This window comes from Tetrao urogallus (genome assembly GCF_951394365.1).
Source record: "Tetrao urogallus genome assembly, chromosome: 1".
Lineage (NCBI taxonomy): Eukaryota > Metazoa > Chordata > Aves > Galliformes > Phasianidae > Tetrao > Tetrao urogallus.
This window is the reverse complement of record NC_136813.1, coordinates 3,275,174-3,346,588: the sequence shown is the minus strand read 5'-3', so window position 1 is coordinate 3,346,588 and position 71,415 is coordinate 3,275,174. Positions and strand designations below refer to the sequence as shown.

Sequence of the window (71,415 nt, the reverse complement as noted above, 5' to 3'; positions counted from 1 at the left end):
TGATTTTGAAGTGTTTTGTGCATGTTTTGCAGAGCTGTATAAGTTTATATGATACATAGAGCAGTGATGAATCATAGTCCACTTTCTTCATCACTTCACACCACTGTAAAAGCATTATTTTGCTGGATTTAATTCTGATTTACTGGTTGAGAGACCTCGAGATGGTAGAATGCTGACCTACTGTCACCTTCAGTTTTGCTTGCTATTACTTGCAACTTTTCAATCTTGTTAGCTAGGTCTTTGGCTGAGGAGCTTCCCTTCCCTTCCCTTCCCTTCCCTTCCCTTCCCTTCCCTTCCCTTCCCTTCCCTTCCCTTCCCTTCCCTTCCCTTCCCTTCCCTTCCCTTCCCTTCCCTTCCCTTCCCTTCCCTTCCCTTCCCTTCCCTTCCCTTCCCTTCCCTTCCCTTCCCTTCCCTTCCCTTCCCTTCCCTTCCCTTCCCTTTTCCAATCATTGCCTGACTGTTAAGTCTTAGAGATTTGTCATTAAGTTTCTCTCTATTTGTGACAATTCTTCAAGATATTTATGATCTCTGATTCCTTGTAGGCTGAGGCCAACTTGTCTGTAATTGCTCGAGTAGGTTAAAGGAGTGGACAGATGATTGCAGGTGATTAAATCAGTTCACCACAGCAAGTTACTGTCCCTCAGTCCTGTGACTTCACATGCCCCTCCATTCCCTGTGCATCATTTCAATCAAGGCCTGGGGATTTGATCTGCCTGAAAATCTTACTGAAAACTTTAGGTGGAGAAGTTTGCTGATCCCTCCCAGGTGCACACATCGCCACACTGACACAATGCAGGGAGCATAGGAGCAAAGATGCACAGCATGGTGTGAACCATCAATGCTGGTCTCGCTGAGAATAAACTTCTTAGAGAATAAACTGTCAGGCTGTGCCCCACGACATCTGGGCTCCTCTCTCTGCTCTACATCTAAAGTATAAAAAAAATGGACAGTGTTGGTCTTTGAGGCTGGGACTGGTCTCCCACAGAACCCTTTTTCACCCATATTGAAAATGGGAGACCCTTTTGAGATGTAAAAAAAACCTTTTTACCCATATTGAAAATGGGCCATCTGAGTTTATCCCGAGTACAAGGCAAGATGAATCATTTCTATGAAATTCCCCCTGAGCACTTTCTCCGCTCTGAGGACTTACAAGGCAAATAAATGATCTGCATTTCACTCATTCCTCTCTCAAGTACAAATTCTGGTTTGCAGCAGTAGCTCCCTGTCCCATTCTGCCACAGTGCATGGACATCTCAAACAGCCCTTCTGCCAAATGTTTGGGAATCCTCTCTGAAACACGGTAGAGAAAGAAGTTTTGAGATCTGGATACAGATATAAAAGCAGCCATAGCAGGGGCTATTAGAGCAATCCACAGGCTGATTTTGGGCCAGGCCTTAGGCCAGCTACTGCCAGTAACCTGCTATCACCATTCTCCATTTCACTGCCAGCTGGTTGGATAAATGTGTTTGGTTAGATATCTCGCAGAGAGGACATGCTTAGGAGTACTTTGCACCAATCTCCTGCCTGCCTTCAAAACTTGTTCTCAAAATTATCAGGGTGCGTCCTTGCTTCTTAAGAGGCTTTCTGATATAGAGTACAGGAAGAGTCACTCTTCAGGACTCGGTTTGGGATGGAAAAGGAGCTGTGCTCATTTCTTCCTTCAGCTCTGTGTGCTTCCTTTGCAGTATGGAATTTGAGCTCAGCTGTGCAGTTTTCCTCACTGCAGTGATCATGTAGGCATGACTCCCACGTACCTGGGGGTTCCCGTATCAAGGGGGAAGTAATTCTAAGCGTGATTCTAAGCAGATTGAAATCAGCTCTGCTGCACTCCAACCTTCCCTGCCACTCCTTGTGTTCTCACTTCCTCTATTTGTGTGTTTCAGTCGGATTCATTTATTGCTGCTGAAGTTCCCGAACAAACTTATCAGGGGAACTGATAAACGTTGATACAGGAGGGAAGGGCAAGGCTGTGCTGCTGTATACGGGCATGCTGTGCCAGTGTAAGAGCAGGTCTGACGCGGTGACCTGCATTATTTCCCTCCCATGTATCTACCTGCTCCACTTAGTGTGTGACATCTCTATGTCTAGACGGCCTCACCGTTTCCTGTTCCTGAATGCCTGTGATCAAGTCCCATCTCTTCTCTCCCAGCAGAGCATAAGCGTGGAGCTGAACACTCCTGCTAACTGTGGGGACAAGTTTCCTGTGAGCTTTACATCGTGGGGAGAGCAAACCCCAATCTCCTGCAGTATGAGGTAACATCCCTGCGATACGCACATCCTGCTGTGCAGCACAGCAGCAGAGCAGAGCCCGTTTCCCTTCTTTCCTTTTTTGGATCTGCGTGCACACGGTCCCTAATGGAGCCGGTTCTGAGATACCAAGAACAGAAACCAAGTCACTGCAGCGCCTCACGACTACCGGCGATCCCCTTCCTCGTCGTTATCACCGTAATCGCGAACCATCCTTGACGCCCCTCACCAACACCAGCTCCAGGTACCGGACACCGAACGATCAGCCCATCTCAAAGCTCCAACACAACCCACCGACCCCAAACTTCTCCCCCAGCTCTGGGCTGCCCACCTTGGTGGAGGGGGCGGACCCTTGGACCCCTCCGGAGCCAATGGCAGCGGGGAGGACGCGGGGAGGCGGCGCCGGGCGGCCGCGGGGAGCGGGCAGGGCAGAGAGCGGGCGGCACCTTGCAGCGGGCGGAAGGTGAGTGCTGCCGGGCCGGGGATTTCCTCCCCGATTTTTTTCTTTTTCTTTTTATTTTTTGCAACTGGAAAGTTTGCAAAGAGGTTGAGCGGTTGGGTTCTTATTTTTCTTCTCTCTCTCTTTTTTTTCTTCTTCTTCCCCTTTCCATTCAATTTAAGAAAGGGGGTGGGGGTGAGATTGCCTCCCTCCTGCTTTCCCAGCTCATTCATTTAACAAAGGGAGTTGTATCCAGCCTCGGGCTGTGCGATCGAGAGCCTCTTGCGGTCTTCGGGTAGAGGTTGGAGGGGGGAAAATCGGGGCTCAGCCCGCGCCTGGTGCTGGCTGTGGCTGGAGGGGCTCCGGGGGCCGTGGGATGTGGGGGGGGGGAGAACACAAAGAGTTGAAGAGCCGACCCCGTGCTGAGTGATGCAGCCTCGGGCTTTGTGTGTGGCTCTATGGTAGGGATGCAGACGTGGGAGCGTTTCTCCTTAGCCCCCTCCGTTCCGTGTGTGAGATCTGTTGTTATTCAAGATCTTAACGGCAAAGCTGAACTTAAGATCGTGGCACGGCTTGGATTGGAAGGGATCTCTCGAGGTCTCCGATCCAGCCCCCACTCCGGCTCGGATAAGGGAGGGAACGGCAGAGAGGAGACCTTGCGAGTTGGGTGGCACCTCTGGGTGCTCCTCGGAGCCCCAAGGAGAGGCAGCACCGCAGGGCGAAGGGCAGCAACTCTTGTCCTTTCCTCAGTGCATGGAAACCCGCAGCTCTCCCATGCTTGCAATCCTTGCTTTTGCTGCTTTTGTTATCCAAAGGGCTTAAAATCCACGATTAGTGGGAAGAGCTGGCTCCATCCGTGTGTGTGCCACGGTGCATCTGCTTCTGCTGGGCATTGCTTGATCCTTACTCAGACACTACCTCCAGCAGCAAGATTTATAAATAAATAGATGTCAAGACCTCTGCTTGTTACCAGCTGTAAGGCATGTATTTTAGGTGGTGATTAAGTACACTGTGTGCGTATGTAAGAACAACTGTAGAAGCTGTTTAGTTCTTGCCAAGCTTTTTAAAGTGAAAGCAGACATTGTAGCTGGTGAAATGGCTGTGCTGGGCACGGGAGGGAGACTGTTTGTTCTCCTAGCTTGCAATTACTCTTTGTACAGTGACTCACGGATGCCTTTCACTGAACCGCCTCCCTGCTTTCCTTACCTGGAGTTTCCTGGTGTTGCCTGGTGCAGCAGTGAGCATCACCCTATCTGCTGCTCTAACAGCCTTCCCGTTGTTGGGTGCTTTTGTCTTGCTCAAAGCTTTTTAGGATAAGGCTGGAAAAACTCATCTGTGTGGAGCAGCTCATGTGTGTGTCCACTGGGTGGTTAGGCATTACTTTTCCCTCTGTTTTCACTGGGTTAGGCAGAAAAGGGCTGTAAGAAAGAAGGGGACACTCTGTAACAGAGGATGATGTGAGAGAACAAGGGGAAATGGCTCCGAACTAAAAGAAGGAAGGTTTAGGTTGGATATAAGGAAAAAGTTTTTTATGTTAAGGATGGTGAGGCACTGGCACAGGTTGCCCAGAGAGGTGGTGGGTGCCCCATCCCTGGATGCAGTCACGGTCAGGCTGGATGAGGCTCTGAGCACCTGATGGAGCTGTGGTGTCTCTGTTCATTGCAGCACAGTTGGATCAGATGGTCTTTAGAGGTCCCTCCCAACTCAAATGATTCTATGATTTTATGATAAAATATACTGCTTGTCTATTGCTTTTCTGACTGCTTTGATTGCACTGGAAATACAAACGTATTGTTTTGCCCCAGAAATCTGTTGAATTATTGCTGATTCTTGTGGATTCTTTCCCAGATCTGTGCAGAGCTTTCCTCAGCTTTGACTGCAAGTGCATGAATTACACCTGGTTTCTTAAGCAGTTTTGTTTTTGTTTAACTGAAGATATGAGTGAGCTTCAGTGTGGCTTCTTTCTCTGTTTTGCACCTTCATAGGTGTGGGAAGTTTCGTTATTTTGTAACCATGGCTGTGATGGCCCAGTTCCCTTACATTCTTATGAGCATATTGAAACACCTATAAAAATAGACTTTTCTGGTTAGCAAAACAGAAACGATGCTGAGTTCCACCCTTCGAGTGATCTGGGTTTACAGTTCATCCTGTCAACAGCACATGATAACAGAAGTAAATAGACTTCATAAAGGGTCTGAAAGCAACCATGCTTTGTGAGGAAGTGTAAGAAAACAGCCTGAGACCAAGCATCTGTAAGCAAAAGCCATATTTCTTTAAGTCTTACATTGTTAGACCTTTGACACATGCATGAATCTCTCTTGTTTTTTACCTCTTTGGGAAGGGGAAAGAATACTGCATGTCAGAAATGTATTGTGCCTTTTTCTGTGCTTGCCCAGGAGCTTTGCTTGCGTGTTCATCCTCTATGTGGAATTGGGAAGAATGTAGAAGTGTTCTGCTTGATGGCAAGGGCTTGTGCTTATGGAGAAAATTATCTAGTGTGTTGCATTTCATATGGACTTGCACAGCTCTCACCTGGGGGGAGGTGCTTTGAAGCCCCATTCCCAGTGGGAGCAGAACCAGGGCTGGCAGCAGATGCTCAGTGATGCAGCGCGTAAGGCACAGCAATCAATTCTTCCCTCCTGAGCAAAAGGCATGTGGTGCTCTTTACGAATAGGTAGCTTGAAACACACCAACACTATTTATGCTAACTGGGATTTACTCATTAGAAAGAAAAAGGCTCTTACAGGACATGCTAAGTATTATAATTTATCATCATTTGGGAGACAGTGGAGTCGCCGTCCCTGGAGGTGTTCAAGAAATGTGTAGATGTGGCACTGAGGGCATGGTTTAATGGCTGGTGGTGATGGTTGGCTGTTGGACTTGGTGATCTTAGTTGTCTTTTCCAGTCATCATGATTCTATGATGCCCCAGTAGGTGTTTTAAAATAGGTCACTGAGTTGCACTCTAAAAATGCAGATTGCTCTTTGTGCTCATGCTGGTCCCCTGGATCTCACTGTTACTGCGTTGTACGTGGAGCAGAGAGCTTAGAGTATTGCTTCCTCATCTCAATTTGGGGATCCAAGCAGCTGTGCTAACAAATGCACTGGTATTCTTGCATAGCTTTCTCCAGCTCCTTTCGTTTTAGCAATTGTTTGCTGGGGTGGTGCAAGAGGAAGCAAAAAAGCTATCTGATGAAGTGCGTTTCCAGGGGAATTCAAAGAAACAGTGGAAGTATTCAGGTCTTGTTTATGTACCAATGTACTTCTCGTAAGTTACTGAAGCTCTGGAGTAGCTGTTTAAGCTGGCAATCCACGTGTTCTGTTCTTCCCATCGTACAGCAAACGATGGCCTTTCTGTGTCTCTTACATCTTGTCTGAGACACAGGTTAAACAGCAACTGTCCTTCCATGGTTTCCTTCCTTCTCACAATCTGTGCTCTTTGGACCTGCTACACAGCCAGCTTATTTCGCTCTTACACTGATATAACTCCCTTAAAAATCATTGTTTTTCCTACTTCTCTTCTAGAATTACTGACGTCAGGTGGTGGTAAGTGAGGTATCCTTTTGTCAAGGAGGAGAAAATGCTGATGGGACAGAGGAAAGGTCATATTTTGGGTAAAACAGACCAAAGGAGAAGATTGCACAAGTAGTAATCAAGTGTTCTTTCAGAAAGGAAAGAATTTCTCCCATAATAACACTTTGTGATCCCAGTTAAGGTATAGGAAGCATGGCATGTGATGTATGGTGTGTGTGTGTATACATATATATATATATACTGAAGTTCATGATGTAGCTACTAAAATCTTCTTGATCTTGGCCTTCAACTACAAGGCTAACAAATCACGAGGCAGGTATGCATTGTGTGGGGTATAAAACCTTGTTTCATCCTCTGTCCTCTTCTTTATAAAGTTAATCCATACATGTAATCTAAAGTGAAAATGGAGTATAAAAATAACAGGTGTTCATATTTGTGTTTTTAGAGCAGGGAGCGTCATTCCAGGTTCACCTGAAGCATTGTCTCCTGCCTGATGTGTGTAGTGCCTTTCCACAGTTTACAGGTGAGGTAGAATGACCTTACAGGTGAGGTAGCTCTTGGTGACTTTACAGATGGCAGCAGAGAGAAGAAAAATCAAATAGAATCATAGAGTCAAGGAAAATCAAGAATCAAGGCCAGATTGGATGGGGCCCTGGGCAGCCTGGTTTAGCATTAAACGTGGAGGTTGGCGGCCCTGCATGCGGCAGAGGGGTTGGAGATTCATGATCCTTGAGGTCCCTTCCAACTCTGGCCATTCTGTGATTCTGAGTCACTGGCTGTCCTGAGTTGGAAGGGATCCATAAGGATCATCAGGTCCAACTCCTGGATAGAAAAATTTAAGATACAGTCTGGCATCCAGAGTTGTAACAGCACCACTTTGGGACTTGGAGTTACTTTCTGGAAGTGTGAGTAGGGTTTGAACTGTTGGTTCTCTTAATGTCTGTAAGTGGCACAAGGATATTTGGTATGACGGCTCTCTTATAAGATAGAGCTGTTTATCAGGGCTTGGATTCTATTCATGAAGCAGGAGCTGGAGTGAGAAGCATATTTCATTGGAACTGGTGTCTTACTGCACGTGGTTTTTCTCCTCGTTTGTATGCAGAAAGCTTTGTATGATGTGAAATACCTTATTGGTTCTTTAGCATAAAGAATTTCCAGTATAAATTATTTTCTATACTTGCAGATTACCAAATGCACGTTCTCAAAATATGAGTGCCTTGGCCACTTAGCCCAAACTCCTCTGTAGAGAGAGGAGAAAAGTAATTCCTTTTATAAAACTTGAATTTATTTTTCCCAGCTAGCTGTAAATGAACATGCAGTTTCACCAGCAAGCTGAATTCAAAGGCTTTGTGCCAGAATGAATCTATCCTTTGCCTTTAGGAGGTATTTCAAGAATGTCTTATTTCAGTCTTGCTTTGGAGAAGCTGTAAGTCAGAGCTGAGTGTAGAATTCATGTGCATCCATAACTCAGTCTTGTTTGGAATGAAGAATAAACTGGTTTCCTCCATCATCAGTGGGGAGGAGTAGATCTTTCTGTCTCAGTAAATCCAGTCACTACTACTGAGGCTATTGGGTTTGTTTCTTGTAAGGTGCAGCATGGGCTTGAGGCCATTACTGAGCTCCGTAACCCTCTGTGTTGATGTAGAAGGGGAAAAAAGTACGAGGCCAGACTTATAATTTATCTTTTGCTTTTTCTAGTTCATTGAGCTGCTCACCTGAGTCTGAACTCTGGTGTTCCTTCATAATAAAAGGTAAATTTAACAGTCAGGTAGCAGCTGCAAAAACCAGGGAGTGCATAGGAAAAAAAGGAATTAGCAGCAAATGGGCATGTCAGAATTTGAAATGCAATATTGATTAGTTCATTAATTTTAATAAGACACTCAATTATAAAACACCCATTACATTTTGCAGTTTCTTCTGGAAATAGAACAAGTTATACATCCTTATTCTTTCAGGAACACCTCACTCATGCTGAATTTTAGCATCATTTCCTTTGCAAACCACAGAATGTGTTAACTCTTCCTGTAGCCCAAGTTTGTCTATGTCTTATTCTAGCAAAACATTATCTTTAGTAGGCCACTGTTTTCAGTAAGCTGCAGGACTTACACGTAGCATGTACAAACTGAAAGGTACCTTAACTGAGAGTGATCCAAATCAGCATGTCGTTGAAATAAAGACTGCAGTTGAGGTCAAAAGGCAGATATTTAAATACTGGCTAATTGCTAGAAAATCAGGCAGATCCATTTAAAACACAGCACATAAAAATAAGCCTTTATTTAAGCTCAGGAAACAAGTGTGAATGGGAGTGTTGGCTCGTGAAGAGTGTCACAGTTTTCTTTATGTTTAGAAATATGTTGTATGGCCTTTATAATACAGAAATGTACTTTTCAGTCTGCAGGTCTTGATGACTTCAGGCTTGTTTCCAACGTGGATCTCTGACTTTGTTTAAATAATATCTCTAATAAAGGATTTCCTGCAGGTAGTTTGAGGCACTCCACTCTTGGCACTTCTTGCTGAAGTCAGGAATTGCTGTAGGAATATTTGGTTTCCATGCAAGAATGAGGCTGCTGGAAGACCTAAAATAAAGACCCTGGAATGACTGTTTACTATGGATTCTCTGAGGGCTGTACTGAATGGCATTTTCATGGATGTGGTCACTGCTAACTCTTTTTTTCCACAACAGTTTGATTGAATTTTATTGCCAGACTACCCAGGAAAGCAAACTTTCCTGTTTAAACCACAAAATGTTAACCACAAACTTAGAGTTCACATCCCTGCCTTGCCCTGCTGTTGTGCTTGTCTTCAATCCCACTTGGGAATGAGATGTAAGTTCAATTTCAGTGTTGCTCCTGTGGCCTTGCAACCACAGCAGCAGATTGTAGAATCATTCAGGTTGGAAAAATCCTTTAAGATGATCCAGTCCAACTGTCAACCCATCAGTGATGATTAAGGGAAAGCATTGGGAGCTGAACTAAGAGGGGTAGGCATGGGGGATGGTGGTGCTGCAGAGCACTTTGTTTAAACCATCCCATTTCTGATAATCTAAGTAACAGCTGAGCTTTTTTGGTAAATCTTAATGCGTTTTATGGGTGTGTGTGAAGGTGTTTGGTCTTTCTGTTAAGCTCCAAGATTCTGGAGATGTGAAGGCTATGTAAAAATCTGTGTCACACAAGGGAGACTTCTCCCACTCCTATCTGCAGGAAGAGTGACAGGATTTGATCCAAGTGTGCCTTGGAGACTTAAATAATGAGGTTTAAGTGTGGTTGAGCCTTCAGTTCCTAACTTTGTGTGGGAAAGTGAAGGATTCTGCGGCGTTTTAAAATTCAGGGAGTTTATTAACAGCAGAAGTTGTGGATGCTCCATCCCTGGAGGTGTTCAAGGCCAGGATGGATGGGGCCCTGGGCAGCCTGAGCTGGTGCCTGATGTAGTGGTTGGCAACGTGGCAACCCTCCCTGCAGCAGGGGGGCTGGCACTACATGATCTTTGGCTTGGTTTGGAAGGGGCTTTGTTCTATGATGCTATGAACTTAGTTCTGCTCAATCACTAAAATCTTGAGTTGATAGCCTTACAAAAGCCAGAGAAGTGAAGGGAGGAAGGAGGAGGTACTGCAGCACTATACTGCACTTACACTGATCTAATAAAAAATCTCTTCTAATTTCTGGCTCATCAAATTTCTCATTGTTACATCAACCCATTTGTCTTGGTAATAAGATGACAGGTGAAAAACCTGCAATCTCTTACTTTTCTGTATCTTAACAGATTCTTCTCCCATGCCACTTTGAATCCTTTAATAGCAGGGATGATGATTAAAAGGGCCATATTAAACTCCTAAAAAGCAGCAGAAGTTTCTTCCACTGTGAAACCAGTGCCGGAAGAGTCTGAGAGAGTGGGAATAGCATTATTTTTTGAGGCTGCCTTCAATCCCTATCTCATGTTCCTAAATAAGACTTTGAAGACATTTTATGAGCAAAATTAAGCTGACATTTCATCTTGATGAAGCTGCAGCCTGGCAGTGTCAAACTGCTGTCTCTCCTTTATATCTGGGAGCACTGACAGTCATATTAAATGTAATTTGGTGCATATGTGGGAACTAACTTCTGCAGGTATTGGAATCAGTGATCCTTTTGGGTCCTTTCCAACTTGGGATATATCTATGATTCCTTCTGTACGCTTTTGATTTTTTTTTTCCCTCCCACCCTCTGTCTTCATTCCTTAACTATATCTCTTAAAGCCTATCTCTTCTTTCTTTTTTCTTTTCCTTCCCCCTTTCTACAGTAACACTGTTCATCTCCTGTCCAGCTCTACTTTCCCTGGACACCCACAAAGCTGATGAGAAATGGAGGCCTAAACCATCTGTGATCCTGAAGATGAGCAGTAGGGAGGTAGTGTGCTTCGTGTTCCACCCCACTAAGAAGCAGCTGCTTCAGGGCTCTGCAGGGGGATAAAGGTTGGATAGGGGGAAGAAACTCATGGCCTGCCTCTACGGAGAAGGCAGTTTTGCTGATGGGACATGGAAATTTTAAAATGTGCTGATGTCATTCAGAAAGGCTGAAGAGGTGAGGATAGGGCTGGGAATTGCTTTTCCTTCTAGAAGAAAAAGCAAAAAAGCTTGGATTCCTCCAGGGCTCTTCTGGAAGCCGGAAGGATCGTATGATTCTATGAAAGCAGAACACAAACAGTATATTCTTCTGTGTAGGCTGTCTTTAAATGGAGGCAGACGGCCAGAGACAGTGTTTGAATTCTAGGTTCAATAAAGGCACATCCTCCAGTTAGACACAGCAAAACAGTGTCAATTTTTAGAATTAAAAACAGTGCCTAAATGCTTCAATAGCTTGTCATCAGGTGACTCACTGCGCTGTCATAGTGGGGACTTCTGGCTTGCATGAAAGTTATCCTTGCTGAAACAGCATCCTGCCAGCTCACATTAACAGCCCTCTCTCCCAAAACTGTTTCTGATTTACTCCTGGTGAAGAGGGGTTTTGGAGAGAGGGGCAGGACCGGAAGCTAAGGGGAAGTTTAAAGATGAGAAATCCCATTACATTTTTCTTTCTGTTGTTGATGACTTCCGAGTGCCAGCTTTTTCATTTCTTCTGTGTTTGTGTTTCTGAATTGTGTCCAGGGGTTGCAAAAGAAAAAAACATTCAGAAGTGATGACCATATCTGTAAGAATTTAGCCATTGACTTGGTCTGACCAAAAATGCCTTTTCTTGTCTGCGATGACTTCATTTAAAGTTATAGGCTACTTAAAACAACGATAATAATGTTTAAGTGATCTCAGCTTGAGTTTTCTTCATCTCCTGCAGTTGATTTGGGAATTGTCAGAATCATGATTTTTTTTAATTATTATTATTTTTGCTTAATTCACACTATCAGTTTTCTTTTAGATGCCCTTTTGCTTTTTTAGGAACAAATCCTTTGTAACATTAGGTATTAGGTACATCCTGCAAGAGAGCCCTTCCTGCCTTCTGGTCCAATACTTATTCATCCTCGGACTTAAGTCCAAATGCCACCACCAGTGCTCATGTGAGGCTTTTTCTCTTCCCACTTTTCTTCCCGAAACATTTGTTCATATGCTTTCAAGCAGCATAAATGCGTCAGTTCAGGAGATAATGGTCACAGAGATTAAAATAATCTCATCCGAGCAGTGAGTGGCTTTATGCCTTTAACATCATACTTATTTCTGTCATCAGCTTCGTGCTTAGTATTGCAGTGCAGATCTTGCATATCTGCTGATGTTCGGTCGCTCTCACAATGCCACCCTGTTATTTTGGCTCAGTATCCAGGAGCAGTGACTTCAGCAAGGTGATCTCATCCTACTTGCGGTGTAGCTGTGTTTGTTTTTGAAGAGTTGAGATCCCAAAATCTGTTCCGTCTGCACCTCCTGTAGGCAAAGGCAAATCCCCTGAAATCCAGTAGGATGAGCATGTGCGATCTCTGTTCTGTCATCCTCCTTTCTCAGCAGTTTAGTGGGCATGGTGGTGATGGATTGATGGTTGGACTAGATGATCTGAGTGGTCTCTTTTCCAACCTTCATGATTCAAGAAATTAACACATTTCTCTGTTTGGGAACTTAACGTTTTTCTTTCCACTGGGATGTGAATGGGGTGAGCAGTGAAAGGCTTCTGTAGCATAACTTACACTAGTTTTTGTTTGTCCTCTTTGTGACAGCTGCAATCCTAAATTCCTTAGGAGCTAACCCTATGAATTCAGAAGGAGAGACTCTGTGGTTGGTATTGCACTGTTCTTGATTAACAGATTAGATGCTTGTTTGCCTTTTTCCTGAAACTGGCCACCTCCACCCCATCTCATTACAAAGCTGTAGAGTGAAGATGTAGCTGCTGGCAGCTGTTTTCCTTCTCATAATCGTTTTTAGTTGACCACATTAAAAGTATAACTCCGATCTTGCACTTTCTTGGGGATGGACTATGTGCTGAAAAGATGAGATGTCTCCCTCTCCACCTGCTGGGAGCGTGCTTGAGTTTCCCTGGGAAGCGATGTTACAAGGCGAAGCTTGACAGAGCTGAGCTCATCAAGGCATGCTGCCATCCAAAGGCAAGGTTGCTTTTCCTCTTCAGCACTTGGCTGTGAGCTGAGCTGGAAGAATACTTAACAGAGTGACATGCAGTGTCATATTAAAGATCCTAGAGCTTCTGTGGCTTAGGAACCTGGATGGGGCTGGCCATATTTAGTATCTTTATTGATGAGTGAACCCTTAGTAAGTCTGCAGATGACACCCATCTGAGAAGTGCAGATCTGCCTGAGGGTAGGGAGGCCCTTCAGAGGGACCTGGACAGGCTGCACTCCTGGGCTGAGGCCAATGGGATGAAATTCAACAAGGGCAAGTCCCGGGTCCTGCACTTGGGTCACAGCAACCCCATGCAGCACCATGGGCTTGGGGCAGAGTGGCTGAAAGCTGCATGGAAAAAGAGGATCTGAGGGTGTTGGTTGATGCTCAGCTGAACGTGAGCCAGCATTGTGCCCAAGTGGCCAAGAAGGCCGATGGCATCCTGCCTTGTATCAGAAATAGTGTTGCCAGCAGGAGCAGGAGCTGATGGACCCTCTGCATTCAGCTCTGGTGAGGCTGCACCTCGAGTGCTGTGTTCATTTCTGGGCCCTTCACTGCAGGGAAGATGTTGAGGCCCTGGAGAATATCTGGAGAAAGGCAACAGAGCTGTGAAAGTTCTGGAGCACAAGTCTTATAGGGAATGGCTGGGGGAACTGGGATTATTCAGCCTGGAGAAGAATAGAGTCTGGGAGACATTATTGCCCTTTACAACTTCCTGAAAGGAGGATGTAGCGAAGGAGAGGTCAGCATCTTCTCCCAGGAAACAGCGCTAAGGCAAGAGGTAATGGCCCCAAGTTGTGCCGGGGGAGGTTTGGGTTGGATATTAGGAAAAAATTATTCTCAGAGAGAATGGTCAATCAGTGGAACAGACCCCCCAAGGAGGTGGTGGAGGCACTGTCCCTGGAGGTGTTCATGAACTGTGGAGATGTGGCACTGAGGGACACAGTGGGGATGGGTTGGTAGTTGAACTTAGTGATCTTAGTGGTTTTCCAACCTTAACGATTCTTTGTAAGGACTGTAAGACATGAGAGCAAATCTGGTGGCTTCTCAGAGTTAGTTCATAAATAAGTGTTTTTACTTTTGAAAGATCTACCTGCTGGGGTGCCTGCTTTGTGTAGGTTTTCATTTCTTGTTGTTTCGTTCTTAACTGCATCTACTCCCAAGCTCTCTAAACCTCTGCCCCATGCACATTCAGCTCCTGCTGCTTCTGCTTATGCTCAGTATCTGAAAATCCTTGCAACAAAATGGGTTTTAACTCTCTGTCTGGTTCTCTGTCTTCAGTAAATATGTTTCAGAGACAAAAGGCTTGACAGAAAAGCCCAACTGGCACATACATTTCCTACTGCTCTCTTTGTGCTCTTCTCCTCAGCCTGGGCTCTGTGCTACAGTGTGGAAGCACAATACTTGCAATCCCTGCCATGCTCTAAGGACTTTGACCAGAGGATGCTTTCAGAATCCATTTTGTAATGTATGAGAGCATTTTGGGTTTTTTTCTGTCTCTTGCCCACATAATGTCTTGCCTGCATAATGTCACTATTACATGGCTCCGAATAATCTTGAAATGATGGTTCAAAATTGGAAGGATGCTTTCCATAGCAGGTTAGAAATGGTCAGCTAAGACAAAACTTCTTGGTGTCCAGCTGAAACAAGTTTTAATCCAAGACAGAATTAAGTTGCTAATGCTGCTGCCATTCACACTAACCCGTGTTTTTATATAATCCTGTTGTTTTCCAGTGCTCCTTCCTTGCAGTCCTTCAGCTTGTAATTAAAACGGTGTAGTGCAGGAGTCATCTCCTGTACAAACCATCCTGGCTTCCTCATTGAGGTGCTGCCCTTCTCTGTCACCTTCCACCTCAGCACTGCTTATAAAGGCTCACAGGGAGAATAAAACAAGCATGCTGGAGAGGTAGCGTTCTTTCTTCTGTTGTGCAGGTGAAAAGGGCAACACAGAAGCAGCAAGCGCAAAGGGGAACAGGAAAACACATATCTGAATAGCCTGAAATCTGGGTGGAGAGGCTGGCAGTGTCTGTGCCTCAGAGCCCGTAGTCAGGATGAAAACAAGATGAGAATTTTTCACATTGTCAGGAACTATGCAGGACGTATTCAGTAAAACCTGTACATGAAGAAACAAAAGCAAAAAAGGTGTTTTTGATAACCTGGGGCCGTAACTCTGGCAGTAGCCTATGGGTGTCAGTGGGGACATTCAGGGATTGTCTTAGCAGCATTTCCAACCTTGAGAGCAAAAGCAGAGCATTTCTAAAAGCTGTGGGTAGGCATCTAGTGGGAGCCCAGAAAGCTTGTGGGCGCTTGATTCCCTTGGAAGCTGTTGGGATTTGGCACCCAAGCTAGTAAAGTATTTTTAAAGACTCCTAAATATCTTTCTGGAAATTGGGTCTGATGTTACTAGTCAGCCTGAGAGGTGAGATTTTTTTTTGTTAAGTAACTGCTGCCTTTGATCCCTGTTATTTCTAGCAGATTAACAGAAGGAGATCGAGGAAAAGCAGTAAGGGTGGCTGTGGGGCTAGCAAGATCGACTCAAGAGGAAGTTATAAGCCTATGTGCATGGCTGATTTTATAAAATGAGGAGAGCAGGAGTGTTTATGGGCTTCTGCAGAGTCTAAGTGGCATGGAATGGAGGGTGTGAAAGAAGGAAAACTTTGGTCTGTGCTCTACGAGTGCCTGTGCAGGGTAATGTGGGAGTTGGACTAGATGACCTTTGAAAATCCCTTCCAACGCAAATGATTCTTAGGGTACACTTGGGGGTGTTTGGTGACAGTAGTGTAGGAAGTTGGAGTTTGGGTACAGTTGGAGTTGATGAAGCCCTTGCAGAGGGTTGATTCTATCAGTCTTAACTTCCGAAGATACTGCAGACATGCTCACACCAAGCACGCTGTAACCAGTAGGTCAGAAAAATTAATTTGAGGTAAATATGAAACAAAAATTAGACCAAATAATGAGTCAGCAGGATTGAGTGGCATTCAACTCAGAGTCCTGAGGAACTTGAATGTGAAACTGCGGAACTGCTGGCCAGCCTGTATCATTCACTGCTATAGACTGCTGCTGTGCCAGAGGACTGGGTTGTTGCCAGCGTAATTCCCATCTATAAAAAGGACTCTTGAGGGGATCCTGGGAACCACACGCTGCACAGTCATGATACCAGTTTTCAGATCTGAAATATGGGTCTCTGAACACATGGGTAAATGTTTTCTGCTGGAAAAGAGTCAGTGTGGCTTCTGAAAATGAAAATCTTGCTGCACTGCCCCGTGAAATTCTGTGGGGTCTTGTTAAGAATGGGGTTAAAGTGGATGAAGTATATTTGGAATTTCTGAAGACTTTTGTCAAGATGTGAAACTCTTCCAACCTTGGAGCAGAGGTGGTTTTGTAGTTTGAAAGCTGAGTGGATAATGATTTGTTCAGTCTGGAGAAGAGGGGGCTTAGGGGAGACCTTACAGCTCTCTCTAACTCCCTGAAAAGAGGTTGTAATGAGGTGGGGGTTGGCCTCTTCTCCCAGGTAACAATGATAGGATGAGAGATAATGGCCTGAAGTTGCATCAGAGGAGGTTCAAGTAGGACATTAGGAAAGATTTTTTCTCGGAGTGGTGAGGCATTGGCACAGGCTGAACAGGGAGGTGTGGAACACCTCTAAGGACAGGGACTCAAGAACCACAGAGATGTGGCACTGAAGGACAGTGGGCGTGATGGGGAAGGGTTAGGGCTGGACTTGATGATCATAGAGGTCATTTCCAACATTAACGATTCTGTGCTTCTAAGTAAAACACTGGGTGTAATTTCACTTCTCAGGATGGAGAGGGAAACATCCCAACGTAGCAGTAACCAAAAAAGCCATCTTCCTCATCTGGTATTGGGTCAGTGGTATCTTTACTGTTGTATGAATGCTTGGTGCACCTGCACCTTCTGTGTGCTGTGTAGTTCTGGTTTCTGTGTCTGAAGAAGCAGGCAGTGGAGCAACAGAAAGGCAGCAAGAAGGGTCTCAGAGATGAACTGCATCCCCACAGGAGAGGCAAAAAGCTGTTTGGTGAGGAGAGGGAATGTTACTGAGGCTTAAATGGTAAAGTCAGTGCGCAAAACTGAAAGTGTGAACCTTGTCCTTTAGATCTCATGCTATTACAACCAGGGAAGTTGTGGGGTTTGATTTTAAAATGGAAGGAGGAACGTGTTGGTGCTGTGGAGAAGAATGGCTATGCATGGCCTCAGAATAGGTGGAATTTGGTGGCAGGCTTTGCAGCTCTTACCCACCTCCATTGCCTCTGCAAGAGACTATGTGACTTTTCTTTCCCCCAGAGCTCTCTTCCATAGCTTTTCAGGGGAAGTGATCATCCAGGTGCCTGGCAAACATTTGACACTCCTTTGAGTACACACGGAGATTGTTTTAAATTACAAGCAACTTATCCCTCAGAAGTGATTTTTTTTTTTTTTTTTTTTTAATTATTTTTTTTTTTTATAAATGCTGCCTTCAGCAGGTTGTGCATGTGAACTCTATTTTAATTAAGGGCGAGGAATCTGTTTTACATAACTCTTATCCCAGATTCTCATGAGAGAGTGAAAACAGCCCGGAGGGTCTGATGAAGAGGCCAGCAAAGTCAGTTGCCTCACAGATGGGAGACCTGATTCTCATCTGCCTGAGGTTCTCTCAAGCTGTGTGACTGGCCCTGGGCTGGCTGACAGCCAGTGAGGTTGAGCTGAGGCAAAGGGGTTGCCTTGATTTTCCTGAGGCATTAATTTGGGGTTCTGGGTAGATTCAGGTGCAGTGAGTGCAGATCTGCCAGAGGTGTTTGCCCCCATAGTGGGAATGGGGATTTAAACCCGCCTATTAGTGTTAGTGGGATTGGGTCAAGGTGCTTTTTTGAACCTTTGAAAATGTGAAACGAATCATACTGGAAGTCGCCCTTTAGAAGTGATTATGTATTTCTTACTTTTCTAAATAGGAATTGTAGAATCACAGAGTGGTTTGGGTTGGAAGGGACCTCAAAGATCGTCAGGTTCCAACCCCCCAGCCACTAATTCAGGCACCAGACAAGGCTGCCCAGCACCACATCCAACCTGGCCTTGAATACCTCCAGGAATGGAGCATCCACACTTAAGTTCTAAAGTCTAAGAGGGACAGGGAGCACATGAGTAAAATGTTTCTGTGCAATAAGGAGGGAAAATCCAGGATGCTTGTGTGTTGTTTTTTTTTTTTTTCTCAAGAGAGAAAACAAACAAGTGATAAGCATATTAAAACTCAGTTGTTGCAGTACTGGAAGCAGGTCATGTAAATTAGAGGATCTCTCACTCTGCACAAAGGGAAATATGAAAAAGCAAGCAACAAACTCTGTAAAGATGCTAATGAATCTTCTGAGTCAAACTTGGCATGTCACTGGCATATGCTGTTTGTTTCTTGTTGCAGAAGCAAGCCTTTCTCCTGGTAAGGTAAGCTGGTAGTTTCACCAGTAGTTTTACCATCTTATTATCAAAATTTCAATGTGATGTTGGAGAAGTTATGCAATTGACAGCACAGTTGTGACCTTGTGGTGGCCTGCTGACCTGGCGGTGGCTGGCAATTATTTTTTTGGAAGCAAAACACCCTTGAAAAGTTTGCAATGTGTGTTTATTGCATCCAGTGATATATAGGGCAGATACCTTTCCTTTTTGCTGTGAACATTAAGCAGGTGGGGCAAAGACAAACCAGCTGGAATAGATGTTCTTCAGCTGCTCAGTGAATGAGCAGACAGAAAGGAATGTCATGGTCGTGTCACAGCTTGGATGTGTTTTGCTGGGTAGGGGAGTTGGTAGGCTTGAGTGTGAGCGTCAAGTGGAAGGCGACAGAGGTGCAGCCTGGTGCCAAGATCAAATCTCTGCTTCATGCCCCTTGTTCACTTAATCTATGTCCCCACTTTGTGGACGGCTAGCAGAGCAACTGCAGCTTTCAGATGACCTGCGTTGCCTTGTAGGTATTTTAGCCTTGGAGGAGCAGAGCAGCTGTTCCATCACCCATGAGTAACATTTTGTCACCAAGTAGTGATTTATGGAGCGATCATTTCCTGCTTGTTGTTCAACAATTAGAAAAGGATCCTGAAGTTTTATTGGCCTCTTCTTTAGGTGGCAAGAATTGGCCAAAATAAAACCCAAGAAAGAAACACCATCCATTTCTGCAGAACCCCTTATTCATTTTGTCTTCCACAGCTATTTCAGGATATTTCTTTATTTCAAATGTCAGTGAATTCATTGTGCAGTGAACAGTTGGTTCTTTGTGAAAGCTGCATGAGTTAGAAGATGCTCGTATACGAAAGCCATAAGCATAATACAAATTGTGATGCTTTCTGGACAGCTGCATAACTGAAAATGATGGGTGAAGTGGGATTTTGCTTGCATAGATCCCCTAATCCTCAGTACTTCAAGTTTTTGCTTTGTTTTCTTTGGCTTCAGAAGCAGCCGGTGTCTGGAGCTGAGGCACTCTGGTTGGTGCTCTGCTTAGCGTCCCCAGAAGACTTGCAAACTTAGCCAAGCTTTCAAGCTTGAAAGAGATGAGCTGCAAAGCTTGAATTGCAACTGGATGCCTCCAGTTCTGGGAGTCTGCAACGACTGTGACCTTTTGAAATCTTGTTCAAACTGTTTTTGTTGCACTCAGACAGGAATGTTATGTTCTTTGTTCCACTTCCTAAGAGGCAAAGCTTTTTGTATAGGCTGCTTGCAGCTTTTATAGTTGGATATATATGGGACAGGGGAGGCAGCAGGCAGAGGCTGTTAGGTGTTTTCCAAGCTGCTTAAAAAGTCCTTCTGAATGCATGCAGGAGGTTTGAAGCTCCTAGTTGAATTTTGCAAATAACTTCTGTCTCGATTAGGAACAGAAATAACCACCCGATTTGAACTGCTTCCAACTTCTGGGCACCCAATTTGTGTCTGTTCAGCAAAGGGGACTCTGTTTAATTCTCAGCTTTTCTGAACTCTGTAAGGAAACATCCAACACCTCAAGTACCCTTACTGAAATGCTCTTGTTTATCCAGCAGGATAAAACTACATTCAGGAATTACAAATAGTGTAACAATTTGCAGTGCCAGGTGAAACCATTTAAGCACCCTTCTCAAGGCCTGTGTGCTTTCAGGTATGTGGCTCAAGTCCTCACCAGGCTTTATTGATTGGATAGTTAATATTTTGGGATGAGCAGGTAGAATGGGAATGGTGCCATTTCCATTGTTAGTGCAGTTAAATCACTAGGAAGACCCTTACACCTAAAAGGCCTCTTGCTTGAAATTGGGTTTGTCAGAATAGCCAAAACTTAGACTGCTGAAGCAGAAGAGCCTTACATGTAGGAGTAACCCAAAATTTCAGGAGAAGGCCCTGAGAACTGAACCTGTTCTTCAGTAATCATGGCATCATTAAGGCTGAAGAAGACCTCTAAGATCTCCAAGTCCAACCCCAACCTGTCCCATGCCCACTGATCATGTCCCTCCGTGCCACATCTCCACAGTTCTTGAACACCTCCGGGTACGGTGACTCCATCACCTCCCCAGGCAGCCTGTGCCAGTGTATTACCACTCTTACAGAGAAGAAACTTTTTGTAATATCCAACCTAATCCTCCCATGGTGCAACTTGAGGCCATCTTTCTGTTGTTACCAGAAGATGCCAACTCCCACCTTGCTACAACCTCCTTTCAGGCAATTGCTGAAGGCAGTAACGTGTCCCCTGATCCTCCTCCAGTCTCCAGTCAAACAATCCCAGTTCCCTCAGCTGGTGCCCATAAGATCTGTGCACCAGACCTTTCATAGACCCTGCCCTTCTCTGGACATGCTCCAGGGCCTTGTTGTCTTTCTTGTATTGAGAAGTCCAAAACACGTTTACTTGAGGTACAGCTTCACCATACTGTTGAGTCCATCTCTTATTTTCCTCCCCCATTGCCCACTAGACATCAGCAGTCAGGCACTGAGAAGCACTAAATGTGCATGGCATGGCTGCAGTGGATTCGGCTTTGGGTTCAAAGCCTACAGGGAAACAGGCTTTAAAACGGGCAGACCTTTTTTTGGCTGGCTGTGCCCATAGGCATGCAAACCCTCTGCACACAAATGCGATTTGGAACCTGTACCCTGGGCAATGTGTTTTCTCTTGTGCCTGGCTGAGGACTGACCATGGGACTTCAGCTATTTGCTTTGGAAATTGAAGTTTCAATTGCATCTGATAACCGAGCTGATTGTTACGTTACACATTTAGCAGTCTTGTTTTTTTGGTTTTTTTTTTTAATAGCTCTTTCCTTAATTACTTCTGTAAATAATTTTAGAAGGCTTTACATCAATTCCAGAGAAGCTGGCATATCAAATCCTTTGAGACTGGCAGCAGGTGCTGTAAGTAATGACTCATATAAATTAAGCAGCATATTCTGAGGCAGTAGGTTAATTTCTAGGTAAACAGCCTGCATACATATTATTGAAATCACCTGCATCATGACCTAGCAAGTTACCTAAGGCTGTGTGTAGCTTGAATCACTGGATTTTCTCAATGAAGTTAAAGGGCATTTCATTTTTAGAGAAATCTGGGACTGTGTGTGACTTCTAATAGTTGTAATAGTGCTGTGACTCCGAATCATTGAAGCTGATGGGCTCTGTGGTGTCTGTTAAATGACTTTCATTGACTCTACAGACCTCTTTTTAAAATGGTAAGCCTTTGTGTTGCTGCACAGAGCCTGGCTTTGGAGCATTGCATCTCACTTTTGGGGTAGGAAAGTGCAGTTCTTACAAACCTAAGCTGTCTTTAAAATGACTTTCTGCATAAAGGTCATGTAAAAGGGACAGAGGAAAGGGGGAATTTGTCATTAAGTGGAATCCCATGCAAAGTGGAGTAGAGAGAAACAATGCCTTTCTTCCGTGGACTCAAGTAAGGAAGTAACTTATGTGAATTGGAACTAAAAAACATGGATTTGTGGTAGACTGTGACTCATCCCTCCTCTGACTTACAGTTGGTACCTGCTATGTCTTGGATGCTCAGCCTAGTTAGCAACCTACTAAATAGATTTGGAGCTGCTTTTCACAGCCTTCTCTTTTTTTCTTTTTTTTCTTTTTTTTCTTTTTTTTCTTTTTTTTCTTTTTTTTCTTTTTTTTCTTTTTTTTCTTTTTTTTCTTTTTTTTCTTTTTTTTCTTTTTTTTCTTTTTTTCTGTGCTCGGTTGTCTCCAGAAAGAACTGCTCTCAGGTTGGAAGCTTGTATTGGGATGCAGCCCTTCCATATGTGGGGAAAAAAATAAATCCAGATGACAAGCTTCTGATAGTTGAGCTCAGTCTTTGACCAGTGTTGCAGAACGGTTGGTTTAAGGGGCTCCATCTTCCTGCTTTGTAGAGCTACTGATTTGTATGCTCTGAAGTCTTATAGAGGCACTGTTGAGATGCTAGTGCAGAGTACTGATTAATAGGTTTTTACACTCTAAGATAAATTCTTTCAATTTTTGTTAATAGGTAAAGAACATCCTTTAAATAAAGAGTGGGACTTTGATTCCAAGTTATGTTTGTCAAGTAAAGGTGTGTTCTAACCCTGTGTTCAAGAAACTTTCTTTACTGGAGAAAGTGCTTACTGCCAACTTGTAGAACTTGGTTGGGTTCCATGCTGAATAATGGAAATAAGATGGATGAGTGGCTTCATTTTTTCCATAGCTCAGCTTCTCCTTTGAAACTTGAAAGCTCATGTGAAGCTGTAAGTAAAAAGTCCTCTTCAAGAGATGTTCCAGCACTGTGAGAACTGGGACCAAACTGTCTTCAAAAAATAATGGAAAAGGAAGCTGCTCCCACTGCTTGTGCTGACTGCTCACTCTTTGCAGAACTTCTGATTATGGGTGAAGGTCTGAATGTGCGCTGATGCATTCTCATGGTCTGAGCATATTCTCTGTGATGTTGTGCAAGGCTTGGAAATCAAGAGCTTGGTCACTTCAAAATGGGTCAGAAATTGACCTGATCTAAATATTGTGGGGCTGAGGGGCAGAAAAATCCTGTTTCCCAAATGATTCGTTGCTTCATGAGTTGCAAAGATGGAAAGCATCAGGTAATGCAGTGATGAGATAACTCAGCAAATATCTTGCAGGCAGCTGTCTGAATGGACTCTTGGAAGGGAAAGCAAAGAACTGAACATCCTCAGTTCCTAAGTACGTCATTGAAGAGCACTGCTTTGCATCCTTCCCACTAATCACTGACTTAAACTCAGCCTATCCAAATCTTTTTTTTTTTTTTCCAGGCTATGTAAAGGATTTGTAATGCTTTCTGTTATTCGAAGCAGAACTTGAAGGCAAAACAATCCTTTACCAGAGATATGAATACAGTGTTAAGGGGCTTGGATGCCTTAATAACACAAAATAGTAGTCTGCTAGCCTGTCCTCAGGAATGAAACACATCAAGCAAATTGCTGTAACATTAGATTGAAACTTGGCAATTACATTTGTGAGGCAATTTGATTCTGCTCCCTTAAATTGCCTCTGGAGAACATCCCACTGTAGTCCTGGTCTGATTCCAAGCCTACTGTGCAGATGCCCTGAGCATGGCCGTGTTAAGCAGCCAGTTCTGATGGTGTGGTCTGTGGAGTCGCTAAAAAGCCTTCAAACCTCGTTTGCATTCTGAGAGCTTTCCGTTTAGGAAAGAGAAACTGACACCATCCCAATTTTAAATTTGGAAGAGGAAGAAAAAGCAAAAGGCCTCAGAGAACCAGGCTTTCGTCTAGAGTGCAGAGCTAGCAGGTTTATTCATTGCTCTGGCTTTCCAACCTGCCTTCTCATTTGAACTCCTTCTGACTGCTCTACTACTGCATCCCCTCATTGCATCTCTCTGTTAAAACAGAATCACTTCTAATTTTACAAGCTCAGTTCTCCCATAGCTGCTCTTGGTCACAGTTGTGGACCCTCTCTTTGTCCTTTCACAACCATCATCTGAAAATCTTTCTGCTGCTTTTTGTCTTAAAAATTACATCTGAAGTTAAGGGTCCCTTTTTTTACTGCCATATAAATTCTGCATGATAATTACAGGATAACAGCTGTGTAACTGAGAGACTGACTGCTGCCATTTCAGATGACAAAAGCCTGCCCAAGCAGCAGCAGTCCAGCTTCTTTCACACAAATTCCAGGGGCAGTGATGATGAATTTCCTGGGTTCTCTGCTTGGTGGTGACAGTGGTATCTGTGTGGCTGCAGTATATTATGCTGTAAGTAATAGTTTAATGGGCTTGTATGCAATAAATTGCTATTTTCTGTTGGCGTGTGGTTTTCAACAGTATGTCAGAGAATTACTTAAGTCTTTTAATTTGTATTGTTCAGAGGCAGTATTTTAAAAATGGGATCATGATATGAAGGATTTGTGAAGAGGAGGGCCTACAGGCTTTTATCTGCTACAGATATTTCCTAGCTAGAGTATATAAGTCATGAATATGACAAATATGTTTTTTTCCCCAATGTAAAATGCACGCCTGTTAACTATTCTGTGGAAGTCTTTTTGTCATTTGATAACTCAGAGCTGCTTTTAAGCTTTTTAAGTTTTAACCCATCTTGTCTTTTTTGGCAGTACGCGTGCTCACAGTTGGACTCTTGTCCCAAAGTGAGTTATGTTTAAACACCTGAAAGATCCACTGTCAAACTTTCCCTCGGCTGTCTTTTAAAATTGTTGTGGATTTTTTTTGTGTGTGTGTTTTTGTTTGTTCTGTTGGTCCTCGTGTCAGAGAGCTGCTGTGACAGCTTGAGTCTGTACCCAATGATTACATGTGATGTCCCATTAGGAGCTGTGGTACCATATAAAGCTCTTGGTTTGTGGAATGCAGGAACTGGCTGTTGCTTGGCTCCCTGCAAGAAACAGGTCAGGTTGGGTTGCACGAAGCTGATGAAACTTTTCTTTGAGGGAAACATTCAGCTTGGGCATGTGGTTAACAAATATTGCCTAGATAAGAGTGCAGAATCAGAGAATCGTAGAATGGTTTGAGTTGGAAGGGACCTTTAAAGGCCATCTGGTGCAACTCTACTGCAATGAACAGGGACACCTACAGCTCCATCAGGTGCTCAGAGCCCTTCCAGCCTGACCTTGAGTGTCCCCAGGGATGAGGCACCACCACCTCTCTGGACAACCTGTGCCAGTGCCTCACAACCCTTACTGTAAAAATCCTTTTCTTTATATCCTTACATCCAGCTTAAATCTCCCCTCTTTTATTCAGTGATTGTTTGATGATGTCATGGTTGAAAATGCTCTGTGGGGTTTTTGCTTTTAAACACCTGGTTTGTTTGGCATTCAAGCAGCCTTTGGAGCTGTGGTTTTTGATTGTGTGCTTTTAAAATCGGCGTGATAAAAATCCTGCTATTATGGAATGGCCACAGTATGTGTGTATGCATGCATGTATTGGCTGAACTAAGCTGTTACAAAATACACCCTTGGAAAGCTCATCTCGGATGCCGTCCTTTACATTTTGCCAGTTTTCAGAAGCTGTCAGGTAGTACTGTGTGGGAAGTGTTACAGGGCAAGATGGGATGAATCCTGAAATCCTAATTTGGGCCAAACACCCACTGGTTTCAGTGGGTGGCTTGCTGGCACCAAGGCCAAGTACCCCTTTAGCTATCACAGATGACCTTTCATCTCTTTTAAATTACTGAGACTGAGCATTGGTGCCCATATCTTACATTACAGATCAACCTGCAGGATTACAGCCCTTAACTTCATCCATGCAGTTGGGTCTGTGATCGAGAAGTTGGTTAAATGAAAACATTTCCAGTAACTGTTCTTTAGATTCTCAGTAAGGCTGGGGAAATGCCAGCAATCTGGTAATAGAAATTAGCAGAGGATGCAGAGCACTGCATAAGGAAGACTTCCATTCTATTGGGAAAACTCTGATGTTCTAAATTCAACTTTTCATAAATGGAGAAAATATAACCGCTTTCACTTTGAAATAGAAGCTTCAAATTCTCTCAGAGTATCAACACAACTTTACTGAAGTAATTATTGTTCTGATAATTGATGTTATTTATGTGTTTAAGGAAAATGTTTCAATGAAATGCCTGCTAATTTTCCCAGGCTGTTTCTTTCCAGCTTGAGATTTGGAGTTGCATCTATGTTAGAAGTAGGTACCTGAGGCTCCTGACTGGCACCATGCAGTTGAGATCATAAAATCTTTTGGCTTCTTTTGTCCATGCAAGAAAGAGGAAAATGTTGCGCTTGTGTTGGCGGCATCCCAAAAAACAAAACAATATCCCAACTCTTATTAAAATAATTGCATGCAGGTCTTTTTTTTTAAACCAAGTACGTGTTTCTTATGGTAACTGCAGTTGCAGAAATACCTGGAAGGAATTTTTTTCATGCTGTTTTCTTTCCATACCTGACTTTCTTCTAAAGAGTTGATTGAGGAGGGCACAGCAAGTGAATAGCACTGTCCCTTTCCCACCCCCAGCCCCCCTTCTTGTGCCTCCATAATGACAAACTAGGTCAGTGCAAGATCTGGGACAAGAGCTTGCATCTCCCAAGTACCAGGACTGTACTGGAGACCTTAAAATTCAAAATGAGGGGTTGTAGTGCCAAGCCCAACTCCTTCACATACTTTTCTGCTCAACGTTGTGACTTACCTCCTTTTTTAATCTCCATCACTAAATTGAGGCTTTGAATACTGTAGACTGGCTGAAAATCTACTTGCTTTAGATAAGCCCAAATGGTTTGGGGGTGGTGCCCCTCTCTGTTAGAAGCTCCCTGCCACTTTCTGTGGCTGGTAACTGCAGACTTAGTGAGGTTGGCAGGGAGTCACTTTGTGCAACCTCTGCCTCAAAGCTGCTCGGGCAGTGTGCTCTGGGGGCATGTCTGATGGGCTTTGAGTGGTGTCCAGGATGGCAGCTCTACAGTCTTTCTGGGCAATCTGTTCTAGGATTTGACTCCCTATGTTAAAAAGAGGTTAATTAAAATAAATAAATAAATAAATTTTAATTATTATTTTTTCTTTTTGTTATTTTGTTATTGTTTATTGGGATTTCCTGTGTTTCAGTTTATGCCCGTTGCCTCTTAACCTTGTTGTTATATACCACTGAGAAGAGTCTGGCTCCAACTCTACACTATCTCTATAATACAACTCTATACTATCAGGTATTTACACATATTGATAAAACCCTCTGAGCTTTCCGTTCTGCAGGCTGAGCAGTCCCAGCTCTCAGCCTCTCCTTATATGAGAGGTGATTAGAGGTTGAATATTTGGTAATATTTCCACTCAGAGTGGTAATGCATTGGCACAGGCTGCCCAGGGAGGTGGTGGAGTCACCACCCCAGGAGGTGTTCAGGAACAGTGGAGATGTGGCACTGAGGGACAGTGGGCATGGTGGGGGAGAACTGGGATTGGACTTGATGATCCTAGTCTTTATGATCGTGTGATTATGTTGACGTCCTTTTACGAGACTCACTCCAGTGTCTCCACATCTCTCTTGCTCAGGGGAGGTGTGCACTTGACCCAGTACTCCAGATTTAATTAACCAGAACTGAGCTGAGGGTAAGAATCCCTTTCCCTTGACCAGCCGGCAGTGCTTTTCCTGATTCATCCAACAAGCAGCTGAACCTTCATTGCCACCATGATGCATTGGTGGCTCATGCCCAATGAAGCACCAACCAGCGCTCCTTAGTGTCTCTGCCCAGCTTTTCTGCAGGTAGACTCCCAACCTATACTGGTGCCTGGCATTATTTCTCCCCAGCGGCAGAAGTTTTGCATTTTCATTTTGTTGAACCTTGGCTCCCTTCTCCAGCCTGCCCTCATCCCTCTGAGTGGCAGCACACCCGTCTGCTCTGCCAAACACCCAGCCAGATTCTGAATGGTCTGCAAGCTTGCTGAGAGTGCACTCTGTGCCATCACCCATAATCTTTCCTTTATGAAGAATCCAGAGCCCTTTGTGGAGTGCTTAATGAATCGAGTCTCTCAACAGTCCTTGAAGATGCTGTTCGCTAGGGAAAATCAGTCACAGATGAGGTAACTTCCCTTAGAATGAAAGAGCATCAAGTTGTGCACCATATAGCAAGGGACTTGATTTTAAGGTTGGACACTTAAATTCCTTGAAGCTCTGATACTTGCTTCCATACCATCCATGCTGACACTAACAACCTGATCTGTGGCATTGCTAGTTGGCCAAAAGCTGAACAAGGAATGCTTTCCAGGGAAGGAAATCTGTGAGGTTGGTGGGTAAAATGCAGTAGAAGAATGAGAGAAAAATCCTATTGGAATTTGCTAGTATCGCAGTGATTTTTTTCCCCCCTAAACTGTGCCCCATAGGAAATAAGGGCATCAACTGAAATTGCTAGATGCTTTATTTATATCCCCCCTCCCCCCAAACCTACACCCTAGGCATAGTCTCAACCTCTGGGCTAACAGATGGTGTGGGGAGGAAGGAGGGAGGGAGAACAATTTGCATCTAAATAGCTGAAATAAAAAAAGGGTCCCACAGACCAGCCCCACTCACCTGCTGTTTAAATCCCCCTGAGAAACAGGCAAACGCACTCAGTTTTTCAACGTCTGTGTCAGCTGTACTGAATCTCTGAGGTGTTCTGTCCTAGAAAGGCTGAAAGCGTGTGTGTTGTGCTGGCTTGACTGTGTTTGGCCCCAAAAATACAAACCTGCAAGAATTTGCTTCTTTGAAGCTGGCTGACAGCTGTTTCACTTCTGTTCAACCTTCCTAGCAGGACAACTGCTGTTGGCTATCAAAATTAGTGCTGTGCAAACACTAATTTGATAGGAAGTTTAGGAACAGTATTGCTTCCTCCCTCAGCTTCGTACTCATATGACCATACAAGCCAGTCTTCAAAGGTGCTCTTGCCATCTGGTCCTTTTGCCTTGTGCAATGTGATCTGGTGCTGTAAGCTGTGCCTGCAGGTGAAATGAGGTCTGGCCCCAGTGACCAAGCTCCAAGCTCAGTACGGTGGTGACCCTTCAGGACTGGATCACTGGGCTGAGGCCCATGGGATGATCTTCAACAAGGGCAAGTCCTGGATCTTGCACTTTGGTCGCAACAACTCCATGTAGCGCTATGGGCCTGGAGCAGAGTAGCTGAAACCTGGATGGTAAAAGAGGATGTGGGGGTGCTGGTTGGCGCTCAGCTGAACGTGAGCCAGCAGTGTGGCCAGGTGGCCAAGAAAGCCGATGGCGTCCTGCCTTGTATCAGAAATAGTGTGACTAGCACGAGTAAGGGAGCTGATGTCCCTTCCGTACTCTCAGCTCTGGTGAGGCTGCATCTCAAGTAATATGTTTTAGTTTTGGGCCTCTCACTACAAGAAAGATGTTGATGTCCTGGAATTTGTCCAGACAAGGGCAGTTAAACTGTGAAAGGTCTGGAGCACGAGTCCTATGGGGAGCGGCTTAAGGAACTGGGATTGTTGAGGCTGGAGGAGAGGAGGCTCGTGGGAGACCTTATTGCCCTCTACAACTTCTTGAAAGGATCTTGTAGCAAGGGGGGGTAGGTCTTTTCTCCCAGGTAACAGCAGTAGGACAAAAGTGAATGGCCTGAAGTTGCACCAGGAGAGGTTCAAGTTGGATATGTGGAGAAACTTCTCTGAAAGAGTGATAATGCATTGGCACAGGCTGCCCAGGGAGATGGTGGGGTCACCATCCCTGGAGGTATTCAGGAACAGTGGAGATGTGGCACTGAGGGACGTGGTCAGTGAACATGGTGGGGATGGATTGAGGTTGGACTTGATGATTTTAGAGGTCTTTTTCAACCTTAATGATTCTTTGATTCTAGAAATAAATACTGTGAAGATATTACAGGTGGTTAATGGATGTTAATAGTTTTGTCTCTTGGCATCTTCTCTATCTCTCAATGGGCCTGAAGCATTTGGAGTTTACTTTGGCAGTCCTAAGGGCTTAGCATGATAAAGAGCAGCGAAGGAGATAGCTGGGGACATCCCAGTATCTTCTGTGTGGTGACCTGGTGGAAAAATGTTTCTGCAGAGAGCTATTTCAGTTTGTGGACTTGGAAGACCTTGAATCTTTAGCACAAGCCTATAGGGAAGCGTGAAGGGATGCTGTGGAGGTTAAACTCATTTGAGTTATGCAGGCTTCCTTCCTGCAGAAGTGTCTTGAAAGAAGGAATGTGCTAAAGAGGTGTGGCTTGGTTTTCTTTTCTTTTAAACCCTAAGTGCATTTCCATATAGTGAGTGGTAGTAGTTGAACAACCCATAGGCATGAGGTAAATGTGGATTTGAGCAACAACCATATTTACATGCCTCAAGGGTCTGTTGATTTTTATTTTTAATTAGCGTGGATTCCAATTAGAAGAAATGAGATCAGATGTATGTATACACACAGAAGTAACTAGGCAATGCACGATACAATATTATATGAACTCAGCCCTCTCTATAAAGCTTTATAGCTTTTTTACAGCTTGTGTTTTTTTAGTAGTTGGTATCACCTGAGGTTGGATGCTGTATAAATTGTCACATGATGCATAGTCACTCCCTGGGCATGAACACAGTGGGTGAGTTGCTTGGGTGGTGCAAGTTACGTGTGTATGCACTTATGTATGGCTGCAAGTGTGTGTATATGTTAAGTCCTATGTATATATGTGTGTGTTTAACATGCACTCTCTGCACTGTGCTGTATGATGTGCAGCATCTCCTGCACTGCTCCTCTTCTGCCGTTTCTCCTGAAGCCCATCAGTGCCCCATGCAGGTAACTGGCTCTGGCAGCTCTGCTGCCTCGTGCTGCTGTCTCTGCTGTATAAAATGTTTGTTATGCAGCAGGACCCCACAGTGCATCTGAGAGCAAATCCAGAAATGAAGAATGGGAGAGCGACTTGTTGTACAGAAAGGAGTATTCTGATGTTTTGTGGTGCTTCTTCTGGGTACAGACCTGAAAGCTTCAAATTAGAAGTGCTGGATTGGAGCCACGCCTAAAGCAATCTTCAGGATAATAGGATTATTTGACTGATTTTTAATTAAAGTAGATTCTAACTAGATTATTCTTAGCATGCATTCAGCTCGGGTTTGTTGTTATTGGTCTAATTGCCTCCTAAATTAGACACACCAATATTCTAATTCACCCTCCCTCTGAGGACACTGGCATTGAGTGAGAGAGTAAAATGCTATGTAAATGATATACAGGCTGTGTGCAAGGTAGGAAACTGTCTTGAAAAACATTAGCCAGAATTTAAGTCTTATCTTTATGTAGGATATCTTGCCAGAGCATGATAAATTGATATTTTTTTCTGTATTATCTATTTCTCTGTCCTGACAGGACTTTTAAAATGCTTAGAAATGTAGAGTGAGAAAAATGCCAATGATTGCAGCCTTTGAGGAAGGAGCAGTTAATGGATCTCCAAGGACATATCTGGAATACAGCTGCCCTGTGGGGGAGAGGAGGTCAGGAGCAGCTGAGCAGGGGCTGGAGGCAGCTCACCGTGTCAGATCTGAGATATATGCTGGCTGCTGATAACGTGGGATGTTAAAATGACAGAATTGGGGTTGATTTGCTCAGAGCTTTTTTTTTTTTGAGTTCCTTACTGAGTTCCACAATCTGAGCTTTGACCACTTCCATTTGAGATACTTTGGTTCAGCTTTAAACAGAACCAATGCATTCAGATTTTGCAGATTTTAATTGTACTGAGGATCAGGACCCTTGGGGAGGTTTCACATATGGAGATGCAAATGCAAGCTCTGTTCAAAGTTTAAAGCATATGCATTAAACTCAAATGCAACTTCTATATTTAAATCTAGCAGGGACCTGATGGAACAGCAGACCACAAATTTGGATGCCTGATTTATCATGTTTTAATAGAGCAACAGAGACTTTGAGATTGTGGTCGCAGTGTTTAGAGAGGAGGAACAGACTGAAGTGACTGCTGTTAAAAATTAAAGCAGCCAAATGTGCTTGCTTGGGAAGTTGTGATCAGCACCTGTAAATACAGCAGTACAAAAATAACCTGGTATGGAGGAAAACTCAGCTTGAAGGAAATCACTGGAGGAAAGACTGGAAGCAGCTGCCTTGTACTTGGAAAGGAGAGAATCTACTTAAGCCAGTGGGTCGTGTTCACTTCTGGGTTGAGTCCTGGGGTCTTCTTTCCCCCAGAATTTCACTTTGCAGCATCTCTCTGTAAGCACAGGAATGGTATGAATGGGTACCTCAGCAAAGAGGGAGGCAGGATGTAAATGCCACGAGGTGAAGGGAGCAAAATTAATTGGGGAAATGCAACCATATTCATTCCTCCTGGATCTGCTCAGGGACTGGGATTTCTTGTGTAAAGGCAGTGGGTGAGCTTACAGTGTGCTAACTAAAGAATTTATAATACCTCTTTTTGCATCCTCTTGCATTGAATTTATAATAGGAGGGATAGGGAACCTGGGCAGGTAACCTGGGGTTGATGCTGAAGTGAGAGTTCTTTTGAATGATTCTGAGGAAGCTTTAGGCTCTGGGTAGGTGGCAGGAGCCTTTGTGAACGCATGCTGGTGGTGTACAGCCTTGAATCTTCCTTACTGGAATTAAAAGTCTGGTGATTGTCAACCTGCATTTGGGTCTGCTGCATGCTGTGCTCTCATAGGGATGCTTGTTTACATGCTGATTACCTTATGAGATAGCAGCAGTGGGTCTTCAGCAAGGTGATTTGCAGGTGCTGAGAAGGGAGCTACAAGCTTCTTGGCAGCACGTTAGTGACTGTGTTCTAAAATGAATTTTAGCATTTTAAGAACAGGGAGGAAATGGAAGTAATCTGACCAAGCAGTTTTGATATAAATAAAACATGTGTACTGGTAGTCTACCCATCAGTGAACTTGAATTCTGCTGAATTTCCAGGTCATATAGGCACTAATTTTAAGATGTAGATACCTGTCCACTGGGAAATGGATCGAAGGAAGGCAGTTGCTTGCTGAAGATGCTTTCAGGACTGGGTTCAGGAGCTCTGTCGGCCCTATACACAGACTTGTAACACTGGAGTGGGTTTTGTGCCTGCAGTTGATGTCATTCATGAGAGAAAATGAGGTTTGAATATAGAATCGTAGAATCAATAAGGTTGGAAAAGAGTAAGATCAGCTAGTCCAACCATCAGCCCATCACCTCCACTAGCAGAGAAGATCCACGTGTCCTACCTAAAGCTGCTTAAGTAACTGCAGCCTGAAGACAGGATAGGAAGATTCATGCCCCAGAAAGAAGCTATTATAGAATCACAGAATGGCTTGAGTTGAAGGGACACCAAAGATCTTTTTGTTCCATTTCCCCTTCTGGTCATCTTATTGAGTTCTACTCCTCATAGTAATATGGTGCCTTAAAAAGGATCTGCTGCTGTATTAAGTGATGTCCTTCTATTTCCTTTTATTCAGCAAAGTAAAAATACTTCAGTTGGCTCATGGCTTTATTTAACTGAGTGCTAATGTGCGTTCTGCCGTAATATATTGTAGAAACAGCAGATCCTTTCACCAGATCTGTAGAGCTTTCTGTTCTCTGCCTACGTACAGTAAGTACTGTTGGGATCTGAGGAAATGATGTGATAGGAGGCCGGATGGTATTTCCTGAAAACAAACTGCTGCTCGTTAAATTAAATGATGATGATGATTCTTAATGGACTACTGAATGCTCTGCAGTCCGTTTGATGGAAGTAAGGAAGTCTAGGAGCAGGAGACCTTGGCACAGTGTACTTGCTATGCTTTTGTACGTAGTAGGATTATAAACTGCCTGCAATAGCAAGTTGAGCAAACCGTATATCATTATAAGCACTGCTGATGCTTTAGAGTCATAGAATCATTAAGGTGGGGGAGAGCACCAAGACCATCAAGTCCAACCCCAGCCCACCCTCACCGTGCCCCCCGGCCGCGTCCCTTGTGGCCCATGTGCCACATCTCCATGGCTCTTGAATACCTCCAGGGTCAGCGAATCCACCACCTCCATGGGCAGCCTGTACCACAGCATTACCACTATTTAAATATATATATATATCTGAGAAGAATTATATATATATATATCTGAGAAGAATTTATTTCCTGAATTAGGAAAATTAGGAATTTGGATGGAAACCCTAAGCTACCTTAGACTTTCCTACTCTTTTAAATGAACTGTGTTGCAAACTTGAACCAAATTTATGTCCAGTTTTTGAACTGTTGATCTTTACTGATGCCAAATTAGGCCTTTCATTTATGGGTCTTTCAGTTTATTTTCCTCGTCTCTAAAATCAGTTTGTGAACAAAACCCATTTGCTCAACGCAGAAGTCATTTTATCTTGGGAAAAGTATTCACTCTTCCTCTCTCTCCAACTTTTGAAGATGAAGCAGAACTTGAAAGGAGCAATGTGAAACCATTCTGTGATTTCATGTAATTGAAAACCACTGCCAGTATGACAATCCTGGCTAGTAATTAAGGGAATGTGACAGCTTTGCCAGTCTGTTACATAAATACCACTGAGCACAGAGCTTCCTACTGTCATTAGCTGCAGTGAAGACAATGGGGCTACACAGAGCACTGAGCTCCTCTCTGATGATAAATGTTTGCATTTCTAATTAGCACTGAACTGTTGTGGCATTTTTTCCTCAGTCTAATTGGAGCTCTTGGATGGCTTCACCAGCTAGCTATGCTGGTGGTGTTTTCTTGCTCTGTGCAGTTTCCCAGAGAGAAGGGAACTGGATGTGTTGCAGCGTTAGATCATTGGATTCCTCTTTGCAGGTCTCTGTCTGGGTTTCTCTTCAGAGGAGAGTTCATTTTTTCTGGGTCCATGAATATTTTCTGTAGTTTGCATGCTGTGGCTTTTTGCTGCCTGTGGTGCCCTCTGCGCTCACAGGATATTTCTGACCCGACCTGACCATGTTATAGTTTTTCTCACTTATTTCAAATCTCTGCCCCTGTTGCTGAATAGCAAATGTCAAATCTCTACATTTAACAAGACGTCTGCATACGTGCTGTGACTTTGCAAATATGCATACATGTTCAAAACCCAAATGAGACGTTCAGGATCAATAGAGCTATTTACATTTTGAAATCTGCTTTCAGCTCCTTCAGGCAGGTACTTATTAGAAATTGTTATAGATCAGTGGAGTTGTGTATTTTTGTGATTTACAGACAATTTCTGTCTGGCGCTAAAGAAATCCTACTGAGCAAGCCTGCCCAGCTCCAGTTATCAGAACAGTCCTTTACAGAGAGATTGCTGATCTTGTGGAAGAGCATCTGTCACCCACCACAGCTCTCTGCAGTTCCCAGAGAGGATGCTGTAGTGAGGCGGGGGTTCGCATCTTCTCCCAGGTAACAGAGATAGGAGGAGAGGGGAGGGCCTAAAGTTGTGCAAGGAGGGGGTTCAAGTTGCTTATAAGGAATCATTTCTTCTTGGAAAGAGCAGTGATTCATTGGCACAGGCTGCACAGGGGGGTGGTGGAGTCACTGTCCCTGGAGGCATTCAAGTACAGTGGAGATGTGAAACTGAGGGACGTGGTCAGTGGGCATGGTGGGATGGGTTGGGGTTGGATTTGAGAATCCTACCAGTCTCAATGATTCTATGATTTAGCTTCAGAGCAGCCTTTCCAATTTGGCTAGAGGTGAAGAAGAAGGAGTTTCCATTTGAGCTGCACGTAGGTGGGAAGGCACTGTACACTTCCACATTAGGGGATAATGGGGCTTACTTCTGAGCCCTGTGCTCTGGGTTCATCTTTCAGATTGAAAACTTTTGAACAGAAAAAAAAAAAAAAAAAAAAAATCTGTGATTTGCTTGCTTTCAGTGCTGTGCTGCTAACATGCAGTTTGGACTCAGAGCCAAGTAACTGATGTGGAAAGCAGTGGTGGTGCCTTTAACTGCGTGTTTTAATATATTTTCTTTATGATGCATCTAGTCATTTCCTCCGGAACACAGGTTTCCTCCAGGAAACCTGCTTACATGGGCTTTTGGTATACTTTAATATAAAAGGTCTTTATTTTCCCCACCGTGCTGAGCGAGCTCTGACTCCAGTTGCTACTTTGACTTTCGGCTGTGCTGTGAGCTCAAGTTGAATCCCAGCCAAGGAAAAGGCTGGGAAAAGGAGCCTGCACTGACATCTGCCCCAACAGCATCACTTGTTCGAGCATGTAGCTGGGGAGGGGAGGCACATTTCTGGAGGTGAGGAAATAATAAGGATGATACGTGGGCTGAGAACTCCTTAAAAAAGCGATACTCTTGGTTCCTTCTCTCTCAACTTGGACTTTTTTGTTTTGTTTTAAATATGGGTGCAGTTTATTTCCCTTGGGGTTTCTAGGAGGAAATTCTTTACTCAGGGGGTGCTGAGGTCCTGGCACTGCTGCCCAGGGAAGTTGTGGGTGCCCCAATCCTTTTAGTGAAAGCTGCACCTTGGTTATTTAAAATGAGAAGGAGCTTCCTTAGCTTGAGTGAAAGGAGAACTCTGCTCTGTTGCTAGGAATCGAGCAGTTATAATTAGTCTGTTCTTCCTTAAAAGCATATCTGTGTGGTATGGTGAGTTGGCATCTATGTCTGCCCAGGAAGAAATTTTGCAGTTCTCCTACCAAGAAGCAGCACTCAAAATGGATCAGGTTCTTCTGCAAAATACAGGCTGGGGAATCCCACCAGCAGCGCTTTTATTTAGCCCAAATGAATGGGCTTGCATTAAAGAGTACCTTTTGAAAGGACCCTCCTGTCTTTTGCCTTTTAAAATTCCAAGCCTCCAGCATTCCTGTTGAGGTGTAACTGGTCAATTATGCTTTATGTCTGGCACTGTGGAAATGGTGCTGGCAGAGCATCAAGGCTGCAACCGGTAGCTGGCCCTCAGCCATGAGAGTCTGTTCCCCAGCCTCTCCTCATCCCACCCTCTCTCACTGCAGCAGTGGATACACTCCCCTTTAAGTGTATACATTTCTTTTAGCGATTCAATGATTGCTTTGTTTAATATAGTGATTTCATCTGTGTCTTTAGGTGCTGGCAGCAACTGCGGGGTTCTTAACAGGTGACTTTTTTAAACAGATGAGTAAACAAGGTAGTCTTCTAGTTCATTAGAACTTCATAAAAAAAAGCTGTTTTTCTCCTTACATGGGAATAATTCACTGGTAAGCGTTGGGTCTGGAGCAATGCATCATTGCCCTTGACTTTTTTGTTTAATTGGTGCTCTTGCAGAGCACTGAGATATGCAGCATAACTGGCTGGGGAGCCAGCTAGATGCTACACTTACTGTTTCTTGTTTTAATTCATCTGAATGTGACCATCAGCTTGTCCTGCCCTAGGACATGAGCATTGCTACTGCCCTGCTTTGTGATGGCATGTCCTAGATCCCATCCGCTGTCTGGTGGCAGACCTGGACACGTGTCCTACCTCAATTCCAGGTGGAACATGCATAGGGTGTTTTTCTTTCAATGCAAGACTGTGCTTGAGACTGCAGCTTAGTCCCATGCAAAGTAATTAAGAAAAAAATGAATGAATGCCTTTTTCAGCCTTTGTTGAAACCCAGCTGGTGAACTGCACAGTTAATTTTCTGCTGGGATTTGGATGAGAGGATGACACACAGTGAGAGAATCTCTGCTGCTTGCAGTATGTTTGAACAAAGCAGGAGCCTGCCCTGGCTTTTTTGGTCAGTGCAAGGAGGCAGTAGATTTTAAATGTCCAGCCTGGAAGTGAAAGGATACAGAGATGCTGGTGCAGAGGTAAAATGCTGGTTCTGATTAGGAAAGTATCAACTGAGAGTAAAGTCTCCTTCTGCCTTTTCTGTGGTCAAGATGCTCATGTGTGGTCTTTCCTCACCCTGGCAACAACAGGAAAGCAGCATTTTGGAAAAATGTGAGATTTTCATCTGGTAGTAGGCAGAGCTACAAAAGCACTTGCTGAGCATCCTCCTTCCCCCTCTCTTTTCATATCATTAATTCATCTGTAAGTCGTAGTGAGTAACTTACAGCTACTGTCTTGCCAGACTGCATGAATTATAGATGGCTGTTTTATGAGTTTTTGTGTTGACTCCAGCCATTAGCGTGTGTTGGACAGTTTTCTTTGTTGCATCTACTGTAGCGCAGGTTTTCAACTCTCATGATTTTTTATTTTCCTGGCTTGCTCAAGGAATGCAAAGAAAACACAACCAACTCAACAGAAACTTACAGTTTAGCGTGGAGCATCAGGTTCCATAGAATCGCTTGAGTTGGAATTGACCCATAAAGGTCATCTAGTCCATCTTCCCTGCTATAAACAGAGACACCTATGACTAGAGTAGGTTTGAAACAAGCTTGTTTACCAGAGGCAAAAAATGGCATAAACGAAGGATCTTTGCTCTCTTTTTCATTTTCATGCATGTGTCTTAAATACAGGAGTGCCAGAGGGCTCCACATACGTTGAGGTCCCACTCTGCAAGACGAACTGGATAGCCTGTGACTGTTACTGTAGGAAAGAGGCAGAAAGTAAAGGATTTTGAGCCATACCTGTGTAATACTGATAAGCAGACCTGCTCAGATATGTGCATGTCTGCACACTCTTTGACTGCCGCTGTTGGCATTTTGGGTGTCTCTTCTGTCCTGATAACACCATGTGTCCCATCTCGAGCTGCCAGGCAGTTTCCTGAGTTGCTTGCCTCCGTGCACACAGTCTGTCCATTCTTCCCACATACAGAAATGTTTCGTAGAAGTGTGAGAAGGATTTGTCAGGTTTGCTGTTTGGTTCTGTTGAGGCTGGGGCAATCTCATGGGCTTCAAAAGCTGATGGATAGGGACAGAGAGCTCCTGGAGGCCAGAATAACTTCTGATACAAGCTTGGATGCCATTGACCTTCTTAACCACCCAGCACGCTCTTTGCTCGTGTTCGGATGCTTGTCAACTAATAACCCCAGGTCCTTTTCCTCCACAGTCCTTTTGAGGGACATGGTTTAGTAGGCATGGTGGTTATGGGTTCATGGTTGGACTAGATGATCTTAGTGGGCTTGTGCAGCCTTAATGATTCTGTGATTCTGTAACTTGACTCATGGTAGTCATAGCCTGTGTAAAGTTGTGTAAAACTGTTAAAAGTCACAGTATATGTAAAACTGTTATTTTCATTAGGGCTGTCTGCTGAAACAATCTGGTCTTCTGTCTTTCAGTTCACTGGAATGGCTGCAGAAATCATAGTCCTAGACTATGCTTTCCTAGTGGTGTTTGGTTTGCTTTGAGTGCTGCTATTTTAACATATAGTTGTAGAGAATAATGGTGTCTGCATCTACCATGTGCTCCCTCATCCAATGGCAGTTGAAAAGTTCGTGTGCTGGGTAACTGCTTCCACTGTTCGTTTATAGTGCTGCTGCTGAAACATAAGATGGATTTCTCTCGGAGTTCAGCATGATGTGGAGAGGGAAGGAAGCTCAGTCCAGTGCATTCCTGTTGGGATGGATCGTGTGGAGCAGTGACTCACTTCACCTTTAAGATTTTGCCAACTGCTGAAGCAATTGCCTGCTGCTCTGAAATTTAGCAGAGCCTCTACGCAAGGGAAGTTGCTTCAGTTCTGCTTACAAGGAGATTATTTTTGGGAGGAAAGAATTTGAGCAGTCAACCAGGCTACATGATGAGGGCTGCCTCTGTAGCCACATTGGTGCTGCGAGGCCGTGGGGAGATAGATGTGGTCCTGTCAGGGCAGAGCTTCATCCAAAAGCTTTGAAGCACACAAGAGTTTAAAGCACAACAACATTGACTCCGGGGTAGACCATGTTTCCATATTACAGAGAGATGTCTGAAGCAGATTCTTAATTTTTCATGTAAGTATGTTGTGGAAAAAGCCTTTTGGGGTCCCCCAAGAATAGCAGTACTTATTGCAAGGGCTAACTGCTGCAGAAGCAATCTCTTAATTTGGTAGGTTGAAGGATTTCTCCCACCTTTGGTCTCCAAGCAGATTAAATATCTCTTGTGACACATAACAGTTGGATTGCAAGAGGGATTTGGGGACTTGAGTGATGGAAAGGAAAGGCAAAGCTGTGCTGTAGGCTTTGTCCTTGTGAAAGCTGCAGCTACCAAATACATATAAACAAGCATTGTTCGTTGTAAAATATGTGCCTTCTCAGTAGTTAGTTTCTCTTTTGGGGAATAGCAGAACGTAAACAAGAGCTTGTACTGCTGGTGCTTCCAGCCCGGCTATAAGACAGTAATTCACTTGTACTCTGTCCTTTCCGACTGGTGGTTTTGAAAAGCTCTCTTACACTAAAGAAAATGGAAGCAGATTTCCATGGTGTTTTGCACTGATGCAGCTGGGCATGAAGATGCTTGACATTGAGAGGTTTTTTGTAGGTTTTCATGGTCTTATTTTGCTTACATTTTCTTTTACCTCCCCCTAGTATTACACCAACCTCTGCCTATTATCTGTGGGATTTTCATGCTCTTCTCATTTCTTTTTCTTCAGCCTTGCTGTTCTATTCCCTTCCTTCTCACATGTTCCTCTCTGGTTTTGCATCCATTTCCCACTACAGGAATCTCATTCCCACCTCCTTACTTCTCCATAGGAGACAGACTGCTGGAATTTTTTTTTGGCTGGTGGAATTCTTGGATGCTGCTTTATGCAGGTCACCCTGGGGTAAATCAGTGTTGCAGCAGTTGCGAGGATGGAGAGGGTCATTTGGCAAGTGTAGAGCTGCTAACATTCACTTTACCTGTTGGATACATGCATCCTTGCAGCAATTTGCTTTCCACTGATCAAGTAAGTGAAGAATGCAGATCTTCCATGACACTTCTGCTTCTGGCTTTTCAAATTGTTTAGTAGTTCCAGTTTAGTGCAGACACCACTGACATGGCAATGTGCAAAGCCTGTCAAGGAGTCCTCAATGTCTTCATGTTGCACAAAGTATGTGAGCAACAGTGGCTGCCAAACTCGCTCAACTAACTCAACTTGCAGTTGAGTTTAAGGTTAGAATTCTTTTGCCCCCTGCTTGGATGGAGAGGAAATAATTTGCTTTACTTTGTTGCTGTCAGACCCCCTGTTACTTACTTCTGCTAAGTTTTTACACTGGAAAATGGCATGAGTCTGAAGCAGGAGCAATGGGAGATAAACAGGGCACATGTTCTTGCATACCCGTGCAAGTGCACAACTCATTTCTGACACCTCTCCCAAATGCCCAAACTGTCTCACTATTAAAATAAATACCCCAAGTGCTAGTCTGTAATTTAAAATACCATTGTGTAGCTTTGTTAGGAGGAAGCAGGGATGGAATCAAACTTAAAAATCTGTGTATGAAGGGTTGTCCAAAGCCTTATGGGCTGTGCACCTCTGCCAGCCCTCCTGCTTAAGTGCATCTTTGAAGAAACCATGAAACAAATACACGAATATGGATCTGCAGACCAACTGTGGCTTGGCAGGCAATAGCCAAGGAACCACTGCTTTTAGCAAGGTCCAGCTTGTTGCTAGTAAGTGCCTATAGTGGTCAGCATTTGCTTTCTGTTGACTCCATGCAGCAGAGGGAAATTGTAGTAAAGCATGCTCTGAGTCCAACATCATTAGTTGGACCAAAAAAGTCTTTGAAGAAGACCTCAATGTGGTTGTGGGATCTGTTTGAAGTGTAACCCAGAGTATTAAAATCCACTTCAGTGCAGTTCCTCTGAGTCCATCATATGAAAAAGCAACTCCCTCGGCCAGCAGACTTTGTAAGCTGACTTCTTGCTTGCAGAGAGCAAACCAATTCTTGCTTTCCACTGCCACATAATCTCCCGGAGTGAAACATCTTCCCCTATCGCTTGTGAAATTCAGAAAGCTGTTGAACTTTTCCACCCAAACAAAATTGTTCCTCCTTTGGTCTCTGTCCTTTGGTTAACTCCCAACTTTCTGTTGAGAGCATAATGCAGAATTTCAGTCTCCAGAAGGATCTCTCTGCAGCCAGACCGCTTCTGAAGTCAGGCTGATCTCATTTGAGTGGAACAAACTAGTAGTTGCAGAATAATCTATTACCCAGTTCACAAGCTTCCGTCTTTAAATCCTCACAGGGTTTATTTACTGTGTTGATTTACAGATTAATGTGTATGTTGAGGATCAACGTTCTGGCTGTCTGAATTGTGCTTCAAGTGTGCTGCTAGGGCAGGAAGGCCAGCAAGCACTGCAGGACTTGATATGGAGGTGACGTGGACGCAGCTCTGATGCTTTCTGCCCATCTCCCTCTGGAACATTTCACCACATTTTCAGTGGTGGAGCCTGAGTGGCTGCATCCAAGCTCTTTCATTGCAAACTTCAGTCCCTGTTGCATTGTGTTACTGCCTGTGCTGGAGGTTGATGCAAATCTGTTGAGGCAGATTTTGGCAGAGCTAGAATGGATCAGAGAGGTCTTATTAGGAAGAAAGTATTTCTGGAAAAGTGATCAAGCATTGGAATAGGCTGCCCAGGGTGGTGGTGGAGACACAGTGCCTGGAGGTGTTTAGGAACTGTGGGGAGGTGGCACTGAGGGATGTGGTTAGTTGACATGGTGGAGATGGGTTGGCAGTTGGACTTGATGATGATGATCTTAGGGTCTTTTCCAACCTCAATGATTGCATGATTACCTTGGCTGCTGTCAGGTATCCCTGCTCTTTGCTACCTGGTATTTGCTGCTTTTCCTGCTCACTCTACACTTCTACTTCATGGTATACTTGAGATCTGGCTGTACCCTGCAGTAAGCTTTTTGTGATAATCAGCAACTGAAACTCTTGAATGTAATCTTCATAGAAATGATTTGGATCTTAAGTGGAATTTGTGCTGACACTTTGCATTGGTGTGAGGCTACAGGTTTCTCTGAAAATGCCTGTGTGTGGTTTATTTGATAGCATGTGATTCTAATTTACCAAAAAAAAAAAAGAAAAGAAAAGAAAAGCAACTAACCCAACAAACCACAAAGCTTCTGACTTCTTTTCTTCCTCCTTTGCTAGTAACGGCCTCTACGTCTGAAGATGTCCAACAATGGAGTTGAAACAGAAGACAAACCACCTGCTCCTCCGATGAGAAATACCAGCACTATGATCGGGTCGGGAAGCAAAGACGCTGGGACTTTAAACCATGGCTCAAAACCTTTGCCTCCCAACCCAGAAGAAAAGAAGAAGAGGGACCACCGATTCTACCGATCTATTTTACAAGGAGATAAAAGTACAGTACTGCGACTTTTCTTGTAAACCTCACGTCTCCGTTTTGATCTGGATGTCTGTTGCTTAATGATGGTTTGGGGGATGGCTCGTGCTCATTTCTTGCACTGCTGTCGTGGTCATTTTGGGGTGTATGAGATACTGGCTGGAGTTCTGTTTTCTTTTCCTAATGATTAATTCTGCCACAATTAATCTATCCCTCTTAACCCTGTTTTTGTGCTTTTTCCCCCTTAAATTATGAGAATGGCATCCCTGAAAGGTAGGACTAGCTCTGCAGCTCCCAGCCTGACTTATCCTTAATGATGTTAAAAATAATATAAATGTTCCCAGTAACAAGCAGATCAGTTACAACTGCAATTGGCAGTTCCTTTGGTGGGGAAGGGGAAGCTTTTTGCCTGTTTCTTGTTACAGCAAGTAGTTTGTGTAAAGCATGAGCAACAGTCCATTTCCTGCCAGGACTGTTGTGTGTTACTGCATTGTCTGCTGTGACAGGCTTACAGTCAAAGGTGTAATTTCTCATTTATTCTAGTTTTTGTGTCATGCATTTTCTACTTGCTGTTACAAATAATTTCTCACCACAAATTCTTGCACGATTCATGTGAAGGGAAGGAATTTTCTCCTGTTACAGGCACTACAACAGATGGAAATAGAGAGAGAAGCTGTGAATTGAAATTCTGAATCGTAACGATCCAGATAATTTCAAAATCCTCTCATGAATCTCAAAATGATATAAGGAAAAAATCTCGATCATCTGGTATCTGCTGATTTCTTTTTATATCTGACCTATTTTTTGGACTTCTCTTTCTGGTACATCAGAGTCTGCATCTGGTATCTGGACATTGGATAACTGAAAGTCTAAGTACCTGCAACTTGCTTGCCTTCAGGAGGGAGGCTGCCTCCTTGATTTTTTTTGTTATAGAACAAAGTCTAATTGGTGTGCTAATTTAAATCACAGATATCCAGGTTCAGGGAGAACTTGGATTGTTTTATAGACATTGATTTTTAATTCTGCAGCCCAGGAACCCATGAACTCTATTAAACATTTGCAGGATACTGGTTAGAACTTGCCATTATGTGTATTAATCCTGAAGAACTGACAGATTTTGGTGTCAGCTTACTTAACAGTGTTTCTAAAACCTCTAGGGTCAGCAGTTGCAAAAAAGCAAAGAAATAACCTGGAATGTGTAAGATAAAAATAAACACAGCATTAAATAGTGTAGAATTTAAAGGAGAACTGATATGGTAAACAGCTCAGGTAAATGAGACACTACCACTAATACTAAGATTTAAGCCTGCATGTTCTGAAGTTTGGCCAACATGGCAGATGCTTCGAGACATGAGAGATTTTTGTTTAGCCAAGCCCAGCAGAGCCTTCTGTCGCAATACACCTGCCCAAACTAGAACGACTGCTTCTGTCCTACAATTCTTGTCAAGCAAAAACTAGCTTTAACACCATCACCTCCACTTCTGATTGGCTGATTTTCACTTTGGGAACATTTTTCAGATGACAACTAAATTCCTTCCTGCTGCTTAACTGTTAGTAAAATTCTCAGGTGCTCTGACAGTCTGTTTGGTCTGTGCCTGAATGAATTGAAGTGGTGTTTGCTGGTTTGGCTGGACACTCAGAGTAATGTGATTTGGAGTGTTGTGTGACTTTGTGTCCTAAATCAAAGAAGACAATGATTTGTGCCTGCAAAAATCTGAAATGCCTTTATATGTGCGCTTCTCTTGAGTTACATCTCCTTGCCAGGCTGCTTTGGAAGTGCCGTGCTTTGTCTGTGAGTGTAAAGTGTAATTTGTAGTTCTAATGTCCCAGCCTAACCTTCACCTTTAATACTGGATGGAACCTCTCCAAATGCATGCTCCCATTCAAGTCTTTTTGGGTTCAGTCACTTCTTGGGGTGTACGAACCAGGCGCACGTGGCACATTTTGTTCTGCTGATGTTTGCTGAGCTCTGCTACTGATTCACAAAGAGCCAGAGTGGTACCACGAAGTAATGATGTCTGGTGCCTACGAGCCCTTTCTGTGGGGGTTACACTGCTGCAGATGTGTGGTATCTTGCATGTGAAAGGGGAACGCTTTCCTTAAATTTACCAGAGAAGAAGACATTCAGGATGGGCCCATGGCCTTTCTTTACTGGAGGATGCTGTGCTTCCAAGCTGCAGCCCAACTTGTCAGAGCATCATGATGGAAGTCATGCTCTTTTCACAGCATCAAACATGTGAGGCTTTGAATGGGGAGGTGGTAAGATGTTTGTGGTGATGATGCACTTAGTGATAGATAGACCTTCCCAAGCAAGTATAAGTTTCTCTTCTATTTATTTTGTTTTATTTAAGATCCTTCAGGGCTTTTTGACTCGCTGCATAGATAACATGATCACTGTAGATGGGGAGTACATGTTCAGTGAGACTTGAGAGCCCATCTCTTTAATTCTTTTCAGTTATATGCCTCCTGCCATGGCATACATCTCCACCACGGAAAGCAATTATTAATGTTTGAATGCATTTAGACTTGTAGGTCTGTTAGATTTTGGAACAAGAGCTTGTGGAATGCATTGTCTTCTGGGAATCCTGGAGGAATGCTTCTGAATTCATGTGCCACCTCCATGTGCGTTCACATGAGGCTCTAAGTCAGTGTGGGCACTACAAAACCCTGAAAGTGGCATTCAGGCAGATTTAATAAAGTGTACAAGAGAACATTTATGGTTTCACCTGCTCTAACGTTGTAGCTAAGGCAAAGTGATTTTAGCAAGAGTTTGTAGAGCTGTCTCAAATTGTTACTGAGAGTCAGGAAAAATGCAGACAGTTGAGAATCTGTAGGAAGTGGTTGCAAGAAACTGTAAGGTTGTGGGGAAAGCATTAACTGCTGCAGGAGTATGAAAGCAACATAAATGCAGAAAGCTGTATTCTTCTTTCAGTCTGGAGATGAGAAGGCTCTGGGGGGACCTCATTGCAGCCTTCCAGTACATAAAGGGAGCTTAGAAACAGGAGGGTGACAAACTTTTAACGTGGTCTGATAGTGATAGGACAAGAGGGAATGATTTTAAACTAAAAGAAGGGAGATTCAGATTAAATATTAGGGAATTTTCCCTACTCAGAGGGCTGCACAGGCTGTTCAGTGAGCTGTGGCTGCCCCATCTGTGCAGATGCTCAGGGCCAGGCTGAATGGGACCCTGGGCAGCCTGAGCTGGTAGGGGGCAACCAGCCCATGGCAGGGGTTGAAACTGGGTGGGCTTCAAGATGCCTTCCAACCCAATGATTCTTTGATTTTTCTATATTCCATTTTAGGCCCACACTTGTTCTTTCCAACTGGGTACCAAATTTGAACATAAATCTGGATTACTGATGTGACAGAGGCCTCTACGTTATTTAATCAGTCCATCCAAAACTGTGTATCTGTGTCCCTGAAGCTCATTCAGGCTATAAGTTTGTTCCTCCCAGAGAAGAGGAGGCAGAGGGGAGACCTCATGGCCTCCAACTTGGGATATTCCATGGTTCTATGATTTCCCATGCAGCACTCCTGCACACTGGTAGTGGTATAGTTGCCCTCTTCCTCCTCCCCTATGTTTCAGGCTTCTGGACTGCGGCTGACAACTGAGTCTGGCTTGGAGCAATGGACTGCATAACATGATGCTTCAGTTGGCTCTCTCCACATCTTTTTTTCTTGCTTTCTATCTGCTCCTAGTGCATGCAATATTTTCTGTATACCTGCTGGATGCAGCTGCTTGACCTTCTCTGGCAGGCCTCCATGTTGCAGATGCTCACCATCTGATAACAAGCAGCTGCTTCTGGCTTCTAGCTTCCATCTCTGCGGTGGCTGCTCCAGCGTTTCAGCTTTCTCTCCACATTCATAGGCTCATGGAATTACAGAAGGCTTGGGCAGGAACCGACCTTAAAGATCATCCTTAAAGATCATCCAGTTCCACCTCCTGATGCGGGCTGGTTGTCCCCCACCAGCTCAGGCTGCCCAGGGCCCCATCCAGCCTGGCCTTGGTCACCTCCAGGCCTGGGGCAGCCACAGCTCTCTGGGCAGCAGTTCCAGGGCATCACCATGCTCTGAGTAAAGAATTTCTCAACATCTAACCTAAATTTCCCCTCTTTTAGTTTAAAGCATCCCCATTTGTCCTATCACTTTTAGACCTTCCTCTTAACAACTGTCTCTCTTGTCATTCAGCTTCCTCCATTCCCTTTGTTCAAAAGAGTGATTGAAAACTGTTCCTTCTCCATGTCTCAAGCTCATCCTTTTCTTCCTCCAAAATTACTCTGTGCAACACTAACTCTGTAATGGCACTGAGAACAGTGCTTGAGCACTGGAGAAAACAGGCATTGGACCTCCAGCAGTGTCTTAAATAATGGCAATACTAAGCATCATCCTCCCAGGCTTCTGAAATGCTTGAGGTTTGGCATTCGTATGGCCACTGTGGAACGTCAGCTACAAAACAAATTATCTCTGCCTTTAGATCCAGAAGGTAGCAGCTGGGAAACACAGGAGCTTTAATCACCTTCTTCTGGTTCTGCTTAATTTATGACTAAAAGCAGTGGCAAATCTGAGTAGAACATGGTTCTTCTTTAAACCGATCTCAATTTCTTGAATATAGTAAATATTAAAAGGAAGGTGGAGTTTTTAATATGTCATGAGTATGGATAAACTTAATCCAAGACGTAATGATAATCTTGTTTGAAGTCCGAACTTGAAAATTTGTGGAGTGCATCTGCTTTGGTTTATTTTCTTTCCTGTTTTTTCATGAGTTCTGCTCCTCACCTGCCAGATTCTGCTCTCTTCCTGCTCATGGCTTGTTATTAAAACCACATTTAGTTCATTTTCTGGGAAGGAACATAAAAATGGTTTTGCTTGTAAGGTTTTGTAGTAGAAACACATGCAGCATATCTGGTTTTCTTCATAAACTCTGTTTTGATGCTGGACTCTGATCTTTATTGCTCCGTTGCAGTGTCTGCTCTGTAGTGGGTTGATGAAGTTTTGTAACTTGCTATTCTGCCTCAGATTGAAGTCTACCACAGAACAGGCTGTGGATGTTGAGATAAATTGGAAGCTGTCAGGGAGATCTGAATTCTTGAAGGACTGATGGATATTTCTGTTGTCTCCTCTAGCCAATAAAAAGAAAGAGAAGGAGCGGCCGGAGATCTCCCTCCCTTCTGACTTTGAACACACGATTCATGTGGGGTTTGATGCAGTCACTGGAGAATTCACAGTAAGTGATTTGTAGGAAAAGAGAACTGTGTGGTTTGGCATATTGCTGGGAGGAGCCAGGACCTATTAATCTTTTATATGGTAATGCTGGAAAGGCTATTACCATCATCTGGTTTGATGTGCATCTGTAGAAGCAGCCCACTAATTCCTGCTGAGAGATTGCTTGTCAAGCCTGACACATCCCAATGGCCCAGGCTGCCAGCAGACTTTTCTGTCCTGTTTCTTGGCTGATGTGGACAGCAAAACTTGTTATATCTCCCCTCCCTTCCTCTTCTAGAGCTGGATCAGTTCTACAGCATAGCCCGTGCCCTTTAAATGGGGCTCAGGGTTTTGCTTTAGGACTCACACAACTGTACATACCTGTTTGTGCCAGAATGTGCATGTGCTGTCCTAAGGCTAAATGGCAGATACTTCTATGCATTTTTTTTTTATTGACATGCAAAAGAGTAGGGAGACAGAGTTGTATTTCATCATGTTGTTCCTCTTAATTTGATTGTGAGATAGGGTTTAATAACAGCAGTTATTCACGAGCAAGATGGTTTTGTCTGTGCTTATTTCTTTTAAAGGCACTTTGTTCTCCTAGCCTGAATTGTGTGTACAGATGTATTTTGCATGTCAGCTTCCACACTTGCTCAAGTTAACTTGGATGTACCAGTGGGGCATTACCTCTGAGGGCATCCAGCAACTCCTTCTAAAAGGGAGGGCAACTTTATCAGTAAAGTACCCCAGCCACTTGCCACTTTGTCTGCACACAGTTGTCCTTGCTGGTGCTCAAAGTTGCAAGCCACATTGTATTCTGAATCTATTTTATGATTGAAATTGTGTCCCTGTAATGAAATTATGAGCTCTGTATGCTAGGTTAACATGGGGTCTGATCCTTTCAGTCTTTTGAGTTTTGGTTTTCAAAGGATCTGGGGTTCACACTGATCCCTGTGAACTGAGGGGCATTGATCTGTTCGTGTAAGAAAGACATGGCATAGGATACTGGAACGTGATGATTGAGCACTGGCAAAGGGACCGGGGAAGGGTTGAGGGTTGCTCCTTGGAGATCTCCAAAAGCCACTTGGACGTTGTGCTGGACATCCTGCTCTGGGTGGTGTCCCTGCTGGAGATGTGTGGGACCAGAAATGCCTTCCAACCTCAACCATGCTGTGATTCTAACTTCTGACACAAATAATGGCTGTCATACGATGATAGATGGGCTTGGGTTGGAACAGACTTCAGAGAATATCTAGCTTCAACCCCCCCCCTTCCTCTTTTCTCCTCATTTCCTTTGCAGTATGGAGTAACCCCAGAAGCAGTGTGACAGAACTGTGTGTGTGTAGAAGCACATTAGGTCATCTGTGGGCTAATGTGGTACATCTCCCCACAGGGCATGCCGGAGCAATGGGCACGCTTACTGCAGACTTCCAACATCACCAAGTTAGAGCAGAAGAAGAACCCCCAGGCAGTGCTGGATGTACTGGAATTTTACAACTCCAAGAAGACCTCCAGCAGTCAGAAGTACATGAGTTTCACAGGTATTTATACGGCTGCTCTGCCCAGCTTTGTGTTATTCATTGGATATAGGGATTTTATTTTGTTTAATCAATGAGGAGATCTGTCTTTTCAGTGTTTGCTTGAGCACCCTTCTTGCTCTGGAAAATACTGTTCTGTTAATTTTGTTAATGCCCAGCATATTTGTAAAAGGGGACGTTGGTGAACTGGGCCTTGCAGGTCTCAGGCTAGCTGTAGTGCCTGTGCTGGTGATTTAGCATCAGATGATTTTTCAACTCCACTGCAAGCACCTTGTGTATTTGAGTGAATAACAATACAGATCCCATGTGTTCCTCTGAGAAATTCCACCTTCCTGCAACAGGGATTTGAGGTTTCTGCATTTGCCTGTAGAATTTTGTACTCCTTGCTCCCTTATCCAAGTATCAGCTCAGTCTGGGGAGTTCCTTTGCACTGTACCTCCACAGAAGTGCATTCAGGTGCAAGGACCCTAAATAAGATCCAACCTATAGATTCCTGCAGGAGGACAAAAAAACAAAAAACAAACAAACAAAAAAGCATAGATGTTGAAGTACAGCTACCTGTTCTCTTAAGCTTTATTGGATTTGAAATCATTAATTCTGCTTCAGGGCTAATACTTCTGAGAAGTGCCTGCAAGCCATGATCCTAGGATAATGAATGAGGTGTAGGGTGGTCATGAGACTTGAGACAGCCTTTTTCAGACTTGCTGTAGGGTGCAGAAGGTATCTGAAAGCCTTTAAGAAGAGAGGAGCCATTTTTCCTGTCCCTTCCAAAAGGAGCTCGTCCCTTTCTCCTCTCTCTAGTGCTGCTGTGTTTACAACTCATTCATAATTACATCAGTATCTTTTTCTTTCAGATAAGTTGGCAGAGGAATACAATTCATCAAATACTCTGGTAAGTCTTCACACCATTTCTTGAGTTTGGGCATTTAAAGACTTGCATTGGATAGTTTTATCTGTGTAGCTTTCAGTTTGCTTAGCGTTTAAAAATCATTTTGAAGACACTTAGGGGGCATAGTGGGCATGGTGGTGATGGGTAGATGGTTGTGCTTAATGATCTTAGTGGTCTGTTCCAACCTTCATAATTCTGTGATTCTATATAACGAATATGTTTATAAAAACAGGCAAATTATCTTAAAAGGACATGTTGTTTGTACACGAAGAAAAAAAAAAGCTGTGGTAAAGCCAAGTAGACAGAAGAGGCCTTTATTATGAAAATAATAGAAGCTAGTGAATGAATGAGTAGAAACAGTGCTGTTTTCATATAAACTGATCCATTCCTGCATCTGTTTATTTTGGGTGGGGTAATCTGGAAAACTGTAACCACTTTGCTTTCAGGTTTTAGATGTCTATATAAACATCTGTGATCCAACAAAGTTTAATCACTAGCTGAAGAGGTTGGATTGAAGCAGTGTTGATTAACCAAGCTAATCTCAGCCTAGAAGGAAATAAAAGGTTCTCCTCTCTGCTCGACCTTTACTCTGTCCTTACCAGGACGGCACCACTCCTCTTCACTTTGCTTGGAGACAGAGCTGAAATGCTCTGTAAAATTTATGTATGTATATTTATGAGGTAAACAAAACTTCACGTTTGGGGTGATTCATAAGAGCACACAGTTCTCTCACCTCTAATTTTCTCACAGCCATGATGTTATCTGGAGTTGGCTTGTTCTGCTCCCTTCTGGGAGCAGCGTGTTGCTATTTGACTCTACTAAAAGAAAAGGAAAACATTTTTGGTCATTTTTCATCGTTTTTCATCATTACACTTTATTGTGCATCAGTCCTCAGAAGCTTAGAATATCTGAGAGCATTGGATTTTAAAGTAAATCCTGAAAAAAGCAGTAGTTACCAGTCTATTGAGGCGGCCCAATGTTTTCTGTAAGATGCTGAGTAACCTCTAATTTTGGAGAGATTCAGGAAATTCACAGTATTTTGATAGTTTTTGTTGTTTTTAATAGACAAAGCTTTTGTGTTATGTCAAGGGCACTTTATCAAATATATGTCAGTGTGCTGGTTGCTCCAAAGATGTAGAATCAGTGAATTGTGAAATGTGATCAGTGAAATCTTTTTACACCCTTATTTCAGTGATAGATAACTTTATTTTAATGCTTCAAGAAATCTTTTTCCACTACTACTCTTAGGGAACTGATTGTAGCCTGGAAGCAGGAGCATGGGCAGAACTGGGCCAGTGGGTTGAGGGGCTTGCCAAGTTTATTTTGGAGTGCCTATAGGGTACAGGCCTCCGTGAACTTCAATTGTAGAATGGCTTGGGTTGGAAAGGACCCCAAGGATCAAGTTCCAACTCCCCTGCCACAGGCAGGGCCACCAACCTTCAGATGTGGCAGTAGACCAGATCGCCCAGGGCTCCATCCAACCTGGCTTTGAACACCTCCAGGGGCATCCACAGCCTCTCTGGGCAATAAAATAAAATAAAATATTTCTGTGTTTCCTTCAAGCCATTCTCTGTTATGAGCTTAATCAAACGTTTGTTACACGTTTACAGCAAGCAATTAGGTTTTTATTTTTGCTGTTTCTGTGACCACATGCAGAATGTGAAAGCTGTGTCTGAGACCCCTGCAGTGCCCTCGGTGTCTGAAGACGAAGATGATGAAGATGATGCAGCTCCTCCCCCTGTGATAGCTCCACGACCTGAACACACCAAATCTGTGAGTACCAGTCCCTCCTTCAGCACAGTCACGCTCAGATATTGAAAAGATGAACGGTGTTTAAGTCATCATCTGCTTTGTTTTCATTCATTCAAATTTAGATATACACCCGCTCTGTGATAGACCCCCTTCCTCCTCCTACCAGAGATGTGGCCACCTCTCCTATTTCTTCTCCCTCGGAAAACAGCACAGTGACACCCGACATGCTGATCAGGAATGCGGAGAAACAAAAGAAAAAGCCAAAAATGTCAGATGAGGAGATTTTGGAAAAATTAAGTATGTCTTCTTGGGGGGGAAAAAAAAAAATTGAATTCCATGTTCTTTTGTGTTGATATCTTAAAAGCTGGGATGTTTGGGCACTGCTATTTTGAGATCCCTTACTGAAACTTTGCCTTGTGACTGCATGCCAAAATTGGGGCAGATGAAGAAGGAGAATGTAGATGTAAGCTGAGCACCTGTGATGCCAGCTGAAGGGCTCTGGGAGCTGCAAATCCTCAGACTCTGCAAAACGAGCCCTGAATATGTAACATCTACTTAACCACAAAGTCTGAGACTGCTCCACATCTTGATATTCCACAGCTCTGGAGTGTGCATGATTATATTGAAATGTTGCACCTAAGGTGAGCAGAGCTTTCAGCTGTGACTGAAAACAGAGAAAATTAATTCAAACCCAAGTTTACCTCCCCTGATATCATGATATTAAATGTCTTGCTAATTTTTAAGTGTCCTGACACTGGGTGTATACCCAGTAAATAACCCAGATTTGTGGGTGTTGTCTTTCTGTTGTGTCCTGGTTTATTTAGCAGTCCTTTCCTTCACTTTATGGGTGTTATTTAAAGTGCTCTTCTACTGCTTGGCACTACTGGGATGTGCTGTGGCAGCATTTGACAGCTGAAACAGCTGTTCTGTGCAATTGACTGCTGTCCTCAGCCTGGGCCAGCTTTTATTAGGGTAGAGCATTTCTAATTCTTTGAACTACTAATGCTGTGTTAATTACATATGTGACTTGCATGTCAGATGGTGTAAATTGTGTTAGCACCCCTACAGTCAGGCTAGACACCTCTGTTTAGAGTTTTTCCCCCTATTTGATGAAGCTTAGCCTCATACCTGAATCAAGAGAAACTTAACCTGAGGGTTTAACTTCAGTAGTGTCACTTGGGTACCTCATTCCTCTGAAATTAAGCCTAAATTGCATTGATGGCATGTAAGCTGGAAGTGTTTGCTATTTGAAAACTTGCCCTTTCAAGACAGGTTTCAAAACAGCAACTTCACTTGCTGCATTAGCAGGACCTTTGTATCATTAAGGATTTAAGCCATTCTGTGACCAGGTTGGGCAGGCAGGGTCTGGAAAAAAGTGCTATTCTAATACAAATATGTTCGCTTCTGTAAATCCCCACCTCTTAGCGTTAGTGCAGCATTAGTGCAGACATTAATGAATCCTCACCTGGCTTCTGGGAAGGTAGGAGACATTACCCCCTTTTACAGAATGAGAGGGTTAAACAGGGCAAGACTGACGGCTGCCTCTTGTCACTGCCCTGCAGCACTGTCCTGTGACTGCCTTGGGCAAACATTTGCCTCTCGCAGTCTGGACTTGCATCCTGTGTTAGGCTTTAAGGGAAAGTTTATGAACATTTGTCCAGAAATGTTTGTCCTCAGGGCAGACAGCACTGCTTCAGTAATTGTGCAGTAAGGTGTACACAGCCTGATTTCTCTTCCCACCCTTCTCCCCAGGCATGAAGCTGTATTCCCCTCTTTTACTTCTGTCTGCCCTAAACCCTGTGGATTTGGCTGCTGGCCATTGGTGTCTGAAAATAGCCTGCTCTTACTCTGCTCGCTACTGGATTTCTTGGCATGATGACTATGAGTGGTTTCCTTGCCAATATGCATCTGCTTAGGCTCAGCCCTAGGCCTCTGCAAAGGCAGCACCGTATGTTGGCTGCTTGAGCAACTTGCAAACAATGCAGAGGCAGCTCTGCATCCCTTGATCCTATTAGAATCATCAAATTATGTTTTCATCAAAAAATGTTGGAAAAGACCACCAAGATGATCTAGTCAACCCTGGTGATGTTGTAGGGAGACTTGTACCCAGCTGAGCTCTAGGAATTGTTGGCCTGGATGTCCTCAGCCCTGAAGGATATGATTCCCTTCCAACTTCGAGGACATGATGAATATCAGTGTCTTCAGGGAACTTAGGGTTCCAGTGATGCTGCTTTTGGCAGCTTCTTCTAGCTTAATCCTTGGCCTTGGTGCCTCTGTGCCCTTATTCTGCAAGCTCCCTCCACTACAGAAAGCTTGAGGTTGTGTTCCTCATGGCTACCTTGAACCTGAGCAGCCCCTCACCACCTTGCAGAACACTAAGCCAAAAACTTTATCCTCCAAGGGGTGCAATAATAGACTTTCTTTCAGCTGAGCAGCCACATTAGGGAAAATGAGCTGAGATTGCCTCAGGGTGCTCTCCAAACCCAGGAAAGCATGGCTGCAGTTGCATGGCAACTGCTGCTAAAAACCTCCTGCCCTTCCTCTTGCTGCTGGGCTCCTAATAGAGGAGCTGAGCAATACCCAGGGCAATTCTGAGGGTCTCTCTAGCTTCCTCCCCATGTCTTGCAACCTATTAGTTAGATCAATAATGGCTATGTTATTGCTGGTATGGAAAAGTGGTAAATATGTTTGTTCTGACAGAAGTTGTCATGGTGTAGTTGTATGGAAAAGTACTTCTAAAATTATTATTTTTTTAAATTTCTTTTGCAGGAAGCATTGTGAGTGTGGGTGATCCAAAAAAGAAGTACACGCGTTTTGAGAAGATTGGACAAGGGTTGGTATATGCTTCACTTCTCTCCCATACCTTTCCTTATGTTAAGAAAGAAGTGCTGAATCCGGGCTAAGTTAGTCTGCTGAAAAAGCTGGTGATTACATTTTTCTTTTTACTCCTTCCCCAAAGCTCTCTTCCCCTTCCTATCAAAGTTTTGAGTCACAGTGACTGGGTTCTTTTGCGCAATTGTGTTTTAATAGAAGAAAACATGGCATTAGATGATCAGGTTGCTAAATATAGCTGTAGGCAGGGATGGAGCTGCTTATTTTCAGCATGCAAGGCTGAAAGCACAGATTTGCTTTCTGAGTTAACTCTCCTCGATGCTGGTGTTGTGCTACTCTTAGCAGAGTAGGGGAAAGAAGAGGTTTGGGGAGAGGCCACAATGAGGTACATCATGGAAAGACTGTGCTGAGGCCCAGACTCCCATTCCTCTCACTACAAATGCCACATTTGTTTACTTTATCTCATCCTGTCTGCCCAACGTGATTACAGCACAGTCTGCAAGCCAGGGCACTGCAGTCATGCCAGTTTAGATCATGGTCCTACAAGCTGTGCTGCATTGCTGGTTTAGCAGCAAAGATTTGGATGGCCAGACTCTTCCATACCAGGAGCTTTGTTCCCCGCTGGAACTTCTCCAGTAGTGATGTTGGCTAAGAAGTATTTCAGATTACATTTACCACTGGAATTATTGATATGATGAAGAATGGGAGGAAGAGGAGAGGAGTATATTAAATTCTGTCTTGCTAAGAGACAATAATAAGCTTCTTCTTATTATTATTCTCCCCTCTCATTATTATTGTTCTCCCTTTTCTTTAGAGCCTCAGGTACAGTTTACACAGCAATGGATGTAGCTACAGGACAGGAGGTAAGTGCTGCCAGAATACCACTTCAGGACACAATTCAACATCCACAGAAAGTTACAGTTGATGCTATAAAATAAAGACATTCTTCCAGAGGTTCATGACATTTTGTTTTTAATGAGGCATTTCTTTCCTTACTAATGAGGCATGGTCAAGTGGTCTGAGCAGTAAATTGCAAAAATGATTTCCCAGGTTTTAATTCCTGAATCGCTTTGTATTTGTAAAAAAAAAAACCTTTCTGTGGCTACAAAGGCTGGAAGCAAATGTGGAGACTGGGTAGCTCCTTAGCAGAAGTTTCTTCATCCCTGATATTTCATAGTTACAGAATCATGTGTACAGGAAGGGACTTTTAAAGGCCATGTGGTCCAACTCCGCTGCAGTGAACAGAGACAACCACAGCTCCGTCAAGTGCTCAGAGCCCATCCAGCCTCACCTTGGGTGTCCCCAGAGATGGGGAACCACCACCTCTCTGAGCAGCCTGTGCCAGTGCCTCACCACCCTTATCATAAGAACACTTTTTTTTTTTTTTAATATCCAATTGAAATCTCCTCTGGTTTAGTTTGAAATCATTTCCCCTTGTCTTATCAGAAGGGTCCCTGCTAAGGGATCTTCCTCCCCCCATGCAAATTCTTTTACATATTCTTTTCCTTTGCTTTGTACACTTACACCAGTTGACTTGCATAGAAACAATTAATTCCCAACCTTTGCCCACCTGCTTTTTGCCCTTGGCTTGAGAGACAAAGAGTGTCTTTTTATTTTCTTCCCCGAATATTGAAAAGTGCTGTGCACATTGCATGCATGCATAATAAACTAGCAGTGATGGATATGTAGCACCTGTGGAAATGATTATTGCTAGATGGAGGACTGTTAAAGAGGGAAGCGTATGCATTATTCCAGATATCTTTATGGAAGTCTGCAGCACTGTGTGTCTACTTTGCATTTGTACAATGTCAGGGTTATCCACCAGTGAATTTCCTAACTCCTCTTCTCCAATTCCTGAAGAAATAACAGAGTTTAATTGCTGCCTCTGAGGAAGGGGTTTTGCATTTATTTTGAAGCAGTGGGAAGTTTTGTAGGAGGAGGAAATCCTTCGGTGGTTTTCTGTTTTCCTTCTGGATCCCTTTAGTGACTCCCATGTGAATATTTGAACTCTTGCAGTACAACAGACTTTTAAATCATTCCCTTCGTACTAGCTTGATTGGTCCCTGGATTTTTAGAGTTGCATTTGGGATCACTGTAGTTTTGACGTGCTGTTAACCTGTTCCTTTCTGTGAAGCACTGCTGGTACCAACGCTGAGAGCTCAGGGACTCGGTGAAAGGCAGCACATGTTAGAAATTTCTTTATTGTGCAATATGCAAGAGCCTTGGGCAGCTGCCAGGATTAAGAATATTCATGATTGCCACTGATTACGCCTATTTAATATAACTACAGTACAGGTTACTTTGTACCCTAATACATAGATAAGGAAAACACCCCTTCATGTAAGCATGCCCTTGGGTCTGCCTTTGAACAGGAGCGTGGACATGCAGAGGCTTCCTCAGTATTGCTCTGGAATTTCTTTATCTGCAGCAAATGCTTCCCTCTCTGCTTCATCTTTCATTCTCTTCTCCTTGTGCAAAGAGCAGCACAGGGTCTTTGTTTCTTAAATGCTGTCTGGCAGCCTTATGAATACTGTGGAAAAGAAGTATGATGTCTCTCTGTTCTTGCCTTCTTGTGTGTGGGCATTTTTCAGTAGAATCTCCTGCTATACTATCAAAATGCTAATTGTAGCTATCTATATTGGCTTGTTGCTTCTAATCCTTGCTTTTGTGAGCTCTAATTACTGGCTCCTCTCCATTAGCCTATAGTGCTTTCTTTAATCAGCAGTTTTGTAAAGGTGTAATTACATATCACTCCCTTTGCCTAAGTGTTGGACCAAATACAATTGGGCTGCAATGCCTATCAAAGTGCTTCTGCCTCCTGCTGTGCTGGGCAGACTTATTGGACTCAAGGTTTTCTGTGGTTGGAAGGCTTTTCTTTGAAGGCCAGGTGTTCTTATGGAAATACTGGTTGTGGGATATGATGAATGTAGGAATTGAATGTAGGAATTCAAAGCATGTTGTAGCCAACTGCTTTCTGCACATAAGCATGTGGAGCAGGTATAATGAAACAGGTAGACAGCTACCAAGCAGAAAGACCACAGCTAATGAACCTGCCCATATTTCTCTTTGTTATAACTGGGGATAAAGCTGAATCAAATTCCCATCTGTTCAACCTTTAATCTAACTATTGGTGATTCTTCTCCCTTAGGTCTTGCCGCAACAAATAAGAGAATTATCTCTTGAAAGTGATTTAGCCCATGCTATTTACCTCCTCCCTGCATTCCCAATCTGCTGTAGATTTATAGAAGCATAGGAATGAAAAAAAAAAACAAACTACAAACACAACAACTGAAACAGAACTTCCAAAGACATCTGATTCAAAACAAAGTCTTTGAATTACCAGTCCAAACTAGAGTAAGGGTCTCTCTGCTGTCTTGCTAAGAAACTACAGCTAGAGATGGCTGTCCAACAGTGATGTAAAAGTCTAGTATGAAAGCAGTAAATTCCCTTGCTCTTTTTTGACATTATATGCTCAGCAAGAATAGAAGTGAACTGGCTGCAGGAGCTCGGAGTTGCTGAATGACTGAGTAACTCATGATGAATAAATGGCTTTTCCCCTTCATGTGAATGTAAGACTAAAACAATCAACACTACTGGCAGAACTCTTCGGAAATCTTGTAATAATGCTCTCTACCTTGCTTTTTCTTCCCTGTAGGTTGCAATCAAGCAGATGAATTTGCAGCAGCAGCCCAAAAAGGAATTGATTATCAATGAAATCCTTGTAATGAGGGAAAACAAAAACCCCAACATTGTCAACTACTTGGACAGGTATGTCACAGTTCAAAGAGTTCATGAAAGAGCTCTGGAAAACGCTTCCTTGTCACTGTCTTAAGTGATCCTGTCTCAGCTTAATGCAGATAAAGGACAGTCTTGCATTTGGTAAGGCTGGGGTGTGGGTGATGTAGTGATCTCTGTCCAAATCCTAGGAGAAACAAGAATTGGTGCTAATGGAGAATCCAGGCTTCTTAGAGATACTGGCATTAGCAGCATGCTGTCAGGACTCCATTTTTCAACGTGCTCTGCCAAATTTAACACAGTGAGCCATTTCCTCCCTGCACCTAGAGGAGAAGTGAAAATAGATTGAACTGTGTTATTTATATTTGTTTTCCTCTCTTTCCTCATTTCTGAGCATGACAAACGTTCTGCTGGCATAACTCCTTCCAGGCATGGGTGGTAATCCTGTCCCTGTTGCTGTCCACTGAGGTTTTCTAGGTAGTGATGAGGGTAAACAACATGTAACAGAACTAAGCAAAACGGCTTTCTTGTGGATGTGGATAAGAGAGAGAAGAAGAGCAGGCACAGTGTATAAAAATCCTTTGAAAGGTGTAAGGAACAAGCTTACTCCTTCCTTGCAGCTGAATTCTGTGGACTTGTACACACTCTGTGTTACTGCTGCTCAGCCTTGCATTCATGTGGAACATCTGTTTGAATCCCTGCTTCTTCTTACTTCAGGAGCTGCACATAATTGCTTACATATGTAGGGACCTGCTTGCACTTGTTCCTCGGATTAGGACAGAAACAGAGCAGAACTAATCATTCTGTGACTGCTGCCCTGTGTAAGCTGTTTCTAACGTAAATGCATGTAGCCATGAAAACTCTGTTCACTATGTAGCTCAAGGCAATAAAATACCAAGTCCACACACAAATGTGGCTGTGGGTTCTTCCCCACAGGGTATCAATATTGTACATAAGGGTGGTAGTAGCAGTGCTGCAATCATCAACATTTTGGAGGTTGGCTGCTTCAAAAGGAGCAACTGGGTAGCTTTAGGGGTAGGGAGCTGCCTTTGAAAGAAAGCACAAGAAATGCATCTCTCCCTGGTTGAATTCCAGGAAACAGTCACGAGCTGCCAGCATTGAAATCTAGGATGTGTTGAAAGCTAAACAGAGCGAAAGTGTTGCACAGTGAATTGAATTCAGCATCAGTTTAACACTGATGCATTGTGTCAAGCTTGAATCATTCATCTTACGTTACAGCTTTTTCCATTGGGGCTGCAGCAGGATTTCCAGATTGCTGCACTCTTCAGAAACAAGCAGTCTTGGTTAACTACAGGTTTGGCTTATTGTAGGGAAAGCAGAAACTTCAGATAAGCAAGCTTCAGACTTGAATAATGGCAATTCATCTTCTGAAGATAGAATGGAGGGACATGACCTAGAATCACTTTTGGAAATCTGAGAGAGAATATTTGGACATGTATTGCTCTGCATGTGCATCAAAAGCCTACTGGCTGTTTTCTTAGTTGGCTTATTGTGATGTCTTAGCAAAAATAAGAAAGAATAGTTCTCGTGCTGCAGTATCAACATCTAGTGTGATACTCAATTTAGGTGGTGCTGTGTCCCCCATTATGTGCATAACTGTGAAGAGCTGTGTTGTTGAAAGGACAGATGCCCTCTCCTAGAAAGAGCAGAAGGATATTGCCTGTGCAAAATGAGAACTGTAGAAAAGAACCTTTAAGTACTGCATGCAGGCTGGAAGTATGTATTTCTCCAGGCAGATTAGAGGCTTTGTTTTGGGAAAACTGTTTGAGATGCATATTCTCACTAGAGAGTGCATCACAGTGTCCCTGCACGTGCTGTGCCTAGGCAGTACATCCCAGCTGCAGGGTGGCTGCATGTCCTGCTGTCTTGTTTAAACTTCCAGCAAGAGCTGCTGCTTTTGCCCTCAGCTTTCTCTCAGTAATCTTTTGCAGAGGGAGAGAACAGTGATGAGGGTGCATATGGGAGCTCTTGTGCCTATTGTGCCACTTCAGCTTTGCAACTGCAGCTTCCTGCTGCTGGGGAGCTGCATCCTCTCCTGCCTGGCCTTGTGTGCCTGTTTGTTCCTGAGTGATGAAGCTTGCTGGCTTCTGCCTTCTGCTGTCCCAGAAGGAACATATGAGGAAGGATGCATTGCTGATGTGGGGACCTGGTTTCTTTTTTGAGGCTCTGTTCCTAACAGTGTCTCCCCTTCTCAGTACCTGATGGGAGCTCATCAAGGTGCTCATTGGAATAAACCATCTCTCTGATCTCTGCCTCAGCTCCTGCCCTTACCAGTATAGAATCATAGAGTCATTAAGGTTGGAAAAGACCTCTAAGATCATCCAGTCCAACCACCAGCCCATTCCCACCATGCCCACTGACCTTCAGTGCCACTTCTCCATGGTTCTTAAACGCCTCCAGACACAGGGACTCCACCAACTCTCTGGGCAGCCTGTGCCAATGCATTATCACTCTTTCTGACAAGAATTTTTTCCTTATATATAACTTGAACCTCCCAAACTTAAGGCCATTACCACTCATCCTATCACTGTTACCTGTGAGAAGAGGCTGGCCCTCACCTTGCTACAGCCTCCTTTCAGGATGCAGCCTTCAGCTGAAATTGAAGTTAGTAAGTGAGGTGAAGAGAAAACTGTAGGCTGCATCCTTCCTCCAAGACTCATCACCCTGCTTTTGCTGCCAGCCTTCTTTTAGAGAGCGACTGCAGGTGACAGTGTGTGACACTGCAATACTTTTGATGTCAGTCACATGGAGAGCAGTACATAGCTGTCCTGGCTCCCCTTTAACCCAAGGGAACAGCATGAAACTGTGACACAGGAGGTTCAGGTTGAATATCAGGAAAAGGTCCTTCACCAGAAGGTGGTGGGCATGGCCCCATGCTGCTGGAGTTCAGGAAGCATTTGGAGAATGCTCTTAGACATATGGTCTGATTTGTGGGTGGTCCTGCATGGAGCCAAGAGTTGGTCTAAGTGATCCTTATGGGTCCCTTCCATCTCGAGGTATTCCATGATTCTATGATTTCTGGCTTTTTTCAGGAACATCTGATAGAGCCGTTTTGAGGCACGTCTGCAGGAGGCAACTCAGGGACTAAAGTGCCTCTGCTGTGGTGAGAGAGTGAAAAGAGCCCTGAGATGACACCATGTTGCCTTCTGAAATTACGCCTGCTCAGTGTCAGCTGGCAAGGATCCACTGTTAATTTTACCTCCCTGCACGTTGTGTCAGAGCTATCAATTATTGAGGTGCCTGGATCTTGGCACGTGCTGCTTGTGGCACAGCTTTGGTTCGCAGTGGGCTCCTTGGCTTGCTCCATCCCTTTTGGCTGTGAAGAGGAACCAGCTTGCTCCCAGCTTGTGCAACCTGAGAGGGTTACAAAGGAACAGTGGATCCTGCTCTGCCCATCCCTATAGCCAAGTAGATTTGGGCTTCTCATGTCTCCAAATGCTCTATGTAGTGGCACAGAAGGGGAGTGTTGGTTTTCCAGGCAGCCGCTGATTTGTGGTGAGGGTGCTGATAAAATTTGGAGAGTCTCTAGGTTGGCAGGAGGTGAAGAAGAATCAACAACAGCAGAGGGAACAGGAAGGAGAGATCTGGATGGAGTGGCTTTTAGAGCCCATGAAGAGGTTGCTGACCTATAGAAATGCTGCTGAAAGCAGTTCTGCTCCTCTGTCACGCCAACAGACTGCTGTGCAGGTGATTCTGCCTTTGTTGGGCTCTGTGCCCAACAAGCTGCCAGTGTCAGCACTTCGGGAGTGGGGCTGGAGACCTGTCTGCTCTGTGAGCGTTGCTCTGTGTCCTTGGGCTCTGGATACTGAAAGAAGCTTTAGGCTTTGCCTCACTGCAAACTACAGCATCACCAAATTTAGATCACATCTTTGTCTCTAATACTAGAAGCTCTCCATAGCTGTAATATTTCTAGCATCCAGGTACAGCTTAGATTGCAGTTTTTTATTTTTAGGCGTTTTTTTCATCAGCTCAGGTGCTGGCAGTATGTTCTTTTGGGGCCAGAGTGAACTTCTTGCTCACTCCTGTGATGTCTGGCTCGTCTCTTTCAACTTTCTGTGCCGAGTCAGACTTTATAACCTTTTTCTCCTTCGCTGTTGTTCCCTGGGTCATGTCCTGCTTTTGCCTTTGGCTTCTAGCAGATTCACTGTTCACTTTTTAGCAGGATCAGTGTTTCTGAGCAAAGCAAACAGCTTGTTGATGAATTCTGGTGCCAGCAGAGAAGCTTTTAATTTGAATCTTTGCCTTCCTTCTCTCTTTGACTCATCTGTCTGCTCCTGTCAAAAATGGTCAGATAGTCTTGAAAGTGGGTTTTATAGTTTCCAAACTAATGATTCCTTCCTTCATGAATGTGTCATACCTACGTGTACGTTATGAAAAGCTGTGTTGATGTTTTTCCAGATGGGCCCCAAAAGGCAGAAGTGGTTGGTGATTACTATTATTTTTTTTAACATGAGTTAATGCTGGTGCCCTCATCCCAGGTCGTCTGCTTCTAGATGTCAACATACACGCTCTCAGAAGAGAATATTAACACAAAGGCTGAGAATATTCACCCTCATCTCAGCTTTCTCCTCTCCATCTTCCTGCAGGCCTTTTGGGGCAAGAGCTGCCCTCCCAGGCTTTCCCTGTTTTATTTTTTTATTCTGTAGAAATGCTGTTTCATCCAGAAGGATGTACTCAGTAGCCCTCATAGAATCATTGGAGTTGAAAGGAACCTATAAAGGTCCAACTCGCCTGCAATGAGCAGGGACACCTCCATCTCTGTCAGGTGCTCAGAGACCCATCCAGCCTTATTTTGAATGTCTCCAGGGCCAAGATATCCACCAGCTCTCTGGGCAACAGTTCTGAATGTTTTAGACAAAATCTAAACACCAGGAAGCACTTCTGTGATTCTGTGAGAATGCCAAACTGAATGGTGCCATAAAAAAGACTGATTTTATTTTATTTTTTTCGTAAACATGATACTTAAAAATACTGTGTTCTTCCTCTGTTGTTTGTGGGTAACCAACCATTGTGTCATCCATGATTGCCTCCGTGCCTGAGCAAAGTAGATGGTTTCTCTATACTTCTATGACAGTTTAAAAACCCAGTGCATTCTGACTAGGGAAATGGTGGGATGCTCACAGATCTGCTTCTTCTAAAAGCTGTTTCTTTGGCATTTCAGTTACCTTGTAGGAGAAGAGCTCTGGGTAGTCATGGAGTACTTGGCAGGAGGCTCCCTAACAGATGTTGTTACAGAGACCTGCATGGACGAAGGACAGATTGCAGCTGTGTGCCGAGAGGTAAAGCTGTGCTCACACTGAGTGAGCTGTGAGGGGTAGGGGACATGGGCTTTGTGTGACGTGTCACTGGCTCTGCAGCACAGCCACCTGCAGCTTCTCTAATGCAACAGTAATTTTGCAGAGGGTGGATTTTACTTAGGGGTTTGCAGCATACTCCTGTTAGGTTTCACCCTCAAGTGAGGATCGTGGTGCAAAATGGGGTTGGAATTCCCATGGTTACATTTATCCTCTTTGCAACTACCCTGTCCACCTGCTGGTCCCAGTAGGGATGTCTCTTTGTAGCCCATGCATACTGGATATGGGAAAGGCTCTTTAAGAAGCTAAGCCCGTGCTACTCAAAATGCATGATGTTAGTGTCCATCAGCTGGCTAGCTATAGCTGATGAATCATTTCATACTCAGAAAGAATACCTCTGTTTTTATTTATGTGATTTTTTTTTAATTATCTTTTTCAGTGTCTTCAGGCTTTGGAATTCCTCCACTCAAACCAAGTTATTCACAGAGACATAAAGAGTGACAACATCCTACTGGGAATGGATGGCTCTGTTAAATTAAGTATGTGGGGAACAGTGCTGGTTGTGGCTTTAGTTGTCAGCCCAGGCTTCTTACATGTTACAGGATAGGCCTAGTGGGAAGAGAGGTTTTTGAGTTACTTGATGCTGCAGTGATGAAGAGTCTATAGAAATGCTGCTGTACGTATTTTTGTGGCATCTGTTTTAATGGAGATTGGCAAGTGTAAGTTCTTTTGAACTGATACCAGACATGCAGTGAGGTTTGGAATTAGAATCATAGAATCATTAGGGTTGGAAAAGAGCTCTAGGATCATCAAGTTCCACTATCAACCTGTCCCCACCATGCCCACTAACTGCATCCCTCAGAGCCATCTCATCTCCTTCCTGCATGTGGCAGGGGGTTGGAGATTCATGATCCTTGAGGTCCCTTCCACCTCTGGCCATTCTGTGATTCTTGAGCACCTCCAGGGACAGAAACTCCACCACCTCCCTGGTCAACCTGTGCCGGTGTGTTACCAATTCTTCGAGAGAAAGTTTTTCCTAATATCCAACCTGAATCACTTAGCTTTGGACCATCTCCTTTTGTCGCCTGAAATGGCAATATTTTAATGCTACCCCAGTCTGTAAAGCTGAGTTTAAAGATGTAGGATCACAAGCCTTTATTTGTGTGTGATCTCTTCAGACTGGAAAATACTTGTGGGTACTTGGGAGATGGAAGCGAGTGAATGGATAACTGAAAGCTGTGCAACGAGATAGCATTTAATCTTACAAACCCAGCCCAAACTGAGTTCTTAGTGTTGTTTCCTCCTTGTGTTATCACTGATAATGAAGACCTTGAGACTGTTCTGCCCCTCTGGTGCTAAGGTGGCGGCTGTGCTTGCGATTGCCAACGCAGAGACAAGTTTGGGGACCAGTGAATGATTGCTTTCCACCTATGGCTCTCACAAAATCCCGTTCTCTCCCTCTCCTTCCCAGTTCTGTTGGCTAGCACCCAACAGGCATAAATAAATCTATTTTTATCAGCAGTGACAGCAGATATGATTCAAAATTCACACAGTGCAGATATGCTGAGTAAGATGGTGTTGTTGTTTGCTTTTTTTTTTTTTTTTTTTTTTTTGTACATAATTTCCTTTTAGACTAAAGTTACACTTTGGTACAGTCAGATCTCTGGAGTGTCAGCAATGGACAGCTTATCAGGGCCAAAGTGCTCTGTTCTTATGGAACAGCATATTTGAGCACAGTATGCAGGTACTTGGCTGCAGTTAGGAAAGCCCCTGTGGATATGATGCAGTAACCTTCCGGACCTGGGCTTCGTATTGGCTCTGTTAGCAGTTTGCTCTGTTTATGAATCATATGTACCTATCCTGGTTGTTACCCTGGATAAAAACTCAGTTGGGGATTAGTTTAATTTTCATGGTTCTGCATAAAATTGAACTCTTGGTGACATAGGAGATCAGCATGAGCATTGCATCTTGCTGTGTTAATTCTGCTGGTCACACAAGAACAGAACTGGTTTTCTTTAGATAAGACAAAAGCAAATAAGACATTGGACCAAGTAATTTTCATGTGAAGGCTCCCATCTTTCTGTCTACTCCAAGAAAAATGTTAAGTATACATTTTGGTACTTAAGCTTATTCTGAGCATAGTATTTACCCTGTAAAGCAAATCTTGTTTGAGGAATGATGTGTCTTCCAGGGAAGAAATATCTCCAGGAATGAAAATCAGACCAGATAATGCAGTGTGTGGGTGGAGGGGTGTATCAAGATCAGGCTGGGCATTGATTTATGTTTTCACATACCCAGGAGTGATCTTGAAAACATAGATGGTGTTTTACAACTGCAAAATGCTGCACAGTCAAGTTTCACAACATCCATATACGGCTGTTTGCTGATCACCAGCCTTCATGTAGACAAGGCAGCAGCTCTGTGATCCTCGTGGCCTCAGTGAGTCAGATTTAGAAACGAGCCCCTGAACACCATATTAGCCACAAAACCGCCCTTCCTTTAGAGCTGCTAAGCGGTGTAACAAGCAATGCAATGCAACAGACCAGCTTGTGCTGCTGGAATCAGTACATGTTGTTTTTGGAGAAACCTGGCTGATTTCTGGCTTTTCTCTCTGTCTTCACTTCCCAGCTGACTTTGGCTTCTGTGCCCAGATCACTCCTGAGCAGAGCAAACGCAGCACCATGGTGGGGACCCCATACTGGATGGCACCTGAAGTGGTGACACGGAAGGCATACGGGTCCAAAGTGGACATCTGGTCACTGGGGATAATGGCCATCGAGATGATTGAAGGAGAACCCCCTTACCTCAACGAGAACCCCCTGAGAGTAAGCAGATATCTTTTTGTCCTCTGTTTTTGCTCTGAGCATTCTGGCTAACTCAGGCTCTAAAAGAGCCTGCAGTGTGGTTTCATCACATTCAGCTGCATATTTCCTTGGACATTGTAATGAGGAGATTGTGATCATTTGAGTTAAAAGCCATAGTTGATTCTGGATGGTAGAAGCACAGGCTCGTCTTGCAGTCCTTCTGATGGAGCCTCAGTTAACCAAAGAAACTCATAATTCCCTGCTTTTTCAAGAGGCTGATGGGACAGAAGGAGCACTGTCTGGCACCAGTGTACCTGGCTTCTTGAATCCTTGTGCCCTGTGAGTGAGGAAGAAAGCCCTCCTTGCACTGAAATATACATATCAATAAACAGGGTTCTTTTCTTCTGGTGAATTGTTCCACTTTGCATGCTCCAAATAAAACTCCAACCTTAGTAAGTCTTTAGACAGGCTTTAACTTCCCTGGTGTCTTTCTCATTCTTTAATGAAAAAGGAAATCCTGTCAGTTTGTAGTAATGTAGCTGTTCTGTGTGTAAGCCAGGTTGATGTTTGTTTGTTTTTTTTTTCTCCTTAAGCTAAAGAGAATGCAAAGCTCTAGAGCAGTTGTGCTTAACTGATGTTTCCATCTCTTGCACTGGAAATGATTTTGGGTATATAGATAGGCATTTCCTTTTAAAATCCACCCAGGAAGTTTCTGGCATGAATTTGGAATGTTGAGTTCCTTGGTTCTCAGAGGATTTACACGCACACTTATTCCCAAGCAGTAGCACAGCTACTTGTTTCTTTAGCATGTCAAATGCTGCTTGAGGATCTGCTGAACATCATTTATAAAGCGTCAAGCCCATCTTCACAGTACTGACTTTATAGGCCTTACATACTCAGGCAAAGTACCAGCAGAACAAAATCTATTTATGCAGGAGTACCTTCCCATGAGGATATAGCTATTGCAGGAGTCTAGCACTGGTAGAGCTGTGCCAGTTAGCTTCCCTATATAAACACAGTCCGGAATGTTGTTTTTGTCCTTCTAATCCCTCGAGAGGGAAGCAGGATTCAAACCCAGATTATGAGGGTAAAACAATAAAGGATTGGATCCCATCCACATGAAAATAGAGCCAGCAGCTATTCTGTTTGCTGAAACTTAATCATTTATTAGTCACCCTGATAAGGCTTGTTGTTGTTTTATTTTTCCCATTGAGCTGGTGGGTGGGAGGGGAAAAGTGGATGTCTGTGTAATCTAGAGATGGAATCTGACCTTCATAACCTCCTGTTTCTTTGGTGCTTGTTTTGCTTTAGGCCTTGTATCTCATTGCTACCAATGGGACTCCAGAACTGCAGAATCCAGAAAAGCTTTCACCCATATTCAGAGACTTCCTAAACCGCTGTCTTGAAATGGATGTGGAAAAAAGAGGTTCTGCAAAGGAGCTGCTACAGGTAACTGCTGGGGAACAGGGCTGAGTGAGGCATTTCAGTTAGACAAGGCATAGAAATCATAGAAAATCATAGAAATCATTGGAAAAGACCTTAAAGATCATCGAGTCCAACCACAACCTAACCATACTGGCCTAACTCTATCAACCCTCCACTAAATCATGTCCCTGAGCACCGCATCCAAACGGTTTTTAAACACATTCAGGGATGGTGACTCAACCACCTCCCTGGGGAGCCTATTCCAGTGCTTAACAACCCTCTCTGTAAATATGGAGAAATCTCATCTGGGGTCTTGAATACTACTTCATCTCAAGGCATAGGGACAGCTGGGGTTAACTTGCTAAAACAAAACCAACCAACCATCCAAAATCCATACCAGGATGTTAACAGAACACTCCCTTTTCATGCAGTACTTGCTACTGGCAGCAGCTATGCAACATGTTCTATAAGAGATCTCAGACAATCGCAGTGCCCCAGACCTGCCAAGTGCTGAGCCCCTTAATTCCTGTGGCTTCTTCGTGCAGCTCACCCTGACATCTGGATGTGTTGTGATCTGGCCATGCTTGTTTTGAGTGGGACAACAGGAGGGCTTCCATCTGTTGAAATCTCTGGTTGTCTGCTTTCTGGTGGAGGGATCCCAAAGCTTTTTGGTGTGGGCATGTCTTACATTAACTGGAACGCTTTGGCAAAACCACATTTTGCTAGGTACTGGTCCTTAATGCACAGGCAGTGGAACAAAACCTGTGAGAAATCTTTCTTTTATTTTTTCACTGAAAACCTGGTATCTTTGCCTGGACTCCTGGTGAAAGTGGAGGACCAAGCTGCCAGGCTTTTCACTAACACAGATGAAGAATGTTTTCCATCTGTCAGATCTGCCATGGGGGTGGAAAATGTGCTTCAGCTCTTTGTAAAATAGATCTGTGATCACCCTCAGACCTCAACTGAGAGACAGTTCCCTTTTCCCTTTTTTGATTTTCAACTAGTTTGTCTCCTGGGTTCAGGTTCGGATGTGTTGCAGCCTTCTGAGACTGTAGTGAAGCATTAATCACTGGCAGAGTGGCAGTGGATGAAAGATCCCATTTCTCCTGGTCTCGCCAGTTTCAAAGTATCAGACAGCAGTAACGTTCTGTTCCTCAGAGTGGGAGAACATTTTGACCATAGCTCTTCTGTCAGCCTTTATCTTCTGGCCTCTGATTTCTCCATCTCTGAAGCGTGTTCAAATGCAGTGCTTTGGGTGTTTGATCCCTTCTGATGCTCAGAAGTCTTGTGGGACAGAGCTGCTTTTTGCTTTCAGAGGAGGTTTTGAACTTGCTCTATGTGCCTTCACTCTCATCTGATAGCTGTTTTGTATCTGATAGCTGTTTTGTGTCTGTTCTCAACCTGGACTTCCTGTGTGAGGTTGGAAAATCACAAGTTTTCCACTTAAATCTGAGCATGAGTAGAGGGAACACCAGTCCTGCAAGCAGCACTTTGTGACACCACCTACTCTGTGTTGTGTGTTTGATCACCAATATTGTTCTACTTAACAGAGTGCTGTGTGTGGGAGCCCGACTGAATGATCAAATTGCAAATCTGTGCTTTGCCTCTAAATTCCAACTGTTTTGGAAATTTCTAATATGTTTAGAAGGCCAAGGTAATATTATCACCACATCTGTGATGACAGGGAAGAAAGAATTGAGAGATGGTTGCTTCAGGAAGCCCTGTGCCCTGTGATGGAACTGCACAGGTTGCCTTTAGCACACTTTCTTTCCGTGCAGAATTTCAGTATAGATTTTGCTGAGTTTTGCTTGGTCCAGAGAGTGTACAAACAGTGGAGAAATTAGCATGGGTTGGATGCAGAGCTCTTTATCAGTTCAGACAAGCCCTGAACTGAAGTTCTTGGTGGTAACAGATGCTTGTTTGGAGATGAGAGTATGTTGTTGATTGTCATATGGGTGTAGGTGCCAATCTTTTGTATAGCTATTAGATTTCTGGGACGTATTCTGAAAAGTTTAACCCTTTTTCTTTTTCCCTTTTGCTAGCACCAGTTCCTGAAGATCGCAAAGCCTCTTTCTAGCCTCACTCCTCTAATTATTGCTGCTAAAGAGGCAGCAAAGAACAACCATTAAAGTGATGGAGTTAACATAGTCAGCCATCGTGTCAAACCCTTTTAGATGTCCATTTGAGAGACTGAGTTCCCTGCTCCTCTCCTTCCCTCCTGCCCTGCCTTCACAAGGATGTTCTTAAAATTTTGGTCTGTGCTGAAGGGTAGCAGAGGAACCGTTTGCTGAATGTGGAACGTTGCTGATCGTACAGAGCAAACTGCCTTTCCATCTGCCTGGATGGGGGCAGGAGGGGAAGGATATATTTTACGGCCAGGAAGATCTGGGAACATCCAAACCTGTAACAAAGCCAGTTTGTTTTCATATTACTGTGTTTATTTTTTAAAAATTATGTGGAACCTTAGACTGTGTTTATCTTAATAAATGAAATCTTTTGCTGGCTGGACTCTTCCTGCTTCTGCCAAGCTGCTCTTACACCACTGAATCTGCTCTGTGCTTTGGATGAGTCGAGGAAGGAATGAAGCAGCAGCAGCAATTTGAACAGCTCTAACAACTGAGAAGGGAGTGAGGGCAGGAAGATGCAGCCCTCCTGCAGCGCTGCTGGATGCTTCGAGGGAGAGAGGAGAAAGCCTCTGTGTGCTTCCTGCTGCTGCTGGACAGCTTAATTCACGGGTGATCTTTTGGCCAAATGGTGTGAATCAAAGCCTCTCCCCACACGCTTTTGTTTCAGCTCAACTGGTTAAACAGATTTCAAATATTTGTGATATTCTAGAAAAATCAGAAGATAAAATGAATAAAGATTCCTTTTGGGGGTTATTGTATCAGCGCTTTGAGGCTTCATAGAGACCTGCCTTGTATGACAAAGCAAACAGAGCAATTACTATTATAAAGATAAGATTTGCCTGCAAGATGCTGTTGACGACAAGTTTTTCTTAGACCAAGTCCAACAGAAAACAAACTGGTCATGGATGCTGTTTTCCTGAAAGCATAGGGAAAGCATTAATTTTCTTGAAATGAGAGAGTAACCTGGTATCTGTATGCTACTGACTCCTTTGGTTGCTAATGATCTGTAAAAAAACAACAGGAAACCTGAAACTACTAGAGAGATTGGTTGTAAACACTGGGCTTATGTTCAACTGTATACTGATTTTTAATAAA

General features: G+C 43.8%; 1 protein-coding gene across 6 annotated transcripts; it reads left to right on the top strand.

Annotated features, from left to right (window-relative positions):
- Positions 1-42,527: 42,527 nt before the first annotated feature.
- PAK1 (p21 (RAC1) activated kinase 1) lies at positions 42,528-70,323 on the top strand (the record flags this gene model as incomplete). Of its 6 annotated transcripts, none has more annotated exons than XM_079549512.1 (14): positions 42,528-42,720; positions 47,826-47,926; positions 49,298-49,445; positions 50,297-50,334; positions 51,988-52,104; positions 52,206-52,380; positions 54,853-54,916; positions 55,730-55,778; positions 58,571-58,683; positions 63,833-63,950; positions 64,405-64,504; positions 66,594-66,790; positions 68,081-68,218; positions 70,237-70,323. In XM_079549512.1, the coding sequence occupies 14 exons, from the start codon at positions 42,528-42,530 to the stop codon at positions 70,321-70,323; spliced, it is 1,638 nt and encodes a 545-aa protein (XP_079405638.1). The 6 variants fall into 6 exon arrangements, with proteins under 6 accessions (XP_079405638.1, XP_079405637.1, XP_079405639.1 ...); XM_079549511.1 differs by having other exon boundaries at positions 49,262-49,445; XM_079549513.1 differs by lacking the exon at positions 64,405-64,504 and having other exon boundaries at positions 66,617-66,790.
- Positions 70,324-71,415: the final 1,092 nt, after the last annotated feature.